Here is a 72089-nt window from a genome sequence, read left to right on the forward strand (position 1 = left end):
GGTATTCTTTATATCTTCGGAATCCTTATTTCAACCACTACAACTTTATTCATAGATATCGGATTTATCTAAAATTTATTTTCGATGCTTGTTTTTACCCTTAATTCATTAAATTATAATAATTAAGCATAAAACACATAATAATCAAATAATACATCTTATTATTTCAAAACAAGTTACAAAGGTTGACTTAGACTATTTCATCATCATTAGTGCCTAGCCTAGAAACACGGGCATTACAATACATTACAACATACCAACATTCATTGTTTACAAATTGTACTTGTTTATCGATTACGCAAAAATAACATAAAGTATGGTTGCTCAAAAGGTAGTAAAATAATCCAGATCCAAGGCTCGAGTACCTGTTCACCGAGTCCCTGAGAATACAAGTCGTTTTGAAAAGCGTCAACATAGAATGTTGGTGAGTTCATAAGCATATTTGTAGGAAAAACTTTGTGATATCTTTTCTTATAATAAGTTGTAAAACTCCAGAAAATCCAATATTTTCTATAAAAAGTAGTTTGTGAGTCTCATTCCAAAACCGTGTATAGTTGCATGCATGCACTTTGTTTTCTTTTGTTTGTATTAGAAAGAGTGTGTTCCCAGAAAATCCTATATCTTCTGTATATAACAGAGTTGTGGTCTTAAAACCCTAAGACCAAAGTCGTGAAATCAGTTTACAAAGTAAGCGAAACATAGTTTTGTGTTTTGTAAAGCTAGTAGAGTGTAAATTCTTCGTAAATTCAAACAATGTTGTTATTCTCTATGTGAGTCGCTATAACCATACTAATATGACTAACGCGCCTGTCTTGACGTTCTTCAGGCCTCGGTTTCTAAAGATACTTGTCACCCTAAACTGGCCCGTCTAGCTGTAGCGAACAACTCAGGTGTGGGGGTGTCAACCCCGTATAGATCTATACACAATTATCTCGCTCTCCCTCCAGGAGACTCCAGTTATAACTACAGAACTTACGTTTTACGCTAGGTAGGTACTGTGAAGGAGAGTCTCACAAGAGCCTTAACAGATTTACGTGAACTATGACTCCGTTTTACTTGCAAATAAGATAATTATGCCTTTAAATAATTTTGTGTCTTTTGAAAGTGTGGTTCGTGACCTCCAAACTATACCGATTATATTTTATTATGTTTGTTTGTCAAGACAAGTTATAAAATTATACATATAACTACATATAAGTTAACATGTCCAGATGTTTTAAAAGTGTAAATACTATAAACTTACATCTAACACAAGTATAAGCACTTTTAGTATGTTAAAACAATTTTCTATTTTTTGACTTTTCTGTCCCTGTTTTTAGAAAAATCATCGTAAGTCAAAATTTGGATCCGTAAACTCTGGGAGTCTGGAAACTGAGTCTACTTTGTTAATACATTTTATCATAATTTTTCATGGCCTCAAACCAGTGTGAAAATATTCATCTTCACCGACTGGTCCGAAATTATTTCTGAAATGATAGACAGGTTTGTAAAAATCGCCAAAAATTGAATAAAAATCGCATGAATGCGTGCGAGTAGTCCTTACAAAGGTATAAACCTGAAAAATTTTCATCTTAAACTGTTTTGAAAAATATTAAGTTCAAGGTGGTCAAAACAGTCCGTAAATAGACCAAAACTTTTCTACAGAAAGTTGATTTTAGAGTTTAGGTTATACATGTTTGAACACAACACTCATTTTTTCTCTTTTTGAGTGTATAACCCGTATCCACAAGTTTCCATGAAATATATATGTTAACAAACACATTCCTCATGATTTTTGTGACGATGCATAAGATATACTTCTTGTTCATGCAAATACCCAAAGGTTAAACACATTACACATTAGTACATACAAATATCCATTGGTTAAACGAGATTTGACTTGTATCCCCCCCCAAAGAGTATGAAAAACATGAAAAGGAGTGGGGTATGAAGCTCACCTTGAGGTTTCGAGATGTAGATGAAGAAGGAGAAGAAACTTTGAGCCTAGCTTTAGTTCTTGGTGAGACTCTTGAAGTGTGGGTGTTCTAATGAGCCTTATACACGAAAATATGATTGTAAGAAGAATAGTCTTTGTATAAACTTGATATACAAAACCTTGAGTTTAGCCTAGAACTTACCAAGTTTTATGACTCTTTGAAGGAAACTTCTTGAAGCTAATCACGTGCACATACCCACAAAATCTCTGGGAGGAAAGAAAATGAGAAGAACATGGGTTTTTAGGAGGATGGTAGATGATGTTCTTGAGAAGAAGGAAAGAATAATTAGTTGAATGAAAGTGGTGAGAGGGGGGGGAGGGGAAGGGGTGTTTGGCCGAATTTAAAGAGAGAGGAGGGGGGAGAGAGTGGCCTTGATATATGTTGGATAATCACACATTTCCTAGATGTATGCAAGATAATTTCATGGATATATGGGGTGTAATATTGAGGTGTCACACTTTTTATCCAAATTGTTTGTTTGTTGTTTTTTTTTAAGTGGGCTAACCGAATTGGAGGGGTTCTCGGCCCACATGATGGCCCAAAATAAATGGTGGCTTCGAACTTGACTTGGACCAAAGGAGTTTTCGGCCCACTAATGTTCTAGGAAGGGTATTGGCCTAATAGGGGGGTGGGGAATAGCGGTTTTCGGTCCATTGAGATTAAGTGAAGGGACTTTCGGCCCAATAGGGCCCAAAGGATGATTTTCAGCCCAAAAGACCAATTGGAAAGGTTATCGTCCCATTAGGGCCCAATAAGAGAGTCTTTGTCCAATAAGAGATTTGGACTGACCACTCTTGGGCTAAGGCCCAAAGTTGAGTGGAATTGGCTTATTGGATTGAGTTTCGGCTTATATGAGGTTGTTTCGACCTAAATGATAATGTATGAAAGTATGATCTTAAAAGCATTGAAGTTTGAATTTCACTAAATGAAATGTTGCAAGATTACACAAGGAGATTATCTTGTACAAGGGTCAACATCTTAACCCTAATTTGCTAGTTGTGACAAACTACAACCCCCAAGACCCGATTTTTATGACTTAATAACCTCAAAATGACCAGAAATTATGCTCAAAGGTTCTGGAGTAACTTCAATGGTGGAATTCATCTTCTTTATGATGTACCAAAAAAACCCAAAAACATTCAAGAGGCTCAAAATCTTCACAAATAGGTCTAGGGTTTTGAGATGATGCTTTGGAGAAATGGAGGATGAGTATGGAGAGAGTTTCCAGAAGTTAAGTTGCTTAAATAGGGATTAAACCCTAAAAATTAGGGTTTGCACCCTGTGTAATTACGCCCAACGTAATCTACGTATGCCCAACATATTGGGTAAAGTCCCACGTTTCATTTAATGAAGTACGCCATGCGTACTCCCCATGTACGCCCAATGAACTGCTAATTCCTCATTCCCATCTAAACTTCAAACTGCCATACTTTTTTCGTTCCAACTCCGATTTCGGCGCTCTTTATACCCACAGAAAGGTCTTGAAGAACTCTACAACCCTATCTTATTAAATTTGGATTAACACAAGTCGAACTCAAAACCATAATCCTTGCAAGCAGTCTGACACCTATCCTTCCCCAGTTCACCCTTGGTTCCCACTCACGATTCAAGGGCTTAGATCTCACAACCAAACTTGTCAACCTTCAATAAGGCCTAAACTTTACTTTCTCACAACCCCAAAGTCTTCACATAATCGATTTACGGCCCAGGAGTCCTAAATCACAAAATGATCCAAAACAGGATGTTACACACTGTTAGACTTGTTCAATGATATTGACTTAGCGAATGGATCGACAATACTTTTTTCGATATGATTCTACTGACTATCATGGCTTCATATTCGAACAACTATCAAATGTGATGGTACTTAATAAGTATACATCATGTGAGCTTGCGTGACTTGGGATCGAAACTCGAGGTAACTTCACCCTTATAATCACAAGAACCTTCAAAAGGAACATCAATGATTGAATTTCAACAATGATGTCACTAATGAATCTCTTTTAGTCACATAGCTTCCTTTGTATTCTAATTGATTCCATTATACTCTAAGTTTATTCTCAAATCCACTATGGTGTATTAATTAGTACTCTTCCAAGCTAACACTTCACCATTTAGGAAAAGAAAAAAAAACATGAATTCTGACTGCAAACATAATCGTCTTTAATAGTGTGGAACTTAACATCAGTGTAACCCTTACATTGATCCTTTCCATACCAAGATTATCTCCTTAGCCCTCCTAGGACACTGAGAAACGTACTCGATTTTGATTCATCGATGCTCACCAAGCTGATCTGATCTGACTTGTCATGCTCGAGTCATACGAGTCATCGTATCTAGTATATGTCATGGCATACATGATCGATACCTTAAGCAGAAACATGTGGGACACGAATCATTTCTTTTAGCTTAATAGTAGAACTAGGATGTTAGCATCGCTCAAATGTCATGCCATACTTTATAACCATTTTTTAGATTTTGAAGATTAAAAAAATGACACGAAATGAAATAGCACACGAAAAATGAAATGTAGAAACTAACCACACCCTTCCGCCTAAGATATTTCATTTTCACTTGTAGTTTGGAAAATGGTAAATCATACATTTATATTGCCACATCATGAAAAAGATAAATCATTGGTAATATGGCGTGTTTGGGATTGCTTCTCAAACTTATTATTGGCTTTTTGGAAAACCAATAATTCTTCACTTTTTGGAAAAGCTTTTTTTTTCACTGAAAAATTATTTTTACCAAATATTCTTTTAACTTATTGATTTAAAAAAAAAAAATACTCAATAAGCCAAAACAATCAGAAAGTCAATAAGCCATTTTAAGAAGCATTCACGTATACAACTAAATATGTGAAAGTTTAAAACATAAACATCTTTTATGAAATTATAAAATTAACTATTAAGCTCTCCAACTCTCATCACATGGGAGGTAATCGTCCCGATAAACTTAAAAGATGAGACTTTGTTTCATTTGATGAAAACAACAATAACACGAATTTCAAATAATACAACTATTTTTCGGAACGAATATTTGGAATAATATATTGAAAATAGCACAAAAATATAATATAATTAACTCCTTTTAAAAATATTATATATTCGCATGAATACAACTTACCATTTTTTTAAAATATAACTATTTCAAACTTGCCTTTTTAAAATAGAACTCTTTTAGACCATGTCTTGGGCATTATCCTTTTTGTAGCAATTCTAACTTTGTCATAGATATATAAAACTTATTAAGAAATAACATGTTATAAAAACCACCTATTTGCTTTTGGTTTTTTTTTTTTAAATAATTGTAGACATATTAATTTCAAATAAAAAACAATTCGAAATAGCATTTTTTTTTCATTTTTAAAATTTTAAATGTTTATATAGATTTAAAATGATTTGACTATCTGAAATTCCCAACATAAAATAATAATTGATAATAATGTGAGTATTTAACTAATAATTAATTATTTAAAAATATTTCCATAAGATAAAAAATAAGAAAACTTTGGAGCACTATCAACCTCATAAAGATTTTATATTTCAATTTGCAAGGTCAAATGTAGCTATCAAAATTTTGTAAAACCTAAAATCAAAAGTCAAATGTGAAGTGTCTGAAACGAATGTGCTATGTAGTGTTGTATAATATATAGTATATCTTATTATGGAAATTTGTTTCTAGTTATGAGGGTTATATTGATATTGTTGCTTTTAAGTAGAAAATACCTTCTTCGTATTGTTCATGGTATATATATTCCTCTTTATTTAAAGCGACATTATATAGTTATATTAAAAAAGAAACTGTAATTTATACCAATATATAATGAAAAAAATATTAATTAAAACATCAAACAACTCACCTTTTCAAGTAAGCATAAGAATAGATGGTTCTTAGACATGCGATCGACAATTAATTACAGGGAAAAATGCTAGTCGACCCCGGGAAGTATCTTAGATTCTTAGGAGGCCTGAAAACAACTACTTATACATTTGCTAAAAAAATAATGGGTAAATTAGTAATATCATATTTATGTTTATTAAAGTCGCAAAATAAAATACTTTTTCCAAACCGCAAAAATGATAAAAAAAATATGGGTAAATTAGTAATATCATATTTATGTTTATTAATTACATAAGAAGAAAGCAACCTATGAACATAACCCTATTATTTTAGACCTAATTTCCACCTAATAAATAGTAAATAATGTAACTCCTCATAATCTTTAGAATTAGTTGCAACTAATGTTGAGAATTATAAAAAAAGATATAAGAATCGGTTGCAACAACTCTACATTTTTTTGCCAATAATTCAACTTCTAAATTAATGATTGATTATCTTTTCAAATCAAATAAAAAAATATTTTTTATTTACATTATTTCGAGTTTTAATTAAAATAAAACCACTATATTGTTGAATTTTATGATACAAGTATTTTTAATCGCTCACTCTTTAATAATTCAACTTGGGGTTTTATCGGAAAGTGTACATTCCACGTTATATTGAATCGATTTAGCAAATTAGTTTTCCGTAATTTAAATTTAAAGTAAGGAACTTCAAATTGTATTTATTATTATTATTATTATTATTATTATTGTTATTATTATTATTAAATAAAACCAATAGTTACGTTCAATTAAAATTGTTTCGAACATTTTTTAATGTTTAAACTGAGTATGTCATATATCATGTTTATTTGGTCCCTAACATGCCAATCATGTTGTATTTTCTTTTCGCAAAATGAAATTTTAGAGACAAATGAATATTTTGTTTGGTTTCATGGATATTGGCTTAATTAGTTGGGAAGTATGGTTATTTTTGGTACAACAAAGCTACTTTATAAAATAGTTTATTTTCGAGTCTTTACGGTTGACAAACAAAAAATGTGTTAATAAGTTTCACTTTTTGTATACTTAAACTAACATTTTAACGAGTTTATTGATTTTTTTTCTTAACTTCTCCCAAATATATTTATTAATTATATAAAAAAACAATCTTCTATATGTTCTTATGTCAATTTATAATATTTCAGTTAGTTTAACAAATGTTTTTCTTTATTAACTAACATCTAAATTTTCAACTAGCATCAAATTTTCAGCTAGTTAGAAAAAACGTAGTCTAGATATACATTTTAGATGATCTATGGAAGACTGATATTGTACACAAGGTCTGTTGGGATTGTAAAATTAAAAAATATTATCATTTTGTAATATTCCTTTCGCATATATTTTTTTATTATCATTTTAATGATTAGCGCTGTTTAAAGCATATATCATGAAATCAAACGACAAACATTACGTATTTCTTTTGAAGTTAAAATCCAGGATAAGATAAAGCCGAGTTAGTTTGGTGTCCAACGTGGCAGAGATGAGACTGAGTGGGTTTCCTTTGGGATGCCAACATGGCAGTGGTGAAATTGAGAGGTCACTGTTTCCACGTAGGACAAAAGTGCCAGCAGGTCCAGTAGCTGGACAGAATGAAATTATTGATAGTACCTAGTGCCATAGAACCCAGGCTGTCCAAGATAGAAGGCCTTTGCAGCAATTGCAACATATCACATGTTTCCTTTTCCAGATTATTCATCAAACCTAAAAACTTTGTCTATTTGTTGCATGTTAGAATCAAATCAAGAGTAAATTTCTTTCTAAACAATTTGTTTATTTAGTACATGTTGATTAAAATCATATAATATTTACATCTTTATAAATAACTCATAAAATATTATGCACTTACAAGTATATAAATAGTATATAACAAAAAGTTGCGGATTTTTCTAAGTCATTCCAAAAAAAAGTTGTACATTTTGTATATTTATGGTAGCAAACCAATTATTAGGAGCAAAAATTTAAGAGGGTGTAACATCGAACGTTGGCGTGTTAGGTATACTTGGTACCAGGCAGTGGCGCGTAGCCACATTAGTAAATAAATTTGAGGTTATATATATATATATATATATATATATATATATATATATATATATATATATAATTTTATTAACTAAAAAGACTAGGGGAAGTGAATTGTCATATGGCCTACCCATTAAAAATTTCAAATTATACACAAATAGAATACCTTTTGTTGCATATATTGTTACATTTTGTTATCATTTGAAGTATTTTACTACCGTTCATATTTTGTAAATTATTTGGCCCACCCTAACACAAAATCTTGGCTACGCCACTGGTACCAGGCAGTTATATGTTTGCTGACAAAGAATTTAAAATTATTGAAGGAATACACTGCATATACAGCATATATAGTACATAAACATATGGACAATATGAATCCAATATGTTCAAATTTATCTGATTATTTGGTTTTTAAATACAAAATACTATTTTCTTAAGAAAAAGAAATACAATATATTAACTTTTTAATTATAACCTTTTTTACCTTGTTAATAATTAATCATATGGTGAATCTTTCTTATTAAGTTATTTGCAATCAATATTGCCTGCTATTTTTCACTTGATACATTGATGGCTTGAGAAGGAATAAGGAGTGGTGGCAGAGTGGGTACCACTCACCAAAACTATGTTTTGAATTTAAATCATCCGGTTTTAGTTTAATAGTCGTCCAAAGTCTCTTCCGGTTACTCGTCAACAACACACAGCTGGATTATGTAAATATATTTCATCGAATCAGTGCGGAAATTGTGATATGCATCTTAGTTATGTACTTTTAAATTTTGTTTACCATGTATTTTTGGCATACCAACTTCTACTTCTTCGTAGACGGATAAAATTTTGTTTTCGTCATACTGACATATTATACTTCTCCGTCTTCTAAAATCATTACAAATTACATGTATGCATGCATCATGTCTTTTATTCTTCTTGGCTCTCATGAATGTGTCGGATTATTGATTATGTGCCCATGTATCCTAATGCTAGGATTATAAAAAGTATTAATTGGATAGGGTGATTGCAAGATCTAATCCTACCTATTGGTGGATGTATTTTTGGACTTCCGCTAGCTTCTAGCTAGACCGTTTTCTTTAATTTATCTTCCATCGTTCAAAAAGAGGACACCAAATGCAAGTTTTATATACTTTTTAGATTTTTCTCGAGATGCTTTAAACTTTATTCGTTTTCATCTCTTGGACTTGTATGTGATTTGAAAAATACATAATCCTCAGAATATACCCTATCAAGAAAAGAAAAAAAAAAAACAGTTTACTTACATGATGCTCCTTTCGCTTCAAACTGACACGTAAGTGTTCCATCATAGATGTAGTTGAATATCGACGATTGATCAAGAACGTTGATGTCATTGTTAGAACAAGCAACAACAAAAAAATGCATGTCAAATTCATTGATCATGTGAAGCTACTGATTCAAAAATTATTATTGATTGTTCATGGTTACCTCATTTGTATTGACAACCCCATGAATTAGAGCAATTTGCCCATGCCCAATAGAAATAATCAATGCTTCATAGCATTCTAGAAAATCCATGTTTGTTTGCATGAGCCACATACAAGGGCTGAATATCATTGAATGTAGGTTACACAAACTAATATCATGCATGTAAAGCCTAACGACATCTTTACAAAACTTATAAACACTTTCTCGTGCGGTTCAGATAGACATATTTGTAACGACCCAAAAATCAAGGGTAAAAATTTCATTTTTAATATAATCAAATACTGATACCGTTTATTTCAAACATTTCGATTCATCATTAAGTATAACATTTATCAGAGTTCATCCCAAAATCATTCATTGCGGAAATCTTAGGTGTGTGCGCTGCAATCCTTCCGAGCCCTTCTTTTTCGACCGATGAAACCTGAAACCAAAACTGTAAACCGTAAGCACGAAGCTTAGTGAGTTTCCCAGAGCATACACCACACACAATCACATATCATAACCTGTTAGCTATAAAAGCTACCTCTACCACATAATACATATCGATTAGCTATAAAAGCTACCTCCACCACACATCACATATCAATTAGCTATAAAAGCTATCTCTTCCATCAGCCACAAAGACCATCTCTACCCTTAGCCCCAAAGGCTATCTCTACCATAAGCCCCAATGGCTATCACTACCATTAGCCACAAAGGCTATCTCTACCATCAGCTGTAAAAGTTATCTCTACCATGTATCACTGCATAAATATGCCACATACCTCTACACAACAAGCATACCAACTACTATAAAATCACTAGCATACCACTTAGCATAAAGCTAACTATCATACCACATATCTCTACTACAGCTAGTGCACCACATAACATAAAATGGGTCGACCTTGGTGCCTTAGACCCATTGGTATGGTGAGAAGACTCACCTCGCACTGCAGAAGCTTCCCGCATGAATTCCTTAGTTGCTGCCCTGCCAGCTTCCCGAGCTGCCACTACCAATTAATATACCCAATTAGCAATCGGGTCCCATACCATAATCCTTAATCCATGCATGGGGTAAAATGACCATTCTACCCCTAACCCAATACGATCCAAACTAGGGCCAATCCCAAAACCAAAAGCCCAACACTAGGTAGGCTTTCCAAGCCCACTAATGGCCCAAGTTACTCAATTGGGCCCAATCCCTCTAATGGGCGTTACCCTAAGACCAAACATATTCTTGGCCTAAATTATCTGACTTCTGATGGCCCACTAAGGCCCAAAGACCCAAAGCATGGCCCATACCGTGGCCCAAAAGCACAAGGCCCAACTGACAGAGTATGTGGGGCGTACATCCACGTACGCTAAGCGTACTGACTAAGTGGTGCGTACGCTGGGCGTACCTTCACGTATGCTCAGCGTAAACCCCCTGTTAAGTCCATTTGTCATTAAGTGCTTAATACTTCACTTCAGAAGCTACAATCACAGATCCTGGTCCTTTTCCACATCTTAATCCATAAAGTCACTGACTTGGTGACTTTACTTGGCCCAAACAAGCCCAAACTCCAAAAATGATGTTCTACTTTCATGAAAAGAGCTAGATCTCTTGCATGAACCCATTAAGACATTCAAGATGGAGACTTTACTTCTTATGGGACCCTTTTAGCTCTGAGGGTGGCAACCCTAAGCTCACAAACGAGATTTCACCATAAAGGTCCATTCTTGGGACCAAAATGACTCCAAAACCAAACTACACTAGATCTAAGCATTCTTAGGTAAAGTTATGAACTTTATACCTCCAAAGAGTCCCAAAGGATGATGCTATCCCAGATCTATGAGCTCCAACTTCCCAAGTTCTTCCTTGCCAACTTCTTCTTTTCCTCTTCCAAGCTTACACCACTAAAATGAGCTTCTTAAGGTTAAAACCACACAAGAATAAGGGGATGAGGCGTTCTAGGGTATCTCTGAGGTTGGGGGACTGATAAGGAGGCTAGGGTTTGAGCCATTAAGTTCTTTATATAGTGGTTGGCCCTAAAATTAAGATTTCTGGACACTGGACGTACGCTGGGCGTACATCCTGTACGTTGGGCGTACGCCAAAAACACCCGCGACCATTTCCTTTTATACGCTGGGCGTAACCAAAATTACGTTGGGCGTACCCACGCGCCTTCCACTTTGCATGCATGGTCCTTCCTTGTCATTCATTTCCATTAGGGGCTATTTTCGCCAATAACTTCAAAGAGTCATAAATCCTTCATTCTAAGTCTGTTTCCGACGAACTTTATATCCACGAAAAGGTGGCGGGAAGCCCTACGCTCCCATCGACACCTCCAAGTCCAAAACCTTCCGGATGAAACCCGGGACCCATAAAAGACCGAATCGCCCCTACCCTTTGGTTTCCGAGACCCCAACCGAGTACTTTCAAACAGGGTGTTACAATATTTAAATATGCATCCATGAATAAGATGCAGTGTCATATGTTAATGACGAATTTCGGTTGTGTATATTTGTAGTTGTGCAAAACCATTTCTACCTCTTGCATATGATTTTAATAAGAAAAATTGAAACTCTTTCTCTAAATCATCAACTATACATATGAATAAATGTATGTACATTTGGAGCTGTCGTCAAACCTGGTATGATTCAAAAATAGAATCATTGGCAAACTATCATTGTACAAGAAGATCGTAGGTAGATTTGCGGTCTCTCTGTGAAGAAGTTTTCCCCTCTCTCTCATACGTGTGCTTTTCGACTTTAGCATTTCTTTAAAAGTTTGGTGTCTGTTTCATCATTGTCATGACTAACATCTACTAAAGCAACTATTTGTAGTTAATTAGAGCCCTAAAAATAACATTTTGTCCCGCTAATGTTAGTGGTTGTATTGGTTTCAAAACGCTACAAAATGCACTAATGTTGTTGTATTGGTTTCAAAACTCAAAATGTCATCATATCAACTATCTGCTTCCGCCCTCATTCGTTAGTACCATTGTGTAACCGTCTCCAAAATCTATATGAATAACGACGTAATGGAAATTAAACAAACTTTCCGAAATCCGACATTTATTATAGTTTTCACTTTTTGCATTTTGGAAGAGAGAAAGAATGTTCATTGCAAAAAATGTGAGATGTTTTATAACGCTATCAGATTTTAATATTTGATCGAACGGTACTTTATTTATTTACGACAACGACGAGGTACAAATATCTTTTGAAAAGTTTGTCATCTAAGAAGCACTTCGAGTCGATAACATAAAGTTTAAAGAAATTATAAAAATGCTAATGAGTTATAATCTCCGAATCGCATTGGAATTCCCTACAAAAATAATCAACATGTTTTTAAAAAATCAAACACTTGGGGTTTTTATTACCTATAAAGTCCCTTAGTTTTCAATCAATTTTTTGTAATGACAAAATATACTAAATAGTACAAAGTTTTTTAACTAGTTTGCTGTTATGAAATTAAAAAAAATTAAAATATTTCCAGAGTTATCTTTGTATTTACTTGTGTCAAAGCCCATAAATGTCACTATAAATGTTAGCGATCTAGAAACATTAATGTCAAAAATAGCAGCAAATTTATATAGTATAACCCATCCCGAACCAATTTTTTTTTGAAACTTCAAAATTGTACAAGCAGACAATTTTCAAAAATTATTTAACCATTTTGCAACCAAATTTAGTCAACAAAGTAGTTCTTTTTTTTTTTTTTTTGGAAAACAGCAAATATTCATTAAAGGGCCACGCTAGCAAGTAACTAAGCGGGCAAAAAGTACAGTACGAGGAAAATTTAAGGATTGCAGAAGGATGTTAGAATTTGTAGAAATGAACATGATATAATCACGAACATACAAGGGTGAAGGGATTGCTGTTTGGGTTAGGAATTATGGTACTATCCATCATTTATTATTTACTTTAATTTCAAACTTATATTTGTAAGACGTGTCGTCTCTAACTAACTCATCTGAAAAAAAGGGTTATTATATATAATTACAAAAAACAAGTTTTTGAATGAAGAAAATAACTTAATCATAACAAAAAGCATGATATTGCAGAGTGTATTTTTAAGGTCTAAGACCAATCCAATAACATTTAGATTAACTTCAAAGTTCAATCCATGATCAAAGCTAATAGTAGCTTACAACTTAGCTTTTAATATTATTGTAAATTTTCTTGTTATTTACCAATGTGGGACGTGTTGTTATGAACTGTCTCACTTGAATATGCAACGGATTGTTATAAACGTTATACTTTGCATGCATATTTTTATTACAAGATTTGTACATTTTGTTGGAACTAATACTAATCTATGCTCGGTTGTTTTGTGTCTCTTTCAAAGACGGGTCTCGGCACATCAATATGAGACATGTTGATTACATTTCATACATCGATATCCACTAATTTAAAAAGACGTGTAAAACTATAATAATATATCAATACCCAAAACCCCCAAAAAAGAAAACATTAAATTTGGATTTTACTATTGTTGCAAGCTAGGTTATAACTCGTAAAAACGACAGTTGGCAACAAATCTATTTAGAATGGAGTGTGGTGTTGTGAATTAAGGAGATGTAATTTAACAGGAGGATCATGTCTATAAAGGTAATTACGATAATGTATTCTTGATTTTTTGGATACATTAAAAATCCGACATAATTAAAATCATATTAATTGTATTAGATAAGAAAGAATTCAAATTTTATTTCAGGATAGAATTTATGTTTACAATTTGAATGTGATTTGAAATCTATAAGCAAAATTAGGGGATTGCATTTAATTTAGGTGGAAAAATGATAAGGATTATAAGAGTGGTAGGTGTCAAAAAATGAGTATACAAAAAAGACATGTTGCATGGTTATGTTTTATTTACTAGGTGTGAGACCCATGTATTACATGTGTTTATTTTAAAGAAAAAACTAAATATAAAATTCGAAACATTTGAGAAGTATGAATTTATAAGAAAAGTGAGAAAATATTGAATTATAAAACTTAAAGTGATTTTTTTTCTCTTTTAAATTTAAACAAATAATTTAGATAAATAAAAAAAAGAAAATTAATGAATCTTTAATTTAGTAATTTTGAAATTTGAAGGAAAGTTCATTAATGAAATTGATATGCATTTATTATTGCATTTAAATAGTATCTAGAATTTAATAAAATAAAAAAACCATAAAATGACATGTTAAATAAACATTAATTTAAAATAACCACAAAATTACATGTGGCAAAATAAATGAGAATGTGACATGTGGCAAAAAATATCTTTATTTATTAGGGAAGATTAGAATAAATAGATATTAAAAGTTGACTTTTGCTAAAAAAATGTTAAAGAAAAAGTTGTTATATCAAATAAAAAGTGAAAACCCCATAAAATTCAACGTCTCAAACACACATCAAATGATCGACGATTGAATAAAAACTTTTTTTTTCTTACCGAAAATGGTTTAAATTGTTATAACAGTTATACGAAATAATATAGTATAAATAGAAAACTTTGGGATATGGTCTTTGGCTAAGTATATGGTGAGATACCTTCCTTCTAAAAGATTGAGGTTCAAATCTCGTCCGGGACATTAATGGAATTACGAAATAGTTTTATGAGTATATTAGAGTGTGTATTGTACAGTAATTCAATTCAATCAAAGTCAGACTCGTTTCTGCTATCTTATAGCCTTGTTTAGAGTCTGTTTGAGTGTTCCAAGTCTTATACATTCAAGGATAAAGTATTGGAATGAGTTCTCAAAGTCCATAGTATCAAAATCGGGCCAAACACTCCAACATGAGGAGTGTACGACCGTACACATGGGTGTACGGTCGTACACCCATCCTTGGCCGTACACTCCCCTCTATAAAGAGGATACTTGGCCTTCATTCAACTCTTTTCACCCTCCTAAGCCAAGAACTCGGATTTCTCTCTCAACTATCTTCAACTTCCATCATCTAGATCTTCAAAATGTAAGTGTTACTTCCTTTGATTAGTTGATTCATTACACTATCTAGTGAAGATCCGTGATTTCATCCATGAAATTACTTCTTTTGGTTAGATCTTCAAGTGTTCTTCACTTTTACCAAGAACACCAAGAACACCTACTAAGTTCTTGGACCTCAAACACCCCTAAAGGATTCTAATTCGTAAGTATCTCTTCCATCTGCTATTTAGGCTTGTGAATCACTCCTTTTCTAGCCTTAAAACATCATATAATGCATGAACACAAAGAGTGTACGGCCGTACACCCTTCATGTGGTCGTACACCCCTTGTTTGGTGCATAATTGGCCTAAAACTCATGTTATATTCCAACACAAGATCAAGAACACTTAGAGGATGCAAGATAGAGCCTTAGACCACACTTTTTGGCATGTTCTTCAAGGAGTGTACGACCGTACACTCCATGGCCGTACACACCTGGCCGTACACCCAAGTGGTCGTACACCTAGTGGTCGTACACACACTTGTGTGGTCGTACACCCATTTTATGCAATCCTTTGTATTTCTAACACTTCAATCTAAGTGTTTCCAAGTCCATAGGGTGTTTTCCTTACATGATTAGTTGCATACACACTAATTATATACGCATATGTGTGTCATTATATGCTTATTAGGATCCGTTGTGCTCAAGTCTTCACTTGACACTTAGCATCCTACCACCGATCTTACATTTGTACCACTCACTGCAGGTGAGTTCATACCCCTTAACTTACCTTTTAAATGATTTTAAATGCTTTTATGGGGGGGATACAAGTAGAAACATTTCAGTTATTATATCAGTCACATGTGATTAATAACTATCAAACAAATGAATTTTTTATACTTCAAACTGTGTTTTCAAACAAAATGCTTCAAATCGTTTTACAAACTCTTTTATATGCAAAACTCTTTATTAAACTCTTTTAACTTATATATTGTTAAAAATTATGTCTATATAGATACAGTTATATAAGTAGGATTGAAAGGACTTTGGACTGATAACTCGTCTTACTTTCTGTTCCTTGTTTGGTTGTGGACTTAGGGTATCGGTTGTTTGTCCGAAGGTCGTTTGAATCTTAGTTATATATTATGTGTATGTATATAGATATAAAGGTTCTTGATTCAGTTGAATACCTTTGAGTAGCAAAGGTGTACAAAGATGTTCATTCATACAAACAACATTACTAGTAAACTATAATAGGTATAGTTTAGGAAGTCACTACTACTATTTCTAGAACAATGAATCATACAAGAGTCAGTTCATACATGAGTCGGTTCAAACATACTATAACGAGAAACAGTATATACTATAACGAGAAATAGTACATACTATAACGAGAGACAATACTCACTATAAAGATAAACAGATAGAACATACTACACACTAGACAAAGAGAACATACACTACACTAGAACATACTATACAAATACAAGAATACTATAACATTAATGTGAGATACTACTTCATGGCTCGGCAATATACTGATGTGTCACGTTTTGTACCCAGAGTCTCCTGGAGGGAGAGCGTGAATTTGTGTATAGATCTATACGGGATTGACCATCCCACACCTTGCTCCTAGCTATAGTGGGACCTGCAGGTCTACGGGTGACGAATGTCATATCATTTTCGACGCCTCAAACGTCGTGTTTTACTAGTGAATCAAGTATGGCTACAATCTTATCACATTTTACCTTAATTAAACAAACATGTTTAAGGTAGTTAGCACATTGGTAGTTACTTAGATAAAACTACAGTACATCTTTATTTTTCCCATTTCATTCACATTGTGATCTTCTCACATAAACGGTAATGAAAGCTATACTTTGGTAATGATAGTCATACTTTGGGAAAACACTCACTTTTACAAATGAACAAACATAAAGAACAGATGAGTCTTGGTAGAAGACTACATTAGTAGAAAATATAGGATTTTCTAGGAAGTTTACAAACATTTACACCAAACATTTACAAACACTTACATCAAACACTTACAAACATTTACATCAAACGTTTACAAGCACTTTCTTCAAACTTATACAAACAATGACACTAAAATACTTATGAACTCACCATCTTTAATGTTGATCTACGCTTTCAAAATAACTTGTTTTCTCAGGTCACCAGTAGACAGGTACCGATGACCAGGTTTTGAGAAGATGGAGCACATTCAAGACTCATCTCTTATTTTGATTCATATTTTTGGTGTCTTATAAACTTTACAGAACACACTTGTATTAAAATTATATTATTAATGCAATGGATTATGTTGTTGCTTGTTTACTATTATGCATTGTTGTGATACTGTACATGACGTCCTCCGCCCCCCGCAAGTTTCCGCCGTTCCGGTTTGGGGGTGTGACAGTATGTGTGTCCACCCTTTGAGATCATATTCCACCCAAACCCTAGCCTCATTGTGTGTGTGTGTGTTTTGAGTATGGGAGCCTATTTTGTGAAGGTTTAAGGAATAAAGAGCATCTCTTGTGGCTTGTATGCTTGGTTCCAGCTTAGATCTAGCATCTTCATCACATTTCTGACCATTTAGAGGTATAAAGTTTCTATCTTGCTCATCACTTCTCTAGATCTATTTCTATGTGATTTCATGAGTTTTTTGGTCCAAATCTTCTTGTTCTTGGAGTTTGAGTGAACTTCTGAACCCTTGAGCTCAATATATGGCTTCTGGACCATGGTGATGGTTATAAAAATGGTGTGCATGACTTAGTTTAGTGTACAAGCCTTTGGTGCATCCATTAAGACCCTAGGTTTAGAGATCTTGACTTATTGGGATGGATTAATGGATAAAGTTGGAAACTTTATCCATCAAGAACTTGGGAAGGATCATATATGAGCTTTTGAGCTCTATAAATTATGGTTAAGAGCTTAATCCATTAAGTGGTTGGAATCCGTTCCCACGATGTGGCGAGTTACTTGCCACGACGTTGTGGTCAGTGTCACCACGACTATTTTGGCGTGTAGCCACTACAACGTGTTCATGGTGTTGGCCACAACGTGGTGACTCGACTGTTGACTTTTTTACCTAGTTGATTTTTTGGTCAAACATGAGGGTTTTAGGTTGTAGACTAAGGATTTACCTTTAATTGATGTATAGGTGGTTCGTAGTGCCAACCTTTACTTCCATGACAACCGTGGTTTGGTCTGTTCATCTGTGAGATGAGTTTTCTCACTATATTTTGTACCGTAGTATGTATCCTTGGTGTGTTAGGATGTTGTTATCTTGTAGTAATATGTTAGATTGGTATATCTGTTATAATTACCTATGTTTATTGGTTATTGTTTTTGTTTGCATATGTCGACATATTGTGGTTGGGTTGAGGCAGTCCTGCTCTGTGTTGTTGGTCAAGATACTCGGACGGTACAGTTGTTACTATAGGCCCAAGGTGAGCGGTCTAGTTATATGTTGTAGGCTCAGGAGAGAAATCCAGTTAATATTGTAGGTTTAAAGGAGTGATCCAACCATACAGTATAGGCTCAGGAGGCGGTCCAACCATGTGTTGTAGGCCTGGTATGCATGCAGTGTATGTGTATTGTTGTGTGGGGTATTTTAGGGGAACTCACTAAGCTTTGGCTTACAGCTGTGGATTTAAACTTTTCAGGTACTTCTGAGGATCGGGGTAAGGCGAAGGCATGACTGTACACATCATCCAGTGGTCATTATGTTTTGAGAGATACTATGAGTTGATACTCTGGTTTTATGATATGGTTGTGAAACAATGTTCTAGTGATTTATGTTTTATGGAAAAATGGTTTATTGTCTTTTAAAAATGGAAAAACTTGACTATAGTTTATGGGACGTTACACAAAACCAAAAACCATTATGAAAATCAAGTAAACATATCGCTATTGAATGACAAAGAGAAAATGACTTGATAGGGTAACAAAAGTTTAATATTGTTCACAAAAGATCATTAAAAATTTTCCACTGCACATTATACCATTAAAGTTTCTAAAATGCTTATATATATATATATATATATATATATATATATATATATATATATATATATATATAAGTTTAGTCCTTTTTAGCAAAAAATGTGAAATATTGCCATGGATATAACGTGGCATGGAGGTTGTCTAATAAGTTATAATAAAGTGTCATTTAAAAAAATACTATTAAACTTACTAAAATGTAAAAAAAAATTGAATTTGGCCCTTAGATTTTTTGGGGAATTAGACATATCTCTTTATTTTCTCTCTCTCTCTCTCTCTCTCTATATATATATATATATATATATATATATATATATATATATATATATATATATATATATATATATTTGTGTTCTCAAGTGTTTAGAGAAATGCATTATAGATAAAGACAATTATTATTAGAAAATAAACAAAAAGCATTAAACTTTCTTATTAATATCAACATAAAGGGCATGTTGCTTCTTATGATCTCCAAATCTTGTAAGAACACATTCAAAGGACTTTACAATTTCATAAACACTTATGTTATCTTCGACAAGATATATTATAAACAATCCTCGGTTTCACTAACACATGCAACCTAAAAGATCTTGTACGTCCAAAAGTCATTATAAAATGATATTGCTAATGACATATGATCGTATAGGGTCACACTTTATAGCAAGTTACTACCAATTTATTATTTATTGATATAATTTGATTATTAATAAATATAATCAACACTTATATTTAACTGGAAAAATATTATTTTATGAAAATAATATTTTACCAATATAGTGGGAATTATTATTTCTAGGAATTCATAATAAAGAGAACAAAACTAGTAATATATCATATGGTATGATTATTTAAGTTGTGTACAAACTTTTGGACACTTAGAGTGACCAACTAAGTTCATTTCCAACTAACTAGTTAAGATAATGTTCCAAACACTTTCATTCTTTGACTTTTTGGCACTATGGCCGGAAATTACAAAGAGAGGGAAAGAGGAGGAGTATGGTCTTGGATCTTAATCTTACACACTCTTTCCTTCATTTCGTACCATCATTAAATGGTTAATTTGACTTGGATATTTGGTGTTGGTATATAATGAAGTGTAAGTAACCAAAAACTTAGAGATTTTGCATGAGTTTTCTTCTTTCTTTGGCTGTCCAAAACCGAGAGTAAGACCTTCTAAAAGAGCTGCCAAAATTTGAAGTTTACTGTCACACCCCAAAACCTAAGAACGGCGGAAACGTTATGGGGCGGAGGACGTCATGTAAAGTATCATAACAGTGCAAAGTAGTAAACAAGCAACAACATCATCCATTGCATTAAAAGTAAAGTTTTAATACTTGAGTGTTCTTTCATAGTAATAAGACACCAAAATATGTAATCAAAATAAAAGACGAGTCTTGTCTGTGCTCCGTCTTCTCAAAACCTGGTCATCGTACCTGTCTACTGGTGACCTGAGAATACAAGTTATTTTGAAAGTGTAGATCATCATAAAGCTGGTGAATTCATAAGTATTTTAATGTCATTGATTTGGAAAGCTGTTATGACAGACATGCAATTGTTGATGAAACAGTGGATATAAGTGTGAAAACCCTAGAAAATCCCATATTTCCTACTAGTATAAAAAGTAGTCTTCTAAGAAGACCCAAATGCTTTGAAGTTTGCATTCCTGTGTAAATGAAAGTTTTTCCCATGTGACTATTATTATAAATATATAGTCTACCTCATCGTTTATGTGAATGTGTCACAAAATAAAAGAAAAAGGGAAATTATATAATCATTTAAGTATTATCCTTTGGTACTAGGATAAACACGACATGGAAGATGCTGAATAGTATTAACCGTAGACATCCGTCGATGTGCATTTTCCCTCTGTAGCTAACAGCTGGGTGTAGAATGGTTAGTCTCGTACATATATAATAGTATCTACCCATATAATATGTAATAGTATCTCATCATATAGTATCTATGTAACAGTATCCATGTAATAGTATCTCTTCATATTGATGTATTAGTATCTCTTCATATGGATGTATTAGTATCTCTTCATATTGATGTATTAGTATAGACTCATGAATGAACTGACTCTGGTGTAATTCCTTGTAATAGGAATAATGTTTTGTATCCCCTAAACTATACCTATAATAGTTTACTCGAATGTAAATTGAGTGTCCAAGTAGGTTTATACACTCTTGCTACCCAAGAGTGTTGGAACTGAATGAAGAATGAAAACTCTTATATTAATACATATATACATGAAACATAAGTGTATAGATATGGTTTTTAACAATAAGTTGAAAGAGGTTTTGTAGAACATTTAAGAGTTTTGAACAATAAATAATAATGACTTGATGTCATTTTATAAAACATTCCAAAAGTAAATCATTTGATAATAATGTATAACAGAACTAAAACCCATTTCGTGTATCACATTTTGAAGTATGTGAAATCAGTTGGTTGAAAACATAGTTATAAATCACATGTGATTGATTCTATAACATATTGTTTTCTACTTGTATCCCCCCCATTATAACATACTGTTTTCTACTTGTATCCCCCCCCCATTAAAGCATTTAAAATCATTTAAAAGATTGATTAAGGGGTATGAACTCACCTGTAGTGGGTGGTTTGGATGAACGGATGATGTAGGATGCTAGGTGTCAAGTGAAGACTTGTACACACACAATGATCCTAGTTAACATATAATCAAACATATATGTATCTAATTAGTCATTTAACAACTAATTAACCAAGTTAAAACTTCCTAGGATATGTAAAACACCTTAATTAAGTGCTATTAGTCCCAATGATTTCATCTAAGGGTTGCAAGGCTACCAAATGGAGATTTCGGTCCAAGTGGTATTCGGTCCTAATGACCTTTCGGTCATGGAGGTTTTCGGTCCACGAGGTTTTTGGTCCAAGAGGTTGGCCGAAAACTCTTGTTCTTTGATGCATAAGGTGATTTTCCAAGGGCTTCCAACAAGTAAAGAAGTGTTCTAGACTCAATACTAAGCATTAGGAAAGTTTAAAGTCCTTTTACACCTTTCATAAGGGTTTTCGGTCTAAGGAGATTCACTAGACCGAAAACTCCTCTTTTTCATGGATGATTGCCGATTTCAAGTCCTAAGCACAAAGAGGAAAGGATCTATGCAAGTTTCCAAGGCTTAGAAGGGGCTAGGGCACACTTTGGCACCCTTTTTAGGGTTTTCGGTCCAAGGTGTTCTTAGACCGAAAACACCTTTGATCCTTGTTTCTTTGGTGATTTCTTGCTGTTTAGAAGTGTAACAAGCCTTATACTACTCTAGGATAGAAGCACTTACTAGTTAGAAGCTTGAAAAGGTGCTAAAAGTCCAAGAACACTAGTGTGTGTTCTTGGTGTTCTTGGTGAAACTTGAAGATCTAACCTTTTGGAATGATTTCACGAATGGAAGTGTGTTAGATCGCTAGATTAAGTAATATATCAACTTAATAGGGCTAGAAACACTTACAAGTTGAAGATCTAGAAGGAAACTCGGATGCTACTTGAGAGGATTTGAGTTTTGTTCTTGGAAAGTGAAAAAAGCTAAAAATGACTAAGTGTCATTTATATACTCTTTAGGGTTTTCGGCCCTAACACTATTTTGGGCCGAAAACTCCAAACTCTTGGAGTTTTGGGACATTATTGTTTCACAACAAACCCTAATGCATCCTCTCTCCTATTATCTCCTGAAGTACTAATCTATAAACCCTCAAACTTATTCCTAAAAACTTGAAAGTTAGCAGAAATAGTTTTGACTTCTATTGAAGTGTATGGTTGTACAGAATAGAAATTTCGGGTTGTCACATTTACAACCCCTTCTCCCTTCTTCCTTTCATGTAAATGTTGTATGGAATGAAGACTAATATGTTGCTTTCTATTAAGACTTATTTAGATATGTCTTAATAGCTTAAGAGTAACTTAGTAATAATTGAGGTGTAATGGTGAGTAGCTTAAGAGTAACTTATTTAGATATGTCTATTAAGACTTATTTAGTATTGAGGTGAGTCTTCTCATCACACTCATGGGTCGAAGGCACCAAGGCTGACCCATTAATTGATATGAGATGTTTTGTTTTGGAACGTGTAATGGTTTGCTATTTGATTTATGTATAGGTTCATGTAACGACCATGGGGGGAGCCCATGTCACTTGGCAAGACCATGGGGGGAGCCCATGGCATGAGGGTATAAGACCATGGGGGGAGCCCATGGCATTTCATTGAAGACCATGGAGGGAGTCCATGGCAAACTTGTTTGTATATGTATGAGCATGACATTATGTGATTATATGATTAATGTGATTGGGAAACTCACTAAGCTTGTGCTTACAGTTTTATTGAATGTTTCAGATACTTCTATTGATAAGGGCAAGGGCCCGTCTCACCGAAATAAATTGTTTGTTTTTTCAATATGTACCAATGTTTTCTAAGAGCTCCAAAAGCCCACTCGACATCCTTCCTAGCTCTTTCTTGAGCTCTCTTGAATTTTTTTTGTCTAGAACCATGTGTACATGTAAACGATTTAACAAACCCAACATACTCAGGATAGATCTCATCAACAAGATAATAATCATACTTATATGGTGTTCCGTGAACTTCAAAAGACGAATCTGGTGCAGATTCGTCATATATGTTGTTAAATATAAGTGAACGATTCAGAACATTGATGTCGTTAATCGAATCGAGAGAACCAAAAAAAGCATGTTAAATCCACAGATCGTGTGACACCACCACTTTAAGTATGACCGTTGGGTGACCATGATCACCTCGGGTAAATTGACCATGGTGTGAGGTATGACAATTTTCCCATGTCCAATGGAGACAATCTAAACTATCTATCATTCCACGAAAGTCATGTACGCTAGCATGATGAGCTTGCAATTGTAAGATGTCATTGCGTGTAGGCTTACGTAAATATTTTGGACCATACATCTGAAGCACAGTTTTGCAAAAGTAATTGAGACTATCTCGTGTGGTCCTAGCGAACATCCTAAAACTCTCGTCCAACGCATCATGGGTGATGCCATATGCTAATTGACGAAGTGCAATTGAGAATTTTTGTAAGGGAGTGAAACCGGGTGTACCTCTAGCATCAAAACGTTGTTGGAAAAAACTATGCTCCATCGTTAAATCTTCGACTATACGTTTGTATAAACGTTTGAACATTTTGAAACGTCTGCGAAAGTAGTACCCTTGATAAGTGACATTATCGTGAAAGTAGTTTTGTATCAAACATTGGTTGGCTTCTTCATGATTTATGTAAATATATCTTTGTGTTCTCTGTTGAGCACTTTCGGCTGCGTTATTGCATAAAGCATTATACGTTTGTTCCGTCATTTGAGCATAAGCAATAGCAGCATAAAAAATAACTTGAAATTCTTCAGAAGACGAAGAGGATGACATTTTTACTAATTTTGAGAAAAAAAAAGCAATAGAAAGATATAAAAATCTAGTTTTGGTTTGAAGAAATGAAGGTAAGTAGTTTATTTTACAGGTAAAGTTTTTTTTTAAAAGGTTTTGACCGTTCAACAGTCAAATATTTCATCCACCAATTAGCAAATGCAGTCAAAAGAGAGAGAGATGAGGTCAAACCGCACCGAAAACCGCGTAGGGGGGGGGGAGGGAGGGGAGAGGGGCGGTGTTCCCCTGCCTATGTGGCAAAATAAAGCATGATAATTTTAAAAAAATTGATGAAATTAATGGTGTTTTTGAAACAAAATCAAAAGTTTGTTATAACGTCCATCCATGTCAGTATTTATTTTTTACTAAAAACGAACTAAATTTGCTACATAATCGTGTGTTTTTAACATTTAAAAACGTATCTAAAAAAAACTTTAATGGTTTCTTTTTTAACAAAATTAAAATTTTATTGCCTTTGTAAGTCATTTTATTCCTAAGAAGAAATATTGTTTTAACAACAAAAGGATACAAAATTAAGTTTTAATATGTTATTTGATAGAAAAGTTTTAGATTTTGATGTACAAGAAAATAAATTTACAAAGTGATATTATAAAGTCATTTTATTTATTTCTTGTAGAGACGATCAAAAGTATTCTTTTTAGGACGGACGGAACCCAAAAAACCAACATGGCAACACCTTTCATGATGTACCGATTTGAAAACCACCCAATGGATTTAAAGTATAAAAAAATTCAAGTCTCCACTAAGATTCAAACTGCCTGCACCAAAATAGCTCTCAGTTCTCACCCCAACCCACCCCCTCCCCTCTCCTCCCCTCCCGCCACCAACCCCACCCCACAACTTCACACCTATATATATAAATGTCTGACACAAATTTATAATAAGATCACACACATTTTCTGATTTCTCACCCATTTATCCATTTCTATACGGAGATTCTTAAGTTTTCACCTCGATCCCTCCATGTCTCCATGCCTCCCCTCTTTCTCTGCAAAACACCATGAAGACAAGAAATAACAACAAAAGGCTTGTTTTCCTCTAATTTTCTTCTTCATCTTTCAATGGCGATTTCGAAAAGTGTGAACAACAACAAGAAGCATCATCATCAATGTTACATATCCGTACCTTCAGAGATCATAAACTCTCTCTCATCTAACTCACTCCAGTCTCTCCTTGTTTCACCAAAGAAAGCTTCAAAAACAGGAGTTTTTTCAAGGTCAAAGCTCCTCAAGAACCCTAAAACATGGTTTATGTTCCTTTTTTTAAGTGGGTTTCTTCTTATGTTGAAGATGTGGTATAATTTCGACCCTTTTTTGCCAAACCCATGTGGGATTGGGAGTGGGAGTGGGGTTACCCTTACCCCTCAGAAGGACAGTTTAAGCATAATCCCAAATGGGGTTTTAAATTATGAGACAAAAGATGAAGAAATGAATGATTTTTGGAAACAACCTGATGGGTTTGGATATAGGCCTTGTTTGGATTTCAGTGAAGAGTATAAGAAATCAAGTGTTGAGATTTTAAAAGACAGAAGAAAGTATTTGGTGGTGGTGGTTTCCGGTGGCATGAATCAACAAAGAAATCAAATTGTTGATGCTGTTGTGATTGCTAGAATCCTTGGTGCTGCTCTTGTTGTACCAATCTTACAAGTCAATGTTATTTGGGGAGACGAAAGGTATTATTCATCATTTCTTTATTCTTTTTTGGTAAACTCCTTCCCTTTTCAAATTTCTATTCTGACACAATCTTGAAATAACTCATGATTAATGTAAAGAAAGTCTTCCTGCAAAATTACACAAATCCTCTATCTTTTGAGTTAATGACAAGATTTCTCTCACATGGGGTTTGGGTTTTTCGTAAATTTCTTCCCTTCCAGTTCCAATTTTGGTCCGACTCTTGACGTACCAAGATTCTGAAAGAATCTTTAATGACAGTATTGACCTTCTTATAATTGTGATTACAATCTTGATAAACTTATTTCAATCTTCAATCTGTTTGGTGCAGTGAATTTTCTGATATATTTGATGTGGATCACTTCAAGGAAGCTTTAGCAGATGACGTCAGAATTTTATCATCGTTGCCATCTAACCATTTAATGTCCAGACCAGTGGAAGAGAAACACACACCCCTTCATGTTTCCCCTCAATGGATACGCGCCCGTTACCTCAAAAGGGTAATCAACTTTCCTAGATGCTCACAAATGCATTGTTTGTCTCTTTGGTTTAGTCAATTCGGTTGTTTACCTAGTCAAGTAGTCAACATAGATGATTCCAAGATCGATTTTTTTTTACCAAAAAGTATCAAACATTGTTGCATTTAGTCATCTATGAGCCGTTCGTTGACTTGTCAAAGTGATTTAACAATTCGGGTATTTTTTGTTCGTTTGTGGATACAGATGAGAAGAGAAGGCGTTCTTTTGTTGCGTGGTTTAGACTCGAGGCTCTCCAAAGATCTTCCTTCTGATCTCCAGAAGCTTCGATGCAAGGTATCATCGGTCATTATCCTTGTTTTCAACAAAAAAAAAAAAAAAAAAATAGACCTAGACCTAGGCGGGCCCAAAATATCCAAGCCCGGTCAAAATCTGGTCAATGTCAATCCAAAAAATGCCTAATTCATGATTGGTACAGACCGGTCCATATTCTGTATGGATATGGGCCGGTCCATGACCGGTTCAAATAAAATTATTCCAAAAATGTTTGGTCAAAGTTTGGACCTGTATATCAAACTACGGAATCTAATGTAAGTTTTTGACTTGCTTAGGTGGCATTTCATGCTTTGCGGTTTGCACCACCAATTCGTGAACTAGGAGACAAGCTAACAGAAAGAATGAGAAGCAAAGGGCCTTATCTTGCGCTTCATCTTCGAATGGAGAAAGATGTATGGGTTAGAACGGGTTGTCTTCCGGGCTTGAGCCCGGAATATGACGAGATAATTTATAAGGAACGAAAAAGTCGTCCGGAGCTTTTAACATCAAGATCAAACATGACATACCATGACCGAAAACTTGCCGGTCTTTGCCCATTAAATGCCTTGGAAGTCACTCGGTAAGCTTTTCTTTTCTTGTTATGATTTTATAAGGGGTTAAATGCAAGAAACAACAACATACATTCCTATAATTGTTTTGTTCTAGCATCCTATATTTTTTTTTTCGAGTACAATATTACACTTTGAAAAATCTACTCAATTATATATACCCAAACAATTTCCATTGCTATAGTGGGGTGTAGAATGGTCAAATTACAATGTCCTACTAAGAAAAAAATAAAAATAAAAGTACATTGATATCATTTGGTAGATTTTTAATAAGTAAAAATAGAAAAAAAATGAAACTATGATGTTATAATAAACAAATAAATGCAAGTAGTTAAAGTGACATTGCTATCGGCCTATAATTGGGTAGAATTTTCAAAACAATTGTTGTAATAAGAAGAAATGAAATTAGTTGGATGCTAAAATAATCAAATCAATGATTATGAACATAAGTTGCTATTTCGTAGATAAAAACGGATGTGGAAATATGTATATGATCACTGATCACATACATTCTATATACGATCAGTTTACATCCCTAATCCTTACCGACAATTTTGATATTTTTATAGGCTCTTGAAAGCTCTAGGAGTGCCCAAAAACGGTCAGATTTTTTGGGCAGGTGGGAACCCATTAGGGGGTCCACAAGCTTTATTACCATTAGTAACCGAATTCCCTCATTTCTACAACAAAGAAGACCTCGGGTTAGCCAAAGAACTCGAGCCGTTTGCAAAGAAAGCTTCAATCATGGCTGCCCTTGACTACATTGTGTCTGAAAATAGCGATGTGTTCATGGCTTCACATGGTGGGAACATGGGTCATGCGATCCAAGGGCATAGGGCATATTTAGGGCACAAAAAGACTATTACGCCCAACAAACGACAAATGCTAACCCATTTTCTTAAAACTTCTCTAAATGAAAAGGAATTTAAAAAAATTATTTTGGATTTGCATCACGATTCTATGGGACAACCGGAGTTTAGAACTAGCAAAGTGGGACGTGATGTTACAAAGTTTCCAATCCCGGAGTGTATGCGGAATGATTCTTCTTCTTCTTACTGAAAACTATACAACATGATTTAAAAGATAACATCGGTTTTAATTCTTGATTCTTGAAGTTGGGGAGACACGAGTTCCTGGATATTTGTTGTATTGTTTAGTATTTATACAGATGTATACTAAATTAGTAAAATGTAGATAGAAATTATACACTAATGTATAGAGAAATGGTCATATAGTTTATCATTGTTTGGTGGAACTTTCCTGACTCGAATGAGCTATTGAAGATGTAAGGATGTAAACAAATAAAGTATTGTAATTGCAATACAATCAAGCTCAAATAAGAAATGATTAGCAACGACACAAAGAAGACACCAAGTTTTTGTGTAGAAAACCTCTTTCAAGACTAGAGTAAAAACCATGGAACCTTAAGCTGCCTGGAATCCACTATTTACCATTAAGAGAGCAGTATATGAGTTTTTTCTAGACGAAACTAGAAGTATAAAATAACTATCGTACGCTTGTTAAAAGCAATCAAGATGTATGGAATCACACTAAAGACAAACAAAGACTTATCATCGAATAATCAACACCATGCCAAGCCAAGAAATCCAATCATACCCTCTAAAATGATATCCACGATTGAAACATTACTAGCAAGTCAACAACAGACTCCGAGAATCTCATTAGAAATGATAGGGGAAGATGTCAACATGCGTGCTTCTATAAGGAGTAGAGTGATTGTGTCATATAGATAACCTATGACGATGCAAACATGGAAAAGTAAATCAAAGTGATAGTAAGACATAAACTTAAGGCAAAAACAACCCCAATAAATAATTTCATTACAATTGAAAGCGTAAAATTTTCGTATAATGTCAAAAAAAATAGCTCAAACGAGGAGGTTCATCCCGCATTCCTGCCACCCAAAAGAAATGAACTCTCCCTGTCCCTGGTGCCCATAAATAAAACCATATAATACCGAATCATAAACATACTGTATTGGACTCCTTTTGGTCCATTTAAATATTTCTAATGGGCTGCAACACTAAAACTAACTTAGACCCATCAGGCCAAACTCTTCAACGTTAGTAAATTAAGATAATATTTAAGTGTATCAAAGTAACAATCATATCGTGTTTTTGTTTGACACAAGATAAAGTTTTATGTAACATGAAAACGAAACAACATGATGTGTTTTTCTCACTAACAAGAAAATGAATCAATTAAAACATGACATAACACGACAAAGATACATAAAATAACTACCGGTTTATTTAATCCATACTTAATTATACATAACACGACAAACATGACAAACAATGCTAAGGGACTGTTTGGTAGGATCTGAATTTTTAAGATCTGAATTTTTAAGAGGTCTGAATTTCTAAGAGGGTCTGAATTTGTAAGATCTAAATTTTTAAAATGTTGTTTGTTTGAAACATCTGAATTTCTGTGTCAAATGATAAAAATGACCATTTTACCCTCATAACAAACACAACTTGAAATACATATAAAATTGACATGTTCCGAAATCTAATAATATATATAAGCAATTTTTTTGTCAATTGAAACTAAAATTAATATTAGAGCACACACAAAAATAATATCCATATGTATAGTTATAATTTCTTCACCATAACTTCTCTCGAGCATTCCATCGAACACCTTATGTGCAAAATTCATTGTACAAAATCTCATAGTCCTGCATACACATTCAACACACCAAATACCTTCAAATAATTATGTAAACACTAAACACCTTTATAAAAAAACATCCTTTAATCTTTGGACAATGGAAATAAAAAACAACATTTTTATATCAGAATTCATCTATAATGGAATGATAGTTTGGGAACCTTGTTATCTCATGTTTTCTACCTGGAAATTTACATCAGAATTAAGAAACAATATGAATAAACGAAATCATCAGAAATTGTTATCTGTTAAAACTGGTTCCGTGTTTTTGTAGAATAAACAGTAAAAATTTCACTGCGATTGAGGAGAAGGAGTAGGCAGCGGCGGTCGGCGTGCGAGGGGAAGAGAGGCGGCGTCTCTAGCCGGAGGGAGGCGGAACGGAGTGGGGGTGAGTGGGAGGAGAAGGGGGTGGTGGTGTCGACGGTGACCTGTGACCGAGGTAGTGCGTGCGACGGGCGGCAGTGGTCCTCTGTGAAGTGCAACGGAGAGGATGGAGGCGGGTATTTTTGATGGCTGGAAGAAAAAGAGAGGAGGGTGAACTGAAGAGGGTAAGTTAGGAAAAATGAAATACGCGTGCCTCTTTTTTCTTTTCAGATGCGTACTCAGATCTGAAATATTAAGAGCCTTTTGGAAAATTAAGAGACAAAAAATAAGATGCTACCAAACACTCTTAATTGAAAAAATTCAGATCTCTCCTTTTAAGAGGTATTAAGAGCAACCCCTAAATCTTGTTAATTCCATTCCTATTTTAAAAACGAATTCAAATTTCAAAATCGTCTCAATTTCGTTTTATGTCGTGCAGTGTAATTGATCGACACCCTATAAAAAAGTAATTGAACGGCAAAGAGGGAAATATATAAAAAGAAAAAGCTAGCAAGAAACCATTGGAAAAAGGTCTAATAAGCGAGAAACAAAAAGGAAAACAAACTAGGCTTTTGAAGCCAACCCACCCGGTTAATATCAACCCGCCGATTCCTATTATTACACCAATAAAACGCCTTCGAGACAATATCATCAAACAAAAGAGCTTTCTTCAGTTTGGCCTTACCGTAGAGAATTTTATTCCTGAACAGCCAAATGCACCGCAACATCACAAAGAAAACACCCTCCAAATACTCCTTCACACCTTTAGCAAGATGAGGATTTTAGAACGAGTTTAACCAATCTTCATAAGAAAAAAAACTTAATGGGAGGTAACTCCCATCAACGCAACACCTATGTCACATTTTTAACGTTCATGTTATCCATAAATAAAATAGTGTGTGTTAAATTTTATCTTTACCAAATCTAATGTATGTGACAAGTTAGCTACAAATAATAAAACTACTAAGAGTAAATCCAGTAACATCAATGCAATATTATTTATCTTTCAAACATATCATTTCAGCTATTGAATTACTTTTATATCAATGCAATGTTACTTATCTTTCAAAAATGATCATCACCGACACATCAAGAGATACTTTTTTTAACATACATCTTAAATATTAACCTATAATAATTATCTGTAATTAATATAAATTCAATAAAATATTAATATAAATATATTAGTTTAGATTGAAAAAAATAATGTGTTATTTTAAGAAAAAAAAATGTCAATTTATTAGCTAAGACTTTGTATACATTTTAACTATGTTAATGTTTTAGAATAAATATGCGATGTCACGTCTATGCTACTAAACTTTTTTTAATTTATATTATAATATAGAAATTAGTTATAAGTATTTTATTGAAAAGTCTAAAATAAGTTAATAGTTAAACATAAAAGTGTCCATTTTAAAATTTAACAAATTTAATATTGCAATATAATGTAGAGTTATTTTATTAAACATAAAAGTGTCCATTTTTTCCAGAGTGTAGTTTATAGTTTGTACACGATTTTAGACTATAAATTTGTTATTTTTGGGTGTTTATTTATTGACTTATAGTCTCTCAAAGTAGGGATATCAAAGCTGAAAATTTTATGTTTTTCAGCTTTCTTTGTATTTTGTGATAGATTTAAAACATGCATATCTAATTCGTTTGATGTCGGAATAGCATGCGGTTTTTTCCAAAGTGTAGTATAAGTTTGTACATGATTTTAGACTATAATTTTGTCATTTTTGGTTTCATATTCATTGATTTAGAGTCTCTCAAAGTTGGGATATCAAAGCTCCCAATTTTCTTTTTTTTTTCTCAACTTTATTTTTGTATTTTGTGAAATTTTAAAACATGCATTCGACCCACTTTACCAGGTTCCCCGGGTTTTTCAGTTTTAGACCCACTTTACCCGGTTCCATTCGACCCACTTTGATATTTCCGGGTTTTCTGGTTCTAGACCCACTTTACCCGGTACCTTACCCGGAACCGAACCGGAACCGGTTCCTATATACCGGTCCGGTTTCCGGTCCTAAAAAATCTCGTTAACCGGTTCCCGGATTTTCCGGGTCCGGGTCTACCGGTCCGGGTTTGGTCCCACGCTCATCCCTACTCAAAAAGTGACGTCACATCAGCGCCACATTACCTCCACTACAAACTCACTATCAACCCACTAACCCTTAGAAATGGTTACCACTCCACATCATTTTTTTTTCTTTTTTATTTTTTTTTTGACAATATTAGATTAAATTAAAAAAAAGTAATTCAAATAAAACACACATTAAAAACACTAAATTAAAACACATTGCATTAATTTTAAAACACACAAAATCAAATCCTAAAATATTTAAAAAACAACAAAAAAAAATCCTAAATTACTTATTTATCTTAAAATACCTTAAAAAAAATCCTAAATTACTTAAAAAAAACACACAACATAACAACTAAAACATAAATATTAGAACCTAATCCTCATACTTAGCACGGACACGTTGTTGGATTTTGAGAAATGTCGCAAGATTTTCGGGGTCGAGATCCGGTAGGGGCTTCGAGTTTATGATTTGAAGATCGGTAAGAGCGATTTTTTGGCGACAAGATTCCTCCGTGGATTCGTATTTTCTTTCTAGAAAACTTAAAGTTTTATCTGTGGATTCCACAAGCTTGTCGTCGCTAGTTGCGGTTGCTTTCCCGCTTGAAGATGCCGCCCGTTTTGCTTTGTCCCTTCCCGGTGGTCGGCGGAGTTGGACTTCAGGTGGACCCTCTCCCTCGGCAACATCGACACCATCATTGAGGTCTAGCCTAAACTCGCGTCCGAATCAGAAGTTCTTGGTCTCTTGTTGGAGCCGGTGGTCGAGTCCGAATGCGATGTCTCTGGATTAAGTACCCATTTTGGACCTTGACGACACATTTCCTCCGCTTTTTGGTGACTAATTGGTTACCGTTGTTGGTCACTTTGAATTGGTAGCACGCGGTTGATAAAATGTTGAAATCGTTGGAACCACTTTTATGCATATTTTTTAGATTTTCAAATATGCCATTAAACTTTGTGCAAATCGCGCGAAGATCACGCCATTTTCCGTTGACCGCGTCGTACGACCGATCCGTTTTCCTTCCAAGTAGCGCGTGAAAGTAATCCAAAACACGATTCCAAAAACTTTCTCCAGATTGCGCGTTGCCTCTCCTCGAGTCACATGATATGAAAATCCAAGCTTTTGCTAAAACTTCTTCTTCTTCTTCGTTCCAAGCTGTTGCTTTCTTTTTCCCTTTTCCTTTTGGTTGCCTTCTTCGAGACGGTTGTGGTGTTTCTTGGACCATTTCATCGCCGTTGTCGAGGTTCACGGTTTGGGATTGAGTTAATGGGACTTGAGATGATTGTGTTTGGAGTTGTGGATAAACTTGTTGAAAACCTTGGAATTGGGTTATGAGTTGAGGTTGAGTGAATTGTTGTTGTGGTCGTTGTTGTTGGAAGAATTGTGGGTTGTATGGAAGGTTAGTGAATAAAGGTTGTTGTTGGATTGGAGAATTCAACAATTGCATATATGCTTGATAATCACTTAGAGTGTTTGGGATGTTTGGAGTGGGTGGAGTATTTTGGTTGGGATCCATTTTTTTGATGAAAAATGAAAGAAAGTAGGAGTATTTTTTTATTTAAAAGTGTAAAATGAAGAGTAAAAGTGAAAGTGTAGTGTGTGTGTGTGTGTATATATATATATATATATATATATATATATATATATATATATATATATATATATATATAGACAGGGGCGGAGTAAAAAAAAAAATTTAGGGTGTTCCTTATATATATATATATATATATATATATATATATATATATATATATATATATAAGACTGGTCCATTGATTTTGAAGGCCGTATGCGAAAAGCGAAAATGAAACCATGAATACAATTTTTTTATATAGAATAAATTAAAAAAGAAAAACTAAAAACTAAATTAAATTAGATAAAAATGGAACTATGCAAATTTACAAATTTGAGGTGTGAAATATGTAAATTTTAAAACAAACTTACTAAAATAATATAACTTCTAAATATGAAGGGCCAAAGTGTAACTTTAAAAATGAATTATTTGAAAAATAACACACGATATCCAAGGTAACCGTATCGAACTCCTAATGTATGGGAAATAGGCATAATTCCTTGGCAAGTTAACTACAAATTGTTTTTAAATAACTAACACCAAAATATCTTTTATTTCTAAATGAAAAAAAAAAAGTTTGAGGGTGGGGCTAGGCCTACCCTGGTCCTTTGGTGGCTCCGCCCATGTATATAGAGATAAAAGATGTTGTTATTTAAATTTAAAATTTAATTTAATTTTTATTTTATTTTTGTAAACTCCAAACGGTCAAAAAAGAGCCGTTTACACACACACACTCTCTCTCTCGCTTTCATTCGTCGTCTTCGTCCGTGGTATACACTACGACACAAGGCACCTACGCGCACCTGAGGCGGTGTTCACGCGTAGGTGACCTTGCCACGTAGGCCCCACGCGTAGCCACCAAAACTCCATACCGCAAAGCCTTACAGGTTGAAATATATACTTAATTATTTACAACTTCATTAAATTGTTTTGATCTAATTTTTGTAATCATGTTTATTATGAGTTAAGAAATTCGAACACAAATTAACAAAAAGTGCTGACAGTTTTGGGAGACTCTTTTGTAAACGGTTTTAGGAATGTTGGTAATATTTTTATGAGAATTTTAAAGATAAATATAGTATTTGTTAAATAAAGTTTAATGAATATATCATTTGATAATTGGGTTCGACTCTTTGAAGATTCACTGCAATTCTTGGAGGGTTCTTCAAACATTGATATTTGATAATTGTTATTCTCAGTTGCCTATTCAAAGTTCATAACCATTTATGGGAAATTGCTCAAAGTACATTGGTTTTCTCGGTTATCTGAACTTCTGGCAGGTGCCTCAAAGTACCATTAACCCAAAAGAAACAATTCTAACTCAAAATTTTACATTTCTCGCTCTACAGCCTTTGTTCACATTAATTTTTTTTCCTCATTAAACAGCTTGATTGAATAATCAGTAAGCCACCACCCTCTCACAATCTCTTGTTTTTGCTACTTCCCATCAAGGAACTCAACTCACCAGTCACTGATCTCATGAGCCCACATCCACCATTTTCTTGATGAAGGAAGCAAAGCAAAGCAATGCAGAAGATTCAGACATGGCCCATTAGATGTGAATCCTTTTTAGAAGAAGAAGAAGAAGCTTGTGATTGTGGCCATAAAGGTGAAAGAGCAACAACTCTTCCAATAAAGATCAGAGTTGGTGACACAAGTTGTTCTGATGCAATTTTATCACCAAGATCCTTTAGCTCTGCCAATAGCTACATAATTTTACAACAAATTAGGAACAAAATTCAACTTTTTACCTGAAATTAACAAACTTTACTCTTACAATGCGTTGTTGTGGTGTGGTACCACGCTCTACTGCAGCTGCTGGTGTGTCGGGTGGTAAACCATGGTGGATTAATTTTAAGATGAGTGAAGGGAGAGTAGAGAGGCCCATGTAAACAACCAAAGTCGAATCAGGGTCAGCTGCATTTTCTGCTACAAAAAGAGGATCTGCTCCTCCTTTTCTTGAGTGTCCAGTTAAAAACCGGACACTGTTTGCTACTCCTCTGTGTGTCAATGGAACACCCAACTCTGCTGCGATTCCAGAGGCAGCAGTTATACCTACAAAAAAACAGTAAAAAATACACAATTACTGAAATGTCAAATATACCCTTCTGTTGGGACGTATTTTGGGTGCAATTTTGTCCCATTGAGAACGGACAAAAATGTCTAGTTTACCTGGAATAACTTTTACTTGAATGCCTTGTTGTTGGAGAAAATCCATTTCCTCTCCACCTCTTCCAAAGACCTAAGAAACCCAAAACCCGTTTCAAAAATTAGTAACCACCTTAATTGTCGTTAAGATATCTAAATGCTAATTTTATTTATGAAAATCTCACCAATGGATCTCCGCCTTTAAGCCTCACAACATTTGCCCCAACTTCAGCAAAGCTCAGAAGCAACTCGTGGATTTCCTCCTGCATGCATATCATAACCATGTGTTATTATTATACACAATTAGGAAACAATAATATGTGATTAAGCAACCTAAATTGTCAAGTTAGTGATGTTTAAACTATGAAATTGATAATAAGACAACTTATTTTGCATTAAGAGATTCATAATCGTATACAACTATAAAGGAGGTTCTACAACATAAATGGTTTGGAGCAATGAAGCTTAAAGGACTCAATATAAGTTTTGAATTTGATACAAGATTCAACTCCAATCCAGCAAATATCAAGATTATTACAATAACTGCAGGATAAGCAACGCAAATTTCACAATTCTTTCATGATTTCCATAAGCCCATAACAAAAATCTTAAGAAATCTAAATGAAATTTTAAAAACTGCGTGTGTTAATGAACAAAAAACTGCAGGTTAAGCAACCCAGAGCCCTAATTTCAAAAGCCTTTCAACATTCCCAAGCCACATTACAAAAAATGAAGTTAATTTAAATAAGAAATAAAAATTCTTGTCTTCATGAACGGAATCATAAGAAAATTTAAGAAATGACTAACCTGGGTTCTGCTATGGTACCCAGCAGTCTTGCCAACATAAAGAAGTCTAGCATCGGGGCGCACCAAATCCAGCACGTCATTTGACACCAATCTATCGTACAACAACAAATCGGCACTCTGAATCACCTTCAACGCCTTCAATGTCAACAGCTCTGGATCACCAGGACCTGTACCCACCAAGAACACATTCCCAGGTCCCCCTTTTCCACTCCCACCATCGCCACCTTTCTCTCTCTTCTCTCTCAAAAAATGAAGCAATTTCTTCAGTTCTGGGAGCTGAAGAGCAATTTCATAATCCCTAGTTGAGAAATTGGAATGATTTTCAGGTGGGTTTTGATCTAATTGATTCTTGAACACCCATTTGTCTCTTTGGTATCTCTCAACTGAATGTTTTTCAGTGAAAGGCGATGCGGAACATGACGTTCTTGTAAAATGTATGGAATTGGCGGGTTTCAGAGAGGGATTTAGGGGCTTTCTGAATTGGGTTAGTGAAGATGACGATGAAGATGAAGGAAGTTTGCTCACGAGAGCCATGGGAGTTTAGAGAAATGAAGACAAATGGCTATATCACACATTAATTCTACACATGTGTGTATAAGTAGTATGATCAGAAGAGAAATTGTGATTGAACTAGTGTGGTGGTGCTTGGAAGCTTTTGGGGAAAATGAGAAGGCAAAGACAAAGGCGATGGCAAGAAAGGGAGTAGCTTTTGGGGTTGCGAGAGAGGCGGCTGTTTTGGAGATTTTGACTAGGGAGATTTTAATACTGTGTAGTGGGTTCTACGGTAAGCGGTGTGTTCATCTTAAACAACGGTCTGGATCGGTTGAGATTTAAGCATTTAGCTTTTTGATGACACGCGGCATCAATCTGGGTCGGTAATCTATCACCGTATTTGGACGGAAAACAGGTAAGGGGAGAGAATGTAACCGGCCCAACTAAGCTAAGTAAGCTCGATCGGTTTAAATCCTGTTAAATTGTACATTAGTTATCTTATTTTTGTAAGCTTGGTAATTTTGTTTGGAAAAGTGATTGTTTTAAATTGTACATTAATTATCTTATTTTTTGTAAGTTTGGTAGTTTCTGTTTGGAGAAGGGTTGTCGGGAAAAGTTTTTTGATTGGAAAAAAAACCTATTTGTTTGATTTTACATCTGACTGACTATGTTGAATGATGAAAAATGACTATATTATCATGTTGTTCTATATTGTAATTGATGAAGTTGTCGAATAATTATAAAAACATAAAAATTGTCATATAAAATCAAAATTACACAATAATCATTTAAAAATCCAAATACAACTTGTCATACAAAGTAATTCAACACAAGTCAACTAAAATCCAAATAGAATGTCGATCGTTTTGTTTTTAGTTTATTGTTTTTCAAATTGATGTTACGTTGTTATTTTATAACCCAACATGTGATTATTGACCCGATTTATGTTTGATAGTGGTGGGATGGATAAGATTTTTTAAAATAAATTAGGATGATGGTGGTGTTATCAAAAAAAAATTAATCCAATAAAAATGATTGAAAAATAGTTAAAAGAAACTAATAATACAATAATGTAATATTCATTAACATATAAATATTATATATTATAAATAATATTTATTAATATATAATAACCTAGCAAAAAATTAATAATCCAATAAAAAAAATTAAAAATATATATATTTAAAAAAAAATCCAAGAAAGAAGGATACGAGGTTTGGGGCGTAATTGTCTTTCCAGCTCATTTAGCCAGAAAGATATGGTTTTGTGGCGTTCTGGGAAAAACATATGTTATTGGGAAATATCCATTTTTTATGCAAATCAAACAGTCTTTCCAGTCCATTCAGCCAGAAAGATCTATTTGGACCTGAAAAGATGTATATCAAACGGATCCTAACTATAGTCTTCAAACACAACCCCTAAAGCCCAACATACTTAGGCATGATTTTTAGTAAAACGGTAATGCTATATGGAGTGGGTGAGATGTTTTTACGCAGGTGAGATGGCCACATCAACCATTTTGTCAACTCCACTGGCTTTTTACAAGCATTAAGAAATGGTGTTTTAGTAGTAGAGAAGAAGTAAGGAAAGACATAGAAGAGAGAGATAGACACAAAGGGAGGAAGAAATAGATTTTGGATGAGAGTAAGTCTAGCTACGAAAGCTCATAATTAAGCAAGATGGGGGTGGTGTTTGTTAGATTCTAACGCGTGAGTTATAGGTGTCATGTCATCTCACATGTCAAAAAAAAATGACCACTTTGTATGGGTAGTGTTTGGTAGAAGGACTAGATTGGACTAGACGGAACAGAACTGGACAGAAATGGACTGGACTGAACAAAAAAGATTAATCTTTGTATTGTTTGGTAAGACTAGAAGAACATAAAATAAGATTCAAATTACTAAATTGTCCTTGAACCACAAATTATTTCTGATATATTTTTTGTTTTTTACTATATACCGATAGTTTTGTTATAAAAATTGGACAAAATTGCAAAAATGGTCCTTGTGGTATTCATTTTTTTGGGGGTTTTAGTCCAAATCACGAAATTTTTGGTTTCGTGGTCCTTTTGGACTAGTTTGTTTGTAAAAATAGTCCCTCTGAAAATTAAAATGACTATAATACTCTTGAGGTATTTATTTTTCATTTTTTCTTTCATTTTTTTAAAATTTAATATTTATTTATTTATTTTAACAATTAAAAAATAATAGGGGGCCCACTCTCTCTCTCTCTCTCTCTCTCTCTCTCTCTCTCTCTCTCTCTCTCTCTCTCTCTCTCTCTCTCTCTCTCTCTCTCTCTCTCTCTCTCTCTCTCTCTCTCTCTCTCTCTCTCTCTCTCTCTCTCTCTCTCAAAATCAAACACAACCCCAAATAACATTCTACCAAGGGTTGCATTTTTAACCTTTTGATCCTTCATTACCCACTTAAAGTTACCAATATGGCCTCTGCTGTAGTATGAGTTTCTTTATCATCTTGACTTTGCTTCTGCCACCCACCTGCACCTTTTACACTTGAAGGGGGGTTTACATACCTGTAAAGATCGTAACCAGCAGCAAGAGATGAACCTCTCGCAGGCAAACTAGCTATCTCCGATAGCTTCTTAACTGTAAAAAGAGGCGAGACTAATGAAAGGGGAACTTCTTGTGTTTGTTAGGCTTCTCTTACAACAATTAAGGGACGAGACTAATGAAAGGACTTCAGAGCTTGAAATGGTTGATTAGGTTCATTTTCAGATACGAAATCTCCGATGACGCCATAGTGAGGAGGAGTAAGATGTATGGTTGCTTCCCGTGAGAATGGAGTTCGGTTTCTTAAGCCCCGACGATTGATATCTTGAATACCCAAATGAAACCAAGAAAGAACAGGGATAGGGGAACCAAAAATTGAAGTCTAAACGGGAGATGGGTTGCTGAATCGATTAGGTTCATTTTCAGATACAAAATCTCCCCAACAACATTCATTGTTTATTTCACATTATCAGATCATCCCCAATTTCTGATCTCCACCAGTAGATATCATAGATATCTAAAAAAAACTCTTTGTTTTGTCTTTTTCTTTGTATCACAATTGACATTCGTATGTTCAAATTTCCCTCATTCACTGAATAATTGGTGAATGTGGTCATTGTTAAATCATGTAGTCAACGTGTTCGATGAAATGCTTATGTGGTTTCTTGCAGTTGCATAAGGATCTACAAACAACTAAAACATTAAGATGTATGGTCGGAAGGCTTATCAACTCGTTAAAGAATTCACAAACAGCGAATCTAGGCAGCTCACCACGATGAGAGGTCAAAAAAATGACGAACATGGGTTATTGATCCAGAGCTCTTGGGTATAGGAAAGGTTATTCTTTGGAGCATTTTGTCGAACACCTTGTATGCATGACTCATATCCATTTTTTTTTCTAACATGTTTGTTAAAAAAGATTTATAAGAAAATGATGGAGAGAGAGAGCCTTCTTATTATTTTAATTATTAAAATAAATAAATTAGTATTAGTTTTAAGAAAATGAAAGAAAAATGAAAATAAATACCTTAAGGGTATTACAGTCATTTCATTATTCAGAGGACCAAAATCACAACAAAACTAGGTCAAAAGGACCATAAAACCAAAAAAGTCGAGGTTTTGACTAAAACCTCAAAAAAATTAATACCATAGGGACCATTTTTGCAATTTTGTCTAAAAATTGCTTATGTATTTTTAATATATAAATAAATATACACAAAACCCAACATTAATCTTCATCTCATCTCTTTGTTGTAGCTTTTTTTATTTCCCTTCAAGCAAGATTAATTTGAAAGAAACCATTGAGAAAAAAATTTCTCCCAAACAACGACTTTGGTTACTTATTTGATTTGTCTTTTTTCCATCTGTATCAAGACTTCTATTCGCATCGCATTCACTGTAACCAAGAATCAAAGCCAGGTACCAAATACTTTTTAGTAGGTCGATGAATTAATTAAAATAATTTTTTTTTGTAGTTGTTGATTGTTTGTTGGTGTTCTATTGAATCAACTACAAAATTCTAAATATTTAATTTTGGTTGAATAAATGGTTAGTTATGTTCAATCGGTTGTTAATTATTTCAATGGGGGAAAATAATAAAATTAAGTTCATAGAAGCGAGAAGGAAGAGATGAGAGAGAAGAGATGCCTGGTGATGAAGGAGACGAGAATGGAACGGTTGCATAATGGTGCAGGTGATGGAAGATGTAAACGTGATGAAAACATAAAAGGGTATTTGTGTCCACAATATCTTATACCATCATCCTTTTGGGTGGGACTAAAAATAATACCAAACACCACCTAAAATACCACCTAAAATGATTTAGTTTTGTTATGTTTTGTCTAGTTCTACTCACCAAATGTTGGCTAAGGTACAAACACACCGATTTATTTGTGAGTTATTTGAGATCGATTCAGGCTTTAGTTAAATGAGTTCAAGCCGAGTTTGAGTTTAGTTTCAGGCTTATTTATTAAACGAGCTCGAGCCCGAGCCTCATCTACCGAGTTCGATTAAGTTTGCTAGCCTATGCATATTTATATATATAACTTTTATTTTTCATTTTATATATTAATTATAAATTAAATATTAAATATCAAATATCAAATATCAAATAATGATAAACGAGCTTTTTAACAAGCATAAAAACACAAATGAACTTTATATTTGACAATAACCGAGCCAAGCTTAGGCTCATTTAGGCTCGCCTGACGCCCAAGTCGAGCTCGATTTGAAGTAGATTTGGAAAAGACAACGTGCAAAATGCAAAATGAGCCAAGACAAGGGGGGGTAAGTGAGTAAGTCATCGTGAGCATTAAAACAATACATGGATAAGTTAAGATACAAGGATATGTGCATGAAGTTTGTATTAACAATACACAACAACAACATAGAAAGGTGTGATGCTACCCGTTTATATGTAGTCGCACAACGTCCTATCTAAAGTAAATACACAACTATTATTACTAATAACTACAATAACCAAATAAGAAAACTATTTGAACAACTAATCGTAACATAATATTTAGCAACCAAAAGGTAAAGTAGACTAATAAATAAATCTAGTTTGCTTCAAGTGTTATTATTCATGTGAGAACATTAGATATATATGTTCTATTCAAATTAACCTGTGGTTAGTCTACTTTAATGAATAAATAAGTCACCTCCTCCTCCTCCACCCCACCCCCCACCCACACACCCACCAAAAACTATTGCAAGAACCTAAATTTTCATCTATTACCTATTTCTCTCTTTAAACATAAATACATGAATTTGCAAAATGAGAAAGATATAAAACAATGTTACTCTGACTTTATCATTTTGCAAGGTCCCATTTTACCAACAAAACAACTAAGATATGACAGAAGTTGACGAATGCATTAGACTGAAGCTGAAAAAATGGAACAAAGGGTCAAGAGCTTGTCTCACAAAAGACACGAATGCTCTTTTCACTCTCGTCATAAAAAATATCCCTAGAAATTTTGTCACATGTGACAAACACAATGTTTCATTATATTGTAATAGTTAAAGTTGATGAGATGGAAATGAAAGAACTATAGACAAATGACATAAAACAAAATGATCAAAAAGACACGGTAGAAACAAAGCTCGATGAAGAGATATCAACTACAATCCCGAATCTTTTAACATTTCAAAGTGATATCTAACGCGATAATTATACAAAAAAACAAAAGCCCACAAGTTCTTGATCGGTACACTTATGCTTTATTTACTCTAATCTTCTGGCCTTCAAGCACCTACAACCACAAACATCACAAAACTTATATCTCAAGCACCCAAACTGAAACTACAAGCTAACAAGAGTACAATCCAACATGCAAGAAGTACAACTTACAGCATCATTGAAAGATGAGACGGCAGCCTCTACCTCCTCTTCTGAAGCAAATGAAACAAACCCAAATCCACTTGATTTTGAAGTCCCTGGAACACGTGAAACTTTGGCACCAAGAACGTTTCCCTTTTCTGCAAAAAAGCTTTTGAGTGATTCTGATGTCACATTTTTTGCAAGATTCCCCACATAAAGTTTGTAAGGGCTATCAACAAACGGGGTTTCCTCTGCTTCAAGAATTGAGACCACTCCGTTCAAAGGCTTCTCTGTTACATTTACTTTTATTTTACGCCCTCCAATTTCCTGTTACACACTATAATATTAGTCAACTGTTTACAGGTTAAATGCATATCATTAAACCATTATGCCTGGAAATTCTACCCAGTAATAGCAATATCATCCAAACACAATGCAACTTCCACTTCTATAATTGGATAGATTTTTCAAAGTATAATATCCTCATAAGAAAAAGAAAATGTAAGCACAATGTTTTAATTGAGTAGATTTTTTAAAGGTACAATATTGTGATAGAAATGAAAGTAGGAATGTAGGATGCTATAATACAGAGAAAAAAAAATTGCCTCACCGTGCCATTTAGCTTTTCAATAGCTGCATTTGCATCATCAACAGTCTTCATTGTGACAAAACCAAATCTTCGACTCCTTCCCGAGTATTTATCATACATTACCTACAAAAGTTAAGTTGTACAAAGGCATCAACTTTATGATTGATGTTAAAGAGTTGCTGCAAGAAAACAGATTATTGAGAGAAATGAAGAATTACTTAACAATCCTTAACTTCATTAATATAATGATCTAAGTAACACATTCTGATGTTTAAGTCACAATAATCACTTTGAGTACACACATCCAAACATCCTCTTAAGACTGACTAATAGGAGATGATATTTTGTCAACAATACAAGTAAATTTTGTCAACTTTAATTAGATGTGATTGGAGGGTTTTAAATTATCCGGAATCTTTCAAGAATTTATATGAATGTTTTTAAGTTTAAGTTTAAGTCTAAGCCATTTGACCTCAAAAGTCAAAATTCCAACACAATGAACATGGTTGATATAAAATTTCTACAGCACCCGAGTAGAAGATATAAATTCAGCCCTGAAATTTCATAATTCATTTGAAGTATATAAAAATACCCACAAATGATATACCTCAACTTTCTCAACGGCACCATGTTCTTCAAAAACCTTCTGGAGTTCATCATTGTTTGTTGTGCGAGGGATGTTACCGACGTACAGTCGTCTGGCGGCTTCCGACGACGGGTCCACAGTAACCACCGCCACCGGCGTTTCCTCGGCAACAGACAGAAGTCTTGTTGGTTGTCTAGGATTAGAAACGATAGGTGAAATTGTAAATCTGAGAGAGGTTTGAGAAAGGTTGGGGTTTAATTTAAAAGAATTGGGTAGTTGGGTTTTGAAGGATTTAGAGGTTGGGTGGTGATGGAGGTAACTGGTTGATGATATCATGGCTGATGAAATTGTGGCCATTTCGAAGAATCCTAGCAATTTGTGTTGGGAGAAGGAGCAATGCTGAAATTATGGGTAGGGGTTTATCCAGTTGAGCAAAGATGAACGAAAAAAGAAAGAGGATAGATCCTTTTACAAAAATGTAAAATCCGACTATGGGAGGGACTCATATTTTATTTTGGACAAAATTTCACAAATGGTCCTTTTGCTTTCATGTTTGTTCTTGCAATGGTCCTTATAAAACTTTTTTCTTTTAAATGGTTCCTACGGAACAAATCTTGCACACAAATGATTCTTATGACTAACACCGTTAACAACTTCTGTTAAGTGATTGTGAATGACGAAAATACCCTTTGTTTTTTTTAACACAAATGGTCATTATGACTCTCTCTCTCTCTCTCTCTCTCTCTCTCTCTCTCTCTCTCTCTCTCTCTCTCTCTCTCTCTCTCTCTCTCTCTCTCTCTCTCTCTCTCTCTCTCTCTCCTGCAACTAAAAGCAATGGAGCTTTCTAGTCTTTATTGTGCATTTAATTTCCATAACACTCTAACACAAACATAATTTGCTCAAGTTTACTTATTAAAACTCTAACACAAACATAATTTGCTCAATTGATTCAAGTTTACTTATTAATTGAGTTTGGTATACAATTTTTCTCGTCGACTTTAATTTCTCGGTCAATCCTCAAAACAAGCTTTGTTTTTTCCATCTTCATTATCTTTGTATCTCAACATAACAGTCGACGTCGACATCAAATTTAGATGCAGATGCAGGAACACACAAATCCAGATACACACACAAACACACACACATAAAACATAAATACACAATGATAGAGATTGGAAAAGAAATAGAGAGAGTTCAGTGGTTTAGAATGGAACCCAGACACACACACATATATATTGATCTCAAACACAACCTCGTATAGCATTCCACCAAGGGTTGCGTTTTTAACCTTTTGATCCTTCATCACTCGCTTTCAATCTCTCATCCTCCTGTTGAAAACCATCTTCATCATCAAAAGTGACACTAGATGCTGATTTGTTCAAATTCATGCTCTGTAAATAATAATAATAATAATAATAATAATAATAATAATAATAATAATAATAATAAATCTTCACTTCCTGATTCAATCTCTCTTGCCATCATCATCGGGACACCACATGTCATCATCATCCCAATCTGCCACCATCAGCCAACACCTCGCCGCTACTGTTCTTTAATGGGTTCTTCATGTGAATGGAATCACAAATTCATCCAACTAGTGGAACTTGTGAATGGAATCACAAACTCGTTGCCCAATACTCGCTGAATCTTGAAGGGAATTGATCGAAGGTTTCCTTTCGCATATGTTGTTACAGAGTCGATCCATGGAGTTTGCGGTAAGTGTAATGCTTAAATCGATTTAATTTGTGTGGGGATGTATGTGCTCAAGGGGCTTCTTGATATAAATGTTTATAGTGTATGTGTGTGTGTGGTATGTTTTTGCTACAACAATTTGGGCCAGGTTTCTTCCTTTTGAGTTTGCGCATTTTTTTGACCTATATCAGATAGTGCAAAGGGAAGGGAAAACACGGTGGGTTAGAGAAGAAGAAAAATGGGGATGTGAGGTTTTTTGAATTTTCTTCATATATATATATATATATATATATATATATATATATATATATATATATATATATATATATATATATATATATATATATAACCTTTGATGATAACAATTCCATAAACACAATGAGGTACAAAATACAGACTTCCTCAACTGTCGGGCCGATACACTGCTGCTAAGAGACCGAAACCTCATCACTTGTCCTTCATTCACAAGGTGGAACCATCCTGGAGCACAAACACATAAGCTAAATCCTAAACCCTCCAACTGATGCCTTTGACATACATATTCCTTAACCCCCCTGCGTTCTAGATACAGACTTTGCACGGGCCTACTCGCGATTCCCAATACGAGTTTCCACCAAAAGCCTGCTCGAAAATGGCTACTCATGATACCTCCTCACGGAACCTTCCCTAAAACTGATGATTATCCATTTGAATCTGCCCCCAGTCCCTAACTGGGGTACTACCAGAACCATGCAGAATGATTGTAACATCCCGTTTAAAATAGAATAATTAAATAATAAATCCGGAACCCCAAGATGTAATTTTATTATTATTTTATAGCCAAAATCAAATAATAATTAGCGGGGTGTTGGTTTCGGGAAGCCAAATGACGATATTTGAATCTGCGGGGGTTAAAGTATAATTTCAGGTTTATTTTGCAAAGGATTTTAGAAGTCAGGGGGTGTTTGGTATTATTTGGACTTAATTTGAAGAGGTTTTGGATGGTTGGGGCTAAAAGGGTAAAATATGGTAGTTAAGTTGAAAGGAATGGGCTTGGAGGGGCCGAAGTTGTCAATAGGGCCAAAGTTTTAGATGGGACTGTTGCGTATAAATCCATCACACATGCAACCCTAATGCAGTCGCCACCCTCCTAACCTCCGGCCGCCACCACCCCCCCTTCACTCCCGTTTTCCGATCAGCAAGACCACCGGCGTTGCAACCATGCTGAAGCTGGAACGCCCACCGTCAACTGCCGACGACAGCGACCACCAGAAACTGTCGCTCTTCTCCTTCTCTTTCTCCAGCCGCCTTGTCGAGATCGATTGCCACCATTTAGCGTCGCTGCTGTCGATTCGTACTCCGGTTGAGGCACAACCTCCCTTCCCCGGTGTAGCGGCCTTCTTCTACAACTTCTGTCGCCGCTGTTGAAGCCATATGATCACCGAGGATCCGTCGTGTCGTCTAACCGCCGATGAAGATGGAAATGCCGCCACATGTCGTGTTCCGTCGAAGGGGTCAAAAGCCGACAACTGTGGAAACCATGGTGGTTCATGATTGTGATGAGGTTGCGTGTGCGAGTGTGGTTTTCTGTCCAGTGGGAGTCGTGAATAACCACTATGGCAGCCGACCATGGTGGCTGCTACCGATGACGAGTTGATACCGTTGATTGTTGCCGCTGCCGCCACTCCAAGTCGTCGCCGCTATTTGCCGCCGTAAGGTGGGTGATTGTGCTCATTTCCAGAGCAACATATGGATGTGTGTTGCGTGATCAGGAAGCGGAAGTGAACCACCACCACCACCGTGAGGTGGTGGCTGCCACCACGTGCCACCGTCGGCCACCACTAGGGTGGCTGTGTGTATGTGTTTTTATTAGTGTGTGTGTGTGTTCATATTAGTGTGTGTGTGTTATTTGGATTGTGTTGTAAATTGTAATCGTGTCGTAATAATCAATAGAAAAACCCATAACCACCACCGTGAGGTGGTGGCTGCCGCCACCAGTCGCCGTGTTGGGTGGCGGTGTGCCTCGTTTGCGTTTTGACTCGTTTGGGATGCTTGGACAAAATGGGCCCAATGAAACCCTAATGGGCCCAATGAAACCCTAATGGGCCCAATGAAACCCTAATGGGCCCAATGAAGCCCTAATTGACCTAAAAGCCCAACCATGTGACTAATGAGCTAGTATTGGGTTGGACACCCTAATTAGGGTTTGGAAAACCCTAATGTCATGAAACCCTAATTTTGTGATTGATCGGGACCGCACGGAAATTATTTATTAAACTTAAAATATTAATTTAAAATCATTTGCAAATTAACCTATGTCAATATTGGACTTAATGGATTAAGTCCTTATTGGATTAAGTCCTTAAAGGGCTAAGTAGGAATACTTAACCCTAATTGTCATTTCATGTGAAAACCCTATTTTCACTTGGGCCTTGAGTTGGGCCTTCCTATTGGGCTTTGGTGATTGGACTATTGACGGGCTATCCAAGAACAAGTAAATGGACAAAAATAATTGGATGGGCTTTTGGATAAGGACCATGTGAAGGACTTGGGCCCAATTTGCAAAGTTGGGCCGTAGGTGGGCCATAACTGGGCCTTGATGATTATGTGATATTGAGCCATGGGAATACCAAGAGTTTGGACTAGAATAAGTAGATGGGCCATAAGGAAAGACCATGTAGAGGTCTAGGCCCAATTTGGAAAATTAGGCCATATGTTGGGATTTGTCCCATTACTTGACTTTTGGGCCTTTGGAGTGTGAGTTGGACCTTGGGCTTGGAACCCAATTATTAATTGGGTATTGTTTGATGTTGACAGTTCGGGAATTTGTCAACCAGCAACTGGAGTTTTATTCGCGGGACTTCAGCAGTGTCAGGTGAGTTATCCTCACTATATCAACAGGGTCTAAGGCACCAATGCCGTCCCTTATCGGATTTGTATCCGGGTTATTGCATGATATGCTTATTGATTTACATCCTGGTAGTTAGGATAGTGATATGCTTAGTGACCTGGTTAGGTCGGTATCCTGGTATATAGGATGATGCTATATTAGTGACCGGTTAGGTCTGTATCCTGGTTATAGGATGTTGCTATGATTGATGATCTGTTAAATCAATTGACTGTTATATATGCTAGCGTATGATATTATGTGCACATGTTTGTTTGATTGGGGGTTGGGTTGAGGCGGTCCTGCTTTGTGTTGAAGGCCAACATACCCAGGGTGGTCCGGATAGACTACAGGCCCAGGAGGGCATGTCAGTCAGACCGAAGGCCCGATGAGCGGTCCGGATAGGCTGTAGGCCCTGCGAGGCGGTCCAGACGTGCCGAAGGCTCGGAGAGCGGTCCAGATAGGCTGAAGGCATGCGAGGCGGTCCAGTCAGTCTGAAGACTCATTATGCATACTGTTTGCTTATATGTTTATATGATATGGTTATATTTATATGGCGTTGGTATTTTGGGGGTAACTCACTAAGCCTTCGAGCTTACATTTATCTATTATTGTTTCAGGTATTTCTGATGATCGCTGGAAGGCGAAGGCGTGATCGTGCACCTCCTTATATTTTCATGATTGATCTGGGGACACTCTGATGTTTAAACTATTTTGAAAACAAACTGTAATAACTTAATGGTTTTAAATGTTTTAAAAAGTTTTAAATTGACTTGAAATTTATGGGTGTTACAATGATCCTCGAAACACACCGACCGCGAACTTAAACCAAAACCAAACCATATGATGAACCAAAATCTTAACAACCCTTGACTCTTTGCTATGCCATTACCAACCACTGCTTCGACGAGCAACGAAGATCAAACCATGAACTTATGCGATACATCCAACCCTTACCAGCTCTGGTGCGCCCCCACCTGGGCATCCACTCGAGACAATCACCAAGAACTTTATGACTTACGACTGCATAAGCAATTTCCAACTTGAGAATCACAATTCTAACAACAACTTGCGAACAAATGGAATTATAATGCATACAACTTGTTGATACTTTATGATACCTGACTGATACTTCCCTCAATCCTTACTGCTTCCCTTATCCAACCAACAGATTTACGACTCGCCTGACCCCCATCAACACGTCAACACTGAAAGCACTACAAGCAGAAGAAATGAACCATCATGATTACTAGGCTCACAACCCTATGAATGGAATACCCCTACAAGGTCCTCAGCATAGGTCTGGATTGCCTGTGAGCCCACAGCATGAGTCTGGTATGCCCTCCCTGGCCCTCAGCCCATGTATGGAATGCTCCCGATAACCTACCGACACCGTCGTCATCGCATCATTCGCCCAACACTCCGGGCCTAAAGATACCCACCTCATTCCAATACCTTGAAGGGACCTAATCAACTCCCTTACAACGCCAACCGAGCACCACAAAACAGCTACCAAGCAATTCCTTACGAAACATGGGCGTACACAACCCGAGAATAAGATAACGGTCGCACTCTTGGTCCAATTCGAATACTATAACCCAAAAAGGACCATGTACATAGTTTGAGCCAAGTGCTCCAATGCCCTCTTGCCCAACTCACAAGGAGAACCCCATACACATACTTAAGAAACCCACAATCTCATCCGAAGAGAAAAGAAACACCAGAGATAATCGAAAGGCCACCTTATTCAAAACAGTAAACATCCTCATGATCGGTCAAACAAGACCCCATACTTGTTTGAGACTGAACGGATTCCACCACTAGCTCAAGAAGACCTCCAAGGCGATACTATAAGTTACCAAAACCTGAGTCTGCTACGAATTAGAATTCCACTTCACCATTGAGGGTAAACATAACCAGGGACCAAGGGAACATAACATACTGTGTTGGAGGGTAGGAGACGCATTCCTTGATCTGTAACTGTCACCACTTGAATCCTTCAGATAATTCTCGTTGAATGACGAAGCAAACACCAATGGTCTAGAACACCTTGACACCTAAACCAGAGGACCACAAACCCACTTGGAGCTAAACATACCCGCTTCTGGAAAGGGTTCACCGATCAACATCTGCCCAACAAATCTGATAGCAGTAATCCGAACAGCGACCTGAAAATTTCCTCAATGACTGACACTCAACCTGAGAATCCCAATTCTTCCCCACTTAGAACTCAAACCACCACCCACTCGTGGTGAAACCAAAACATAGCCCAACCAGGTACAACCATACCTGACCATAGAATGAATATCATCCGCAGAATGGTCCTCCAGATACAGATCAAACAAACCCCAAGAAAACCTGAATTTCAGCTAAAAACCTCTGCATTTCCAATAATAACAACTTACAAAGCACAGGCAACTACCGATTTCCGATCCAAACATACATCACTTGCTTGCAACCCAAATAGCAATGTGACACCTGGCTTTCCCATCTCCCAAGAATACGACCCTTGCTCGCATCGCTAGGGTACCCGTGCCACATCAAACCATTTGCGCACACCGGCATTGACATACTGTCGCCAACCACCGCGACCAACAGACCTCAAGCTGAGAATCCAACCTAACTTGGGAGGTCACAAGCCTGCCCACTCCTTCGAAATCGGAAATCTGAAGGGCAGGATCCTTGCCACAGATAACGTCAATCTAATCTGACAATCTGCCACTTAAATCCCAGATGCAATTTCCAAACCGATCATATCAACCGCTTATTCCCTGTGTCTTGAGGCCCGAGGCACGACCTCTAGCCAAACCTCCGAGACCTCCAGCCAACATACTCATCCGGGTCTGAACCACTCAACCCACATCGTCATCGCCAGTGGGGCCTGAACAACACAAAACTCATCCTCTCCAGAGCAGCCCAATCCAAAAGATCGAACCACTGCCTCGAACCATGGTATCCAACCATGCTATATTCTCCGACCAATCCTTAGAATCCCCGAAACCTCCCTTGATTCGAGTATGGATCCTATGCTTCCTGTAGTACGGGCCCAATACTACCTTCCACACCTATCCATGCTTTCCTCAAGAATTATCTCGGGTCCTCTAAGACCTAGTCACAAAATACCCCCGAAACCTGCCCACAGCAGAATAAATGCACTAAAATACTCCCTCGGCCATCCTAGGATTCCACACTCATTTGCCATCAGCTGCTGAAGAACTCCTCACAATGTCAATTAGCCATTCCATAAATACAATCACATGCAACAAAGCTTAGATAATCCTTCGAGTAACAGACTCATCCCTACAACGGTTGGACTCAGACGAGAGTTGCGCAGTAGGGTCAATCCATCACTCTAAGATTATTTAACCTTTTTCACATACTACTTGACATATTCACTTAATGGATAACCCACATCACTCATGTGTTCCACAAAGCACAAAGCAAGCAGCATTTGTGCAGAGGAGCCGACTGGCACTAAAATGCAACAAAATCTGACAGATCCTCCTATGAAATCCTCGATCTCAAACTCCCAACATCTCGAGCGCACCTTCACCATGCCCTCACTCTCTCAAGAGTGGCTAATCCTTCCTCACGTTGACCCGCTATGAACCGTGCCCATACCAAGGAAACCATCGCTACCTCATCCAATAACGCAACTGGCCGGCTGACTCCACACGACTCACCATACCACTAGCTGTCATGCGACTCTCCATTGGTGCTAGATGACTATTGCATGAATACAATCACATACCCCACAGTTTAAACAATCTTAGGCTAACGGATTCAATCCCACAACGGTTGGACTCAGACAAGAGTTGCGCAGCAGGACCAAACCCCTTACCCTAAGATCATTTAAGCCATGCAACATGTGATTTAGCGTATTCACTCAATAGCCAGTTCACACGCGAAAGAGTCATACCACAATCAATCAAGGATTCTATAAGAGACAAGCCATCATATAATCAGACAATTCTATCATGCAATTCCTGAAGATCCCTAGCCAATCACTAGCATGATGTTCTAAAATATCACAATATCAATGAACAGTGTGGTAATTTGGGGTCAACTTATTAGCTCCGGCTGATCGTACACATTGCATCCTCTTTTGGTTATTTTGAAAGCAACTTTGAAAGTTATTTTTAAAACCTTTACTTTGAAAATTATTTTTAAAATCCTTTTTCCTTAGTTTGAGACTGGATTCACACGAGTGTTCCTCCAATTCACTCAAACCAATGCTCTGATACCAACTTGAAATGTCCCAAAATTTCAACCAATTAAAAACTTACAAAACAACCCTTTGACTAATAAAAGTGTTTACAAAGTAGTGTTCTTCAAAACATTATTTAAAAATTAGTGCCTCCGAAGATCAATGACAGAAAAATCATGATCCCAAAAATACAATCCAAAAATTTCGTTTTAAATCATTAAATAAAACCATAGTTATCAAATCATTTCATCAAAGCATACTCAAAATATCTCAAAAAATTATTATATGAGTATCAAAACATCAGAGTAAACATCCCAGGCTAAAACATATTGGTGTGTGCAATGCAGTCATCCCGAGCTCTTCTCTCTGCAACTGGAAATACCTGAAGCCAAAACTGAAACCGTAAGCACGAAGCTTAGTGAGTTCCCCAACCTACCACATACCATACATCTAATCACATATACTGGTCCCCCGCCCCTACATCGGGCCCTGCCCGGCATCGGACCATGTTCGACATCAGGCCCCGTCTAACATTGAGCCCAACTCGGTATATAAATTTGTTTCTTCCAGGCCCCGCCTGTCTCTAGGCCCTGCCCACTATACACATACAATAATATCATATAATCATACTAGCACATAAAGAATCATACACAATACTATATGCTCCAATCCTAAGGCCTCGCCTATCTTGGGCCTCGCCCCTAGTCTGCTATGATGAGATATGGAACCCCATTCACACTCAGCTAGTGATGAAATACGGGAACCCGCCCATACCCATCACCCTACCAGGCACATGCGTGTATCACAAAGACAACAAGTATAACTAAACATGCATACCTTCCTCAGGCACCGCCCGACATCGGACCGAAGTCCGGAAACATACATATAAACACTCCTCGGGCCCGCCCGACATCAGACCGAAATCCAGAAACATTCCTCGGGCTTGCCCCGACATCAGACCGAAGTCTGGAAACATACAAAACAAGCACATGCAAGAATCACAAAGACATCAAGCATACAAACATTCCTTGGGCTTTTACCGGCATTGGACCGTAGTCCGGAACATATAATCACACATGCATACATATACGGGCCGACATTGGCGCCTTAGACCCGTTCAAATAAATGGAAACTCACCTCGAACTGCTGAATCACACAAATAATCATTTGGCTGCTAGCTGGCAGATCCCCGAACTGCTGATCTCTCGCCTCCCCCGAGCTATCATTACCAAAATAACACTTAGTCCAAAAGCCAATAATTCTCCTTAGGGTAAAATGACCATTTTACCCCGGATCTAATTTGGTCCATACCTAAGGCCCAAAACCATAATATGAAAGGCCAAAAACCATAATATGAAAGGCCCAATACTAGGTAGACTTCCCAAGCCCACTAGTGGCCCACTAATGGCCCAATTTATTAAATTGGGCCCGACCCCTCTAATGGGCCTAACCCTGAAGCCCAAACATAATCTTAGCCCAAAATATCTAACTTCTGATGGCCCACTAAGGCCCAAATAAACAAACTCCAATGTATGGCACAATCCGAGGCCCAAAACACGCAAAACCCACATATGTTGAGTACGTGGGACGTACTCCTTTGTACACTAAGCGTACAACTATATGACTTGTACGTTGCGTATACATGCATGTACGCCCAGCGTACTACTCTGTTAAGTCACTTCTCCCATTAAGCACTTAATACTCTATTCCAACGACTATAATGTGACAACCGTCAATTTCCGATCAAGTCAAAGTCAAATATAGTCAACAAGTCAAACTGGTCAACTCCGTTAACCCTTGTATATTAGGGTTTCCGTTATGTTTCCTATTGTACAACGCACCATCTTAATACAAAGCATCGCTTAGAAGTTTCACATGTTCAGAAAATCTACACCCAAATTAGGGTAAGAGACGGAACAACTCAATAAAACATTAATACATACCCTTCGGAGGCGTATAACGCTCATAAAAAGGCAAACGGGTCTTACAAACCCTGCATTTTGAAGTTAAACACTCACAAAAGTCGCAAACGAAATCTCTCTCAATCTCTCTCGCTCTATCTCTCCCTATCTCAAATCTCTCCCAAATCTCTCTAAGTATGAGAAATCTCTCCAAGAATGTGAAATCTCTCCCAAATCTCTCTAAGTATGAGAAATCTCTCCAAGAATGTGAAATCTCTCCCAAATCTCTCTAAGTATGAGAAATCTCTCCAAGAATGTGAAATCTCTCTAAGTATGAGAAATCTCTCCAAGTATGTGAAATCTCTCCCAAATCTCTATCAAAATCTCTCTCAACTTTTTATAAATCATTCGGGTCACCCCGACCCTAAACCGGGTCAAAAATCGCTCGAAACGGGAAGATTTCTCGAAAAATAGCCTTAAAGAACCGAAACCTTCCCTTAAGGGGCGAAGCCTCTCGGACCAACCTATGAACGGCCGAACCTTCTTAGGGCCGAAACCCTAAGAACCGAAACCCATAAGAACCGAAACCCTCTTGCAAGAACCGAAGCTGCTGAACCGAAACTGGAGAAACCGAACCTGAACCTACCTGGACCGAACCGAACCTCTGCGGACCGAAGGTCCCTTCGGACCGAAACTACCCTTCGCCTTCGGCCCATTTCGCTTTCGGCCTATTTCGCCTTCGGGTCCAAGCTGCTGAGGACCGAACCTCCGGCCCAATCCGAGAAGCTTCGCAGGAAGCCCTTTTCCACCCGGTTTTCGACCCCGACTCCGTTTTAAGCCCGTTTTTGATTATTTTAGCGTGGGATTTTCACCCAAACTTATATTTTGATATATAAGACCCCATATATTCATAAATTAAGCACATTTTTAGGGAAATCTTTATTTAAGAATAAAATCTAGTGGGTGAGATATTTAGGTGGAGTGTTGACTTATCCTTTGGGCAAGGACACAAGTTACCTCCCATACCCACTCCATGACCATTCTCAGTCACTATTCACCCATACCTAGTCAATCATTGTCCTTTTCCCACTCTTTTCCAGCCATAATCTTGATCAAAGGCTGGAGAAATCCTTATCTCTCCTCCCATTTCACTCACTTTTCACCAAAAAGCAAAACACATTCTCTCTCACTTCCTCTCACCAAGAATTCGAGATTCAAGGCTGATCTTGAGCTCTTCACACACCTTGGTAAGTAAATCTCTTCCCACACTTGATTTCCTTACACTTCTTCACTCAAATCATGAGTTCCTTACACAAATATCGTCATATTTGTTGTTAGATCTTCAATTCTTCAAGCATCGCCCAAGTGTTCTTAAGTTGAACACTTCTTTTCTCCATCATCCATCTACTGAAATCACTCAAGGTGAGTTCATACCCCTACATTTTCATGTTTTCTTCAAGTTTTAGGGGGGGGGGGGAATACAAGTTAAAATACCAAAAACTTAACTAAATTCAAACAACAGCTTTCATCAGAAAAGTTGAGTCTTATTCACGGACTGTTTTGACCATCTTAAACTTAATATCTTTCAAAACTGTTTACTATGAAAATAGATCAGGTTCATACCTTTAAAATGACTACTTGCACATCTCCATACTATTTTTCTACAATTTATGGTGATTTTTACAAAACTGTCTATCATTTCAGAAACGAATTCGGACCAGTCTGTGAATATGAACATTTTAACACAAGTTAAAGACTTCTAAAAATCATAATAAAAATTATGAATAAACTAGACACATTTTATGAACTCTCAGAATTTACGGATTCAGTTTTCGACTTCGTATGATTTTTCTAAAACAGTGCAGAAAGGTTAAAAACTAGTTAACATCTTACAACTTTCATAACACTTTGTAGTATGTTGAGCAAAGTGCATAACAATAAGTTCTAAATATTGAATGTATTTTCTTGTTAGTTTATCATCATAAACTGAAATTTAGTCATTCATGATAAGGATTCTTCATTTATTTCGAACACATATAATAAACTACAATAAGCATAGTTTATGGATTTTCATTACATGGAAAAGGTTTTACTCTCAAAACAAATGGGTTTTTCATATACTACATAATAGTAATAGTTTATGGATTCATAGCACTAATGTATTTTCATAAAAGGTGACTTCACTTCCTCCACAGAAGAGGTTTTATAATCAAACTATGTGTAAACTAGTTAACGTAAGTTGTGAGACAATTCTCTCCCCGTACGCCTAGAGTACGAGATTCCAATTCCTGTAAGTTATAACCAGAGTCTCTTGTAGGGAGAATGTGATAATTGTGTATAGATCTATATTGGGATTGACACCCCACACCTCGCTGCTAGCTACAGCGGGACCTGCAGGTCTACGGGTGACAAAAGTCATAACAAATCTTGACGTCTGAAAAACGTTGTTGCAGGTTATTTCTCGTCATAGTATGGCTATAACGACTCACATAGGGAGTTAACAATCTTTCAAGTTTACAGGGAAAATTCTACTTTGAAAAGGGGTTTTACTTCTAAATTAAACGAGTTTATGTCGATTTTTGAACTTGCATGAATTACTTTAAGTATGGAAAAATACTTGTACATTTCGGTCTTGACATTTAAGACTACATAACTTTTATAAGGAAAATATTGGATTTTCTTTGGAAACATATTTCTATTAAAACTACATTTCATCTAGAATTGTTAGACTTCAGTTATAATTGCTAAGTGTAGGTGCTAGAGTTATATAAGAATCTAGTCACAATCGACTTAGAATTGGTGGGCTCGCCTTACTTCCTGTTCCTTGTTTGGTTGTGGACCTAGGGCAGACCCATTATATTCGACGGTTTATTTAACTTAAATTTTATATAACTTATATACACTGGGTGATTATAGAAGGAATCTACGGGTCTTTCTAGGGTTCATTATCGCATAACATAGGAGCATTCATTTCACACTTAACAAAGAAAATATTGGATTTTCTGGAATCATACCCTATCGCTTTTACAAGGAAAACGGCTTTTTCCTCAAACAAAACTCTTATGAACTCACCAACTTAATTGTTGACACTTTTCAAAACTACTTGTATTCTCAGGAAATCAGTGAAACAGGAAAACAACAACATTTTGAGGATGGGACGTTAAATCGTCAAATAGTTCATTTTGTCATCATAATGTAATTGATTTTGAAACATGTAAACATATACTATGGCGTAACCTTTTCAATTATATTTATGATGGTTGTATTTACTTTGAGCACTATTATACTCGTTGTTGTGATACTATACATGAAGTCCTCCACCCCCGGACGTTTCCGCCATCCTTGGTTTGGGGGTGTGACAGATTGGTATCAGAGCATTGTTTATAGTGAACTAAGTATATCGAACCACATAAGATATACAAACTATAAATACATTGGGACTAAAGTCTCTGATTAAACATTTTCAAAAGACTATACTTTTAGAAATAAATAGTTTCGTGTTAAAAGTATACATGCATGCATACATACTAAGGCCAACATCATACTAGAACAAAACAAAAGTGGTGATTGTTGAATGGCACAAGTAGGCTTGGGGATGTATAGTCTGGTCTGGGAATGACATAGCCTGATCAACTATGTCTATCCCAGAAGTGATTAGCATATGCCCGGGAATGGTTATGTTGTTGCAACAAGTCTAAAAACTTACCAACTCTATCTACAAAGAAACAATGAAAAACATAAGACAAACATTAAAATACTATAAGAGTATTTGGTGATACTATAATCAACTTATGTGAAAACTAAAGACGCCTATTAGTAGGTCTATAATGACTGAGTGCATACGCTAAGGTTATACATAATTAAAGATATTATAGACTCAGAATCTATGGCTATTGCTCTACTTCCTGTTCCTTGTTTGGTTGTGGACTTAGAGTAGAGTTATTTATTCGAAGGTCTATTCTATCTCAGGTTATGTATAACTGGTATGCACTATCTGATTATAGACGTGACTAATAAGGATCACCCCTATAAGTAATTGTAGGATTAGACGTCTATTAATTGTCTCTTCTACCCCTATTCTCGCACGAGCGACGTGACGGGAGCTCAACTACCAAGAGACCCCATTCTTCCTAACCAGGAAAATGGTGGTTGGATCAGAGAGGAATTTGGAAGAGGAGCGAGAGGAAGAGAAACCGAAGGAAAACAAAGGAAAAGAAGAAATGGGAAAAGACCCGACGAGGCTTCCATGGTCCGACGCCTCGATAAGCTGTAGGTTTACAGAGATGGAGTTAGGAACAAGGTTAACACCCTCCCTATGACATGGATGAGGTTTTTACAACCTCAACAAGAGGAGGATTAGTAGACAGGGCTCTCCTTGTCATAGTACGCCGCATCACTCACTAGTGCGTACAAACACGAGCATCGGTCAGCCGAATGTTGGGTTTTGAGCATTCTAACACTTCCTAAGTGTACATGCAACCCTATTAAACCTTGGATCTATGTTTGTCTAAGATACATGCAAAATATTATTTTCCAAGGTTTATAACCTATCTAGCATGGCATGGGGTACTTTTAACCATAAAAGAACTAGATGAATTACATACCTTTTGTTGATTGTTGATTCCTTGGAGTTTGAGAGCCAAGCACCAATAATGTGAATGCCTCAAATGGAAATCACAAATCACCACAAACTTGGAAAATGTATGAGAGAGTATACTAACTCTTGATTTTGGCCACCACACTTACTCACACATTAGTGTCTTTTTCATGCAACATAAGCTTGTTTATATAGTGTTCATGGTTAGGGTGAAACCCTAATAACCCATGTCTTTTCCTCTTCCAAGGATCCATGGGTAAAAGCTCCATGGATCATCCATGGACTTCCATATAAGCTTAGCCCATTCCCAAATGAGTGTTAGCCCACACCATATAAATATAATAGCCCATGATTTAATTAGTCTTCCTTTTAATCACTAAATTAATTCATAATTAATTCAAGATTAAAACTAATTAAGTAACATGACTTTAAATTAATATATTATAACTTATAATATATTAATAAATCGTAAGTATACAACTCTCATAAAATTATCCATAACTAGTTTGGGTGAAGTGCAACCCAAATGGACCATGCCGGGTCGGGTCAAGTATATACCAAATAAGTTATGGACTTAGACACCTTATCCAACAGACTCCCACTTGGATAAGTCTAATAACTGTATTTGCCTATATTACTTCAGGATCCAACCGGCAATCGTAGCTCTCGAAAACTCTTGTGAACTATGAAGCGCCATTTTAGATAAGTGATCATATAATCCTCTGCTCTCATGATATCAGCCGGACAAATACATGGAACAATGTCTTACTTATTGTCTAGCAGTTGTTTCTCGATTTCCGATTTGTTTGACAAAGAACTTAACTGAACACATCAATTTAGTTCTGACCGGGCCCGGTACATGGGTCAACACAAAATCATCGAGGGGCCCAGATATCGCTTCTATTTCTAGAAGGAACAGATAAACTTCGACTCATATGCTTGTTCTACTACTTATTGAATTGCACACAAAAACACGTTTTATAACATCAAGTTACTGATGCGTTTACGTGCAATCAATGCACAACCAACTCATAGGTAACAACTCATATCTCTAGGTTTGAAGACTTATATGATATTACCATCTCACGATCACTCGAGATAAATTCCATGAAGTGATACAAGTGAGCGTGGGTTTATTCCAATACTCATAACTTATGAGTACTCATGAATGTTGTAGCAACCATTACTATGGCTAAACACCTTTAGTCATCTACAATCCCAATTCATGACAGTCTTGATTCATACCTACTTCCGACATATGACCGACTGTGGAGAGTTTGAATAAATTAATTATTCTGGAAGTCAAAACATGCAAAACTGAAACAATAGTAAATAATTGACAATGATAGCAACACTTTACTCATAAATAAATCACAAATTTTATTCATCATCAAACGCCGATTACATTTTACAAGTTTCAGAAAAGGCTATCTAATCTGTAAAACTAATATCGTCCCTCAGCCCGATGCGCCTCGCATGCTGCAAATACTTCACCCTCGTCAGTCCCTTCGTAAGGGGATCCGCAGGGTTCTCATCTGACGATACCCTCTTTGCCACGAGGAGTCCCTCTTCTATCTTGTGTCTTATGAAGTGATATTTTCTGTCAATGTGTAGGGATCTGCCATGATCTCTTGGTTCCTTGGCTAAGGCAACCGCACTATTGCTGGCACAGAAAATCTCCATAGGCTCCTTAATAGCTGGTACAACTCCAAGGTCTCCGATGAAGTTCCTCAGCCATATCGCCTCCTTTGCCGCTTCACTTGCTGCTATGTACTCTGATTCACAAGTCGAATCAGCTACAGTCTCCTGTTTGGAACTCTTCCAAGTGATTGCCCCTCCATTTAAGGTAAAGACCCAGCCCGACTGAGAGCGGAAGTTATCCCTATCAGTCTGAAAGCTAGCATCACTATACCCTACTACTCTCAAGTCATCACTCCCACCAAGGGTAAGGATCCAATCCTTAGTCCTCCGCAGGTACTTGAGAATATTCTTTACCGCAGTCCAATGAGCCTTGACAGGGTTCCCCTGATATCTGCTGACCATGCTCAAAGTGAAGGCCACATCAGGACGGGTACAAGTCATAGCATACATGATCGAACCAACAGCGGAAGCATAAGGTAATCGACTCATCTCAGCTATCTCATCTTCTGTACTCGGGCTCTGAGCCTTGCTCAGTTTGGCATTGCTTTGGATCGGTAATTCTCCTTTCTTGGAATTCTACATGTTGAACCTTTTCAACACCTTATCCAAGTAGGTACTCTGACTAAGTCCAATTAGTCTTTTACTCCTTTCTCTTAATATCCTTATCCCTAGGATATAGGTAGCTTCTCCAAGGTCCTTCATAGCAAAGCACTTCCCAAGCCAGGACTTAACCTCCTGTAAGGTTGGGATGTCATTTCCTATGAGTAGTATGTCATCCACATACAGTACCAAAAAGCTAACTACACTCCCACTAGCTCTGACATACATGCAGGACTCATCTTCACTTCTTGAGAAACCAAACTCTTTGACCTTCTCATCGAAACAAAGATTCCAACTTCGAGATGCTTGTTTCAATCCATAAATGGATTTCTCAAGCTTGCACACTCTATTGGGGTACTCTGCACTGACAAAACCTTCTGGCTGATTCATGTAAACATCCTCAGCCAACTTTCCGTTAAGGAAAGCGGTTTTGACATCCATTTGCCATATTTCATAATCATGAAATGCAGCAATGGCTAGCATAACCCTAATAGACTTAATCTTTGCTACTGGTGAAAAGGTTTCATCATAATCAATACCCTGAGTCTGATTAAACCCCTTCGCAACCAGTCGAGCCTTATAAGTGTGCACCTTCCCATCCATGTCAGTCTTCTTCTTGAAGATCCATTTGCACCCGACTGTCTTACGGCCTGGTACATTGTCAACCAAGTTCCAAACTTGATTGTCATACATGGACTGTATCTCGCTGTCCATAGCCTCCTTCCATTTAGTAGACTCTGGGCCTGCCATGGCTTCCTTAACACTGTTAGGTTCATCCAGATTTACCAGCGTACTGTCACTGATAAATGTATCACCTTCCGTAGTAATATGAAATCCATAATAAAACTCAGGTGTGTTCCTAACCCTTGTGGAACGCCTTGGAAGTATAGACTCGTCAGCTGGATCAATAGGAATTTCCTCCTCAAGTTGATTGCCAGTGTCTGAGGTTCCTTCACCAATTGAGTCTTGAATTTCTTCAAGGTCAATTTGCCTCCCACTGTCTCCTTGGTTTATAAATTCTCTCTCTCGGAAGACCCCTCTCCTAGCCACAAAGACCACATTCTCATTGGGTCTGTAGAAGAGGTAACCAAAGGATTTTTGTGGGTAGCCGATGAAAATACACCTTTCACTTCGAGGTTCGAGCTTGTCATGAGTTTCGCGCCTCACGAAAGCCTCGCAACCCCAAATCTTGATATGGTCCAAATTGGGAACTTTCCCAGTCCACATTTCATGAGGTGTTTTGGCAACCTTCTTTGTAGGGACTAGATTAAGGATGTGGGCGGCAGTCTCTAAGGCATACCCCCAAAAAGAGATTGGTAGCGAAGCTCGACTCATCATAGAGCGAACCATGTCCAACAAAGTTCGATTGTGCCTCTCAGCTACACCATTCAGCTGTGGTGTCCTGGGAGGTGTCAATTGTGAGACAATCCCACACTCCTTAAGATAGTCGAGGAACTCAGTACTAAGATACTCACCACCTCGATCGGATCGAAGCATCTTAATGTTCCTGCCCAATTGATTTTCTACTTCCTGTTTAAACTCTTTAAACCTTTCAAAAGTTTCTGACTTATGTTTGATTAAGTAGGCATAACCATATCTACTAAAATCATCAATAAAAGTCACGTAATAGCGATTAGCATCCCTTGTGGCGGTTTTGAATGGTCCACATACATCAGTATGTATAAGGTGCAACAAACCCTCACCCCTTGCACAAGTACCAGTGAAGGGTGATTTTGTCATTTTTCCAAGTAGACAAGACTCACAACTATCATCCGACTTGAGGTCGAACGACTCCAAGACTCCATCTTTTTGGAGCTGGCCTATGCGTTTCTTGCTTACATGTCCAAGACGACAATGCCACTAAGATACTTTATCCAAGCTAGTAGAAGAATCAATACATAATACATTATTTCCTAAATTATCTACAACCGATACAGCTTCATACACACCATCACAAGGTAATGCTTTAAAATAAAAAACATTATTAAAGAAAGCATTAATACTACCAACTTCATTATCAAAAGAAAAGGTAAAACCTTGTTTGTACAAAGCATGAAAGGAAATAATATTCCTCGCCATTTCAGACGAGTACACACATTTATTCAAATCTAACTTTAACCCACTATCTAGCAACAAAGTATAAACTCCAATCTTGGTAACAGGTGCAACCTTCTTGTTCCCCATGATTAAGTTTATCTTTCTGTGCTCCACATCCTCACTTCTTCTTAGGCCCTGCAAGTCACAACATATGTGAATACCACAACCTGTATCAAGAACCCAAGAATTAGAATATGGTGAGTTATTAGACAATATAGTGTAAATACCTGCATGGGATGGTTTCACTTTCCCATCCTTGACATCCTGCAAGTACTTTGGGCAGTTTCGCTTCCAGTGCCCCTTATTTTGACAGTAGAAGCATTCAGCATCCTTAGGGATGGCAGAAGGAGTGATAGAACCACCTTTGGTTCCAGATGAGGAGCTTTCAAGGGACTTTCCCTTGGTACCCTTCGAAGGGTGCTTCCTCTTCTTCCCTTTGCCTTGCCCGATAGCCAAAACAGGGGTAGTAGTAGGAGTAGGAGTAGCAACCGACTTACTCTTAAGACCACTTTCGGCAGTCTTCAGAAGTCCTTGAAGCTTACTGAGTGTGACTTCCTCCTTGTTCATGTGGTATGTCATACGAAATTGATCATAACACGATGGCAAGGAGTGCAAAATGATATCAATTGCCAACTCCTCAGGGAAGTTCACATTCAGTTTCAATAGACGGTCCACATACCTTTGCATTTTCTGCATGTGGCTCATGATTGGTTCGCTATCCTTCATACGGGTAGTGATCATGGAGGATATTATTTCATACCTCTCTTGACGAGCACTCTGATGGTACCTTTCCATCAGATCCTGATGCATCTCAAAAGGGTAATAGTCCTCATAGGACTTTTGGAGTTCAGCTGTCATGGTGGCCATCATGATGCATGCCACCTTGGTGGCATCTCTTTCATGTGCCTGATACTCAGCGACCTCCTCAGGAGTAGCAGTGGACTCATCAAGCTCCTTTAGCTCCTTATCGAGGACATATTCCTTGTCCTCGTAACGAGTAATCATCCTGATGTTCCAGATCCAATCCATGAAGTTGGAAACATCAAAGATGACCCTCCCACAAAGGTTCATGAGGGAAAAGGAGCCAGTAGGGTTAGAGCCCGAAGCTTTGTTGTTGGAAGACATCTGAAAAGAAGAAAACAAGTTTAGATTAGATATATCGAATCCTTAATAATACATCCAAATGTAATATTAAGGCTAGGATCCAACACAATATATTATAACTTAGAAGAGGGATGACGTAATCTAATAATATATTTGAAGGTAGGTGAATGACGATTCACCAATTTCCACCATGAAAACGAAATGAATTATTAGGTTTAATTGGTTTTGAAATTCCTAGATTCCTTTGAGATTCATTGAACTTTTCAATGGCATGTTTCAATCTCGATTGTGCCCTTCAAGTTTTGTGACTGGGATGCCGAGGATCACAAAACAAGGTGTGAATAACCATGCAAATTCACTTGGTACCCTTAATATTATCACCTAATCAATGTGTCGGTTAACCACACACGCTCCACCGATCTATGATAAACATTAAGTCACCCTTCGTGATCCTTACTAGTCCAAGTTAGTGTGCCGGTTAACCACACACGCTCCACCAACGACTTGGTAAGGTACAAAGTGTGAATTTCATGGGTTAGCACCATATTCACATTTTCCTAAAGTAACTAAGATTGGGAATTTATAAAAGGTTTAGTTACTTTATAATACTCATCATACTTTTAATGAGAATTTATAAGTCCTTGTCCTACCCGTTCGGCTAACGACCCTCCACCAGTCAAGCAAGCGGTGGGTGAGAGTGGACACCCATGAAGTCGCCATTTTATAGGCAACAACCTTATACCCACCTTATAGACTGGCTTCGTGAATGAGGCGTACTAGCGGTAAGACGACTTTGATCTTATACATATATATAATAATTAACCATTAATGTTATAAATAGTATAAGGGTTGAATTTTAACTTTTAAAACTCTAAGGGTTTGGAATTAAAGTATATTAAAGTGTGTGTAACTTTACAAATTCCAAAACTTGAGGACAAGTTTTGAAACTATTCAAAACTTTTCATTTCATAACTTATGAATTAAAGGTTCATAAAAATGAAGACTCTTCATTTCCATGTAACTTATGTGTTTTAAGTGTGTGTTTAAAAGAAGTGACCTTTGGATATCCATAACTTGAGGACAAATTATGGACTCCATTAAAACACATAAATGATCAAGAATTAATCCTAAACAATTCAGCAAATAATTCCTATCATCTTCTAAATTCATAAGAACATGAACATGATCATCAAAGTTTCAAGAATTATATGAACACATACAAAGCATGAAATTTTGATATAAGCTATTGTAAATGGATTAGAACAACCATTACACCAACTAAAACAAGTTTTAAAACACCAAAACAGTTTAGGGTAATGTTTCTAGTCCATTTCCAGCAGCAAAAGTCGAAAATCTGCATTCTGAGGCTCCTACTCGCCGAGTGCACGAACCTACTCGCCGAGTAGGATGAGTTTACTCATGAACTCGGCGAGTCCCCCCATGGACTCGGCGAGTTCATCAGTCAGACAGAAAAAAATCGACTTTTTTCACTATTTTGCATCAAGTATCAAACAAACAAGCCTAGGCTCTGATGCCACTGTTGGGTTTTGAGCATTCTAACACTTCCTAAGTGTACATGCAACCCTATTAAACCTTGGATCTATGTTTGTCTAAGATACATGCAAAATATTATTTTCCAAGGTTTATAACCTATCTAGCATGGCATGGGGTACTTTTAACCATAAAAGAACTAGATGAATTACATACCTTTTGTTGATTGTTGATTCCTTGGAGTTTGAGAGCCAAGCACCAATAATGTGAATGCCTCAAATGGAAATCACAAATCACCACAAACTTGGAAAATGTATGAGAGAGTATACTAACTCTTGATTTTGGCCACCACACTTACACACACATTAGTGTCTTTTTCATGCAACATAAGCTTGTTTATATAGTGTTCATGGTTAGGGTGAAACCCTAATAACCCATGTCTTTTCCTCTTCCAAGGATCCATGGGTAAAAGCTCCATGGATCATCCATGGACTTCCATATAAGCTTAGCCCATTCCCAAATGAGTGTTAGCCCACACCATATAAATATAATAGCCCATGATTTAATTAGTCTTCCTTTTAATCACTAAATTAATTCATAATTAATTCAAGATTAAAACTAATTAAGTAACATGACTTTATATTAATATATTATAACTTATAATATATTAATAAATCGTAAGTATACAACTCTCATAAAATTATCCATAACTAGTTTGGGTGAAGTGCAACCCAAATGGACCATGCCGGGTCGGGTCAAGTATATACCAAATAAGTTATGAACTTAGACACCTTATCCAACACCGAAATCATGGAGGTCACCACAATTCGCCTTCGTTACCTGGATGGAGGCCATGAACAGATCAGAAACCACATCAAAGCCTACAGAGGGAAGTGACCGCAACTCGAGTCGAGATTAGAGAGTATCGGGAACGTCAGACAGCGTTAGAGAAAACGTGTGGTAAAAACAGAACATCAAATGGCAGAAGCCAGGGCACAGTTTAGGGCAATGCAAACTTTCATGTCTTCATTCTATGGCCCACGGAACGTCACCCGCCACGAGTAGTGTGTACGCTACTGACATACCATTACAGACTCAAACTCCTGGCATGCGTTTGAACACTGCCACGTGATATACATAAATTCGACCCTTCAAATTTAGAGACTACGCTATTCAAGGGGTCGTGTCACCGTCGAAGTTTTTCCTTACATTAACGAAATATCGACCTAATATTAGGTCAAACTTTCCTGAACTCTATGAATTAGAGTATATCAATAAAATTGGCATGCATTTTATTTCATTGGGAGTTTACCACATATTTCATAACCTGGTATTACAAACGATTTGCTTATGGTAACTCTAAGATTACTTAATGTATACCTCAAGATTATGTGTAATTAAGAGACGATCGGCTTAGAAATGATGAGTCCGCCTCAGGTCATGTTCCTTGTTTGGTTGTGGGCCTAGGGTAGACTCATTAAGTTCAACGGCTTATTAAACCTTAATTATACACAACTGGTATATGCCAAGTGATCTTGGGAGTGGATCAGGCGTGGAACAAAGATTACAAGATTACATTCGAGTCATTACTACTAAATTCATAAGTTTATTTATATAGACCTCTACTATGAATTGATTGCCACATTCGAAAAATCGGGAAATACTATACTTGGAAACTAATAACCTAGTTTTACGACGCCGGACTAATAACCGTTACTAAATGACTTATACTCATTTCATCTTTGAATTTCTATAACTGAAAGATGCCGCCTCGTAGGTCTGCTAGACGCACTAGCGAAACGCAAACAAATCCACCGCCGCCGCCTCCCCAATATGACCCTGATATGTTCCAAGCTGCGGTCACGGCCGTGGTGGCAGCTGCTATGTCCCAAATCAGCACTGATGGTGCAGGGAGGACAGGGAGCGGTACTAATAACTCCACTCAAGGAGATAGCCAAGGGCATTCTAGAGAATGCTCCTTTAAGGACTTCACCAATGGTAAACCCGATTCGTTCAATGGTAGCGGGGGAGTCATCGATTTGATGCAGTGGTTCGAGAAGACCGAATCTGTCTTCGAGATCTGTGCGTGCCCCGAAGCGAACAAAGTCAAATTCGCAGCTCGCACTTTCTCTGGCCGGGCCCTTATTTGGTGGAACGGCCACGTTAAGTCACTGACGCTTACAGTGGCTAACTCGATAAGCTGGGAGGACTTGAAGGCAAAGATACTGAAATAGTATTGCCCAAGGGGCGAGGTGCAAAAGCTAGAGCAAGAACTGTGGAACCTCAAAATGACAGGCTCTGACCTTGCAACCTATACCGTCCGATTCTGTGATCTAGCACTCCTTTGTCCCGCTATGGTCACCCCGGAAGACAAAAAGTTGGAGCGATACCTCTGGGGATTGTCCCCCCAAATTCAAGATAGCGTGTTGGCCTCAAGACCAACTACCTTTGACAGTGCCAAGGAGTTGGCACAACAACTCATCGACCATCGTGCTAGCCATGACACTACGACAACTACCCCTGATCAAGCAAGAGGAGGAAACAACAAAAGGAAGTTCTGGGACAACAAGAAGGACCAACCATCCCAGGACTTCACTAAGAAGCAACAGATCATTATTGTTCATGCTACCACAACCCTCGCCACGCCAGCACCCATAAATCGATACGCTGGAACCCTTCCGAAATGCAACAAGTGTAACTTCCATCACACTGGGGTTTGCCGGGAGAGGCATTGCAAAAATTGCAACAGGAAGGGGCACACTGTCCGTTTCTGTAAGGCACCGGCACAACCCATCAACCAGGTCCCTGGCACTGGAGTAAGCCCAACCTGTTACGAGTGCGGCGAAACGGGACACTTTAAAAGGGACTGCCCAAGAGCAAGGAATGACAGTAATGGTGGAAGGGTGCTTACGATCACTGCAGTAGAGACCACCCCGGAACCGCCCGTAAATATCAGTTAGTGTTTCTAACATCGACGTTTAAATTTTAAATTTTTTTTATTACTAAATCTAGCATCGATTAAAGTATATCAACCATAAATCTCGAGAACACGGCAAAACCCGAATAAGTCTTATCATCTATATAAAAACGCATGGTTTTTACTAGTGAATCTATGATGGCTAGTGTAAACATTATGGTCATATATCATTAAGATTCTATGGAGTTAGAATGTGTGATTCCGCCTCATTTCCTGTTCCTTGTTTGGTTGTGGGCTTAAGGCGGGGTCACTCATCCGAATGCCCTTGCAATCTTAATGATATACGACTAGTTTACACCAAGCGATTATAAAAGATCTGGTAGGACTTATATTGCAAATTTCATCACAAATTGTTGAAGCATTCGTAATACTAGTACTCACTAACTACAACCTGGAATATTCGTAATAGTAACAAGAAGGATAAAACGGGGAGCATAAAGGCACACATAGAATACACTATCATTCCAAAACAATAACTCCTTTTAAATCGACTCAGCTCAAGTTACAATAAGAAATTCCAAGGTCGTCATTTAACATCAGGCGGATTGGTCCCCACCATATCAATTTCTTGTACTACGAAAAGTTCCCCCATCTTTTCTCCAAATTCTTGAAGTCCCAGTCAAAACACTAATTTCGGGACGAAATTCTTTCTAACGGGGGGATGATGTGACAATCGTCAATTTCCGGTCAAGTCAAAGTCAAATAAAGTCAACAAGTCAAACCGGTCAACTCCGTTAACCCTTGTATATTAGGGTTTCCGTTATGTTTCCTATTGTACAACGCACCATATTAATACAAAGCATCGCTTAGAAGTTTCACGTGTTCAGAAAATCTACACCCAAATTAGGGTAAGAGATGGAACAACTCAATAAAACATTAATACATACACTTCGGAGGCGTATAACACTCATAACAAGGCAAAACGGGGCTTACAAACCCTGCATTTCGAAGTTAAACACTCACAAAAGTCGCAAACGAAATCTCTCTCAATCTCTCTCGCTCTATCTCTCTCTATCTCAAATCTCTCTAAGTATGAGAAATCTCTCCAATAATGTGAAATCTCTCCCAAATCTCTATAAGTATGAGAAATCTCTCCAAGAATGTGAAATCTCTCCCAAATCTCTCTAAGTATGAGAAATCTCTCCAAGAATGTGAAATCTCTCCCAAATCTCTCTAAGTATGAGAAATCTCTCCAAGAATGTGAAATCTCTCCCAAATCTCTCTAAGTATGAGAAATCTCTCCAAGTATGTGAAATCTCTCCCAAATCTCTCTCAACTTTTTATAAATCATTCGGGTCACCCCGACCCTAAACCGGGTCAAAAACCGCTCGAAACGGGAAGATTTCTCGAAAAATAGCCTTAAAGAACCGAAACCTTCCCTTAAGGGGCGAAGCCTCTCGGACCAAACTATGAACGACCGAACCTTCTTAGGGCCGAAACCCTAAGAACCGAAACCCATAAGAACCGAAACCCTCTTGCAAGAACCGAAGCTGCTGAACCGAAACTGGAGAAACCGAACCTGAACCTACCTGAACCGAACCGAACCTCTGCGGACCGAAGGTCCCTTCGGACCGAAACCACCCTTCGCCTTCGGCCCATTTCGCTTTCGGCCTATTTCGCCCTCGGGTCCAAGCTGCTGAGGACCGAACCTCCGGCCCAATCCGAGAAGCTTCGCAGGAAGCCCTTTTCCACCCGGTTTTCGACCCCGACTCCGTTTTAATCACGTTTTTGATTATTTTAGCGTGAGATTTTCACCCAAACTTATATTTTGATATATAAGACCCCATATATTCATAAATTAAGCACATTTTTAGGGAAATCTTTATTTAAGAATAAAATCTAGTGGGTGATATATTTAGGTGGAGTGTTGACTTATCCTTTGGGCAAGGACACAAGTTACCTCCCATACCCACTCAATGACCATTCCCAATCACTATTCACCCATACCTAGTCAATCATTGTCCTTTTCCCACTCTTTTCCAGCCATAATCTTGATCAAAGGATGGAGAAATCCTTATCTCTCCTCCCATTTCACTCACTTTTCACCAAAAA

At 36.7% G+C, this 72089-nt stretch overlaps 4 protein-coding genes and 1 long non-coding RNA gene across 5 annotated transcripts; 2 read left to right on the plus strand and 3 right to left on the minus strand.

Moving 5' to 3' along the window:
- Positions 1-23950: 23950 nt before the first annotated feature.
- Positions 23951-24649, minus strand: LOC145104763 (uncharacterized). The gene has a single exon (XM_079041949.1). It carries the CDS (start codon positions 24647-24649, stop codon positions 23951-23953), a length of 699 nt encoding a protein of 232 aa, XP_078898075.1.
- An 855-nt stretch (positions 24650-25504) lies between these two features.
- Positions 25505-29041, plus strand: LOC145106276 (O-fucosyltransferase 20-like). The gene is made up of 5 exons (XM_079043287.1): positions 25505-26339; positions 26669-26837; positions 27060-27149; positions 27425-27708; positions 28267-29041. Exons 1-5 carry the CDS (start codon positions 25729-25731, stop codon positions 28754-28756), a joined length of 1644 nt encoding a protein of 547 aa, XP_078899413.1. The 5' UTR covers positions 25505-25728; the 3' UTR covers positions 28757-29041.
- A 6569-nt stretch (positions 29042-35610) lies between these two features.
- Positions 35611-38084, minus strand: UPM1 (urophorphyrin methylase 1). The gene is made up of 5 exons (XM_079043288.1): positions 37367-38084; positions 36745-36822; positions 36584-36653; positions 36189-36466; positions 35611-36117 (listed from the first exon to the last, which is right to left on the minus strand). The coding sequence occupies exons 1-5, from the start codon at positions 37898-37900 to the stop codon at positions 35950-35952; spliced, it is 1128 nt and encodes a 375-aa protein (XP_078899414.1). The 5' UTR covers positions 37901-38084; the 3' UTR covers positions 35611-35949.
- A 2171-nt stretch (positions 38085-40255) lies between these two features.
- Positions 40256-41266, plus strand: LOC145109902 (uncharacterized). Its single transcript, XR_013709312.1, has 2 exons — positions 40256-40778; positions 41036-41266. It is a non-coding gene; the product is annotated as an uncharacterized LOC145109902 (long non-coding RNA).
- Positions 41267-43406: 2140 nt separating this feature from the next.
- PSRP2 (RNA-binding (RRM/RBD/RNP motifs) family protein) lies at positions 43407-45328 on the minus strand. The gene is made up of 4 exons (XM_079043290.1): positions 44883-45328; positions 44297-44398; positions 43717-44013; positions 43407-43618 (listed from the first exon to the last, which is right to left on the minus strand). Exons 1-4 carry the CDS (start codon positions 45216-45218, stop codon positions 43580-43582), a joined length of 774 nt encoding a protein of 257 aa, XP_078899416.1. The 5' UTR covers positions 45219-45328; the 3' UTR covers positions 43407-43579.
- Positions 45329-72089: the final 26761 nt, after the last annotated feature.

Source organism: Lactuca virosa, chromosome 4 (genome assembly GCF_052849685.1).
Source record: "Lactuca virosa cultivar CGN04683 chromosome 4, Lactuca_virosa_CGN04683_v6, whole genome shotgun sequence".
In the NCBI taxonomy this organism is placed as follows: domain Eukaryota; kingdom Viridiplantae; phylum Streptophyta; class Magnoliopsida; order Asterales; family Asteraceae; genus Lactuca; species Lactuca virosa.

Excerpts from the sequence above, each read along its gene's own strand:
- LOC145106276 (XM_079043287.1), top strand. The coding sequence starts at position 25,729 with ATGGCGATTTCGAAAAGTGTGAACAACAACAAGAAGCATCATCATCAA. Across the intron at positions 26,838-27,059 it reads GCGCCCGTTACCTCAAAAGG|ATGAGAAGAGAAGGCGTTCT; the intron begins GTAATCAACTTT and ends TTGTGGATACAG. Across the intron at positions 27,709-28,266 it reads AATGCCTTGGAAGTCACTCG|GCTCTTGAAAGCTCTAGGAG; the intron begins GTAAGCTTTTCT and ends ATATTTTTATAG.
- PSRP2 (XM_079043290.1), bottom strand. The coding sequence starts at position 45,218 with ATGGCCACAATTTCATCAGCCATGATATCATCAACCAGTTACCTCCAT. Across the intron at positions 44,399-44,882 it reads GTGCCGTTGAGAAAGTTGAG|GTAATGTATGATAAATACTC; the intron begins GTATATCATTTG and ends TAACTTTTGTAG. Across the intron at positions 44,014-44,296 it reads TTGAAAAGCTAAATGGCACG|GAAATTGGAGGGCGTAAAAT; the intron begins GTGAGGCAATTT and ends AGTGTGTAACAG.
- UPM1 (XM_079043288.1), bottom strand. The coding sequence starts at position 37,900 with ATGGCTCTCGTGAGCAAACTTCCTTCATCTTCATCGTCATCTTCACTA. Across the intron at positions 36,823-37,366 it reads GGTACCATAGCAGAACCCAG|GAGGAAATCCACGAGTTGCT; the intron begins GTTAGTCATTTC and ends ATATGCATGCAG. Across the intron at positions 36,467-36,583 it reads TCAAGTAAAAGTTATTCCAG|GTATAACTGCTGCCTCTGGA; the intron begins GTAAACTAGACA and ends GTTTTTTTGTAG.
- LOC145104763 (XM_079041949.1), bottom strand. The coding sequence starts at position 24,649 with ATGTCATCCTCTTCGTCTTCTGAAGAATTTCAAGTTATTTTTTATGCT.